This window comes from Musca vetustissima, unplaced genomic scaffold (assembly GCF_032173495.1).
Source record: "Musca vetustissima isolate MV318-11 ecotype Yass unplaced genomic scaffold, APGP_CSIRO_Mvet_v1 utg16037, whole genome shotgun sequence".
Lineage (NCBI taxonomy): Eukaryota > Metazoa > Arthropoda > Insecta > Diptera > Muscidae > Musca > Musca vetustissima.
This window is the reverse complement of record NW_026884970.1, coordinates 1-61,598: the sequence shown is the minus strand read 5'-3', so window position 1 is coordinate 61,598 and position 61,598 is coordinate 1. Positions and strand designations below refer to the sequence as shown.

The following is a 61,598-nucleotide window of genomic DNA, read 5'->3' as shown; positions in this document are numbered from 1 at the left end:
CTACACAACTACCACGAACTCTAACATTCAGAGGATGTTTATTCCGAGTCTGAGTAATATTTCGTGATATTTGCCCCCTCTTGTCCGATTAGAGGTTAACAACACCTCTTCCTTACTTTTTTCGAATATTCAGTACAGTCCTTCTAATTACTTGTCCAGATTACCTTCACGGTTGGTTGTGTTGTGATTTTCGGATTATACTCTACTCGAAAACACACAAAAAATTATGTTTTCGGTCCATTTCATCCCAAAATTTTAATCTGATCATCACCGAAAATTGTAGGCGTTGTTCTTGACCATAACTGGAACTTCATGAAAAATTTCAAAGCCATCAGCGCGATATTTCTCCCTCTAATGTGGTAATGGGTTACTAAATAATAGACTACATCCTCCAGAAGTAAATATATATGCCAGGGTCCATTTGACCCGCTAAATATTGACCGATCTTTATCAAAACATGCATGCTTATTCTCTGGCCCGATCCCCTTCTCCATGCAAAAATTCATGGAGATCGGTATACTTAAAGGTGGGTCTAGGACCAATATTTCGCGGCGTTACAAACATTTGGGGCTGCACAAAGCTATAATACCCTGACAACATAGTTGTGTAGGGTATAAAAATATTGGTTGTATTTTATAACGTATTTCGGACCTAACAAATCAACTAAAGTTAAAGAATTTAACTCTTTAATTTCTAAGAAAAAAACTGAGAAAAGTAAATCAACTCCAATGTACTCACTTTTGAACAAATTTGCAGAATTCGAATATTTTTATTAATTATACCGTAGTTTTATATTTTTAATGTATCATTTATGAAATTTGGCATATTTTTAACCAATTCTAGTACAATTTTATTGGAATTATTCTTCCAATCACCTCAGATCCACTGCCAAAGTTCGTCTAAACTATTAGGGACTGATTGGTACTGTCTAACCTCTCTCTTTGCGATTGGCCCCAAATTAGCGTTCGGATTGATGTCGAAACTTTGTGCTGACCACTGTGTTAATTCAAAATTTTGTTCACGAAGATATTCTCTCACGAATTTTCTTCTACAGAATATGCGTTCTTAGCTACCTAAACTGACTGATATGACTCTACAATGATCTAAATGGACTTCTTTCATTATTATTTTGTCAATTTTTTAACATCGGTCCAGGACCCACAAGTTAATGCCTACGCATACCATGGCAATTCCTCAACCGTGCTTCACATTGGGCCGTCGGATTGAAAACGGTTGAATTTGGATTCGTCGGACCCGATCGCACGTTTCCAGTCGACCACAGTTCAACTTTTGGTCTAGTTGAAAAGTCTTTACCCTTATTTTGCAGTTTTTTCCTATAATACAGGTTTTTAGTCTTTTTTTAATGCTGGTATATCCAATGTCGGGAAGGGCTCTTCACGCCGTTCAATGACTAACAGGTTTGACGAGTACTTACGAAGCATATTATGGTGTTAAAACTTATCAAATTACATTTTCCTCATCATTATACGTGGGTCCACACAACTTATAAGCGGTGTACTACCTCTAATTTGAGGTTTGGGAACAACGGAACACCGTTTTTGTACCCATATGACCAATAATTGACAAAATTTAAGTCCCTTTGCAATTTCCAGGCTAGAACAGATTTTTCAGCTTTTTCCGAATGGCCTTTTCAGTGGTTATTATATATATTTCTTCTTGATTTATTATTATAAGTTATTTATTTGATTTTTGTTCAAAACTTTGTACAATTTTTTAGTAAACGGAATTAAAATGATGTAAAACTTATATATTTTCTTAAAAAAACGAATGAAACCCAAAAAGGGATTAAAAAAACGTGATTTTACATTCCTTTTCTGCACATTATTAAAAACAATGCAGACGTGCAAAAGTGAGTACATTGGGGTTGATTTCGTTTTCTTTATTTTTTCTTAGTTATTTTTAAAATTTTGATTTTTAAATTTAGGTTGTTTTATTAAGTACAAAATACCCAATAAAATGCAACCAACATTTTTGAATTGGCTTTTTTAGTTTTATTTTTATGACGCAAAAGGTGTCCAAAATGCAAACATGTACTCGTTTCTGCTCGCCACTGTATGTATGTCAAGCTAATAGTTTCCCTTTTTTGTGGTAGCTTCAAATGATTGGAGACCACAATGATGAGGAGAAATATTCATTCCTCCGGAAATGTACGAATAATGCTGAAATATTTGCAATTAATTAATGAGAAGAGAAGGTTACATATTTGTTGGAGGTCTTTTTCCCAACTGAACTTGGGTTTCCCTTAATCTTCTACCATTAGAGGAGTTCCATTAGAATTGGCTTCGTATCAGAATCATATCGATCAAGAATTCTTTTCATAGTTTGTTCCGAACTTCCTCGTAAACTTCAGTTTCATCTTGATCAGGAATAATTTCTTATCCTTGATTATGTTCATGCACTCTTTATCACCCTACCATACGTGTTCCTGTCCGATACTTTGTAGATTATGCAATTTTTCATAATGGGATCCTTTATACGTGGGATAATTAACTATATAAAAATAATTGCGGCCCTTCTCGAAAGCGCTGATTTGTCATCGCTCGGTCTTTCGCGTTGTCTACGGTAGTTTGAACTAGAAGAGTCTGGGGCTGAGATGATGGAGACCCCCAGTGATACATTAAGCCCAGTTGGAACGCTGTTTGCACCCTTATTGAAAGCCTTAGAAGTATTAAGCGTTGTTGTTGTTGTAGCAGTCCTATTGCTTTTACACATTGGGCTGAGTCGTTGTTTCGGATCGTAGACCCCTCTGTCGTGGTATTAAGGGTACCTTTTTTTGTTATTAGACTTTCTACTATCGGCAAGCTATGGATATCATTCTCCTACTATAGCTTCATCTGTAATTTCGTCCGATTTCATTTAGATACACCAAACATCTAAATCAACTGCCACTATATTCACATCATGAACACAGGAGGCCAAGTGGCAACTAAACATATCGATCAGAGGCCATTCCAATGGTCCAGAATCTTAAAATACTCGGCGTCACCTTTGATAGTCTTCTGACATTCTCCAGGCACGCCGCAGCGCTGAAGTCCAGAAGCAAACCCATCTCGAGTACCACATGAGGCAAGGACAAGGACTACTTACAAGGCTGTAAGTAGATCTGTCCTCAACTACTTCGTTCATCAGCGATTCGCAATGGAGAATACTTCAAACCACACAAAATAATGCCCTACGTACCGCAAACGGATGTGTAGAGATGGCGAGTTTGGATCATCTGCATCAGGAGGCAAGGATACTGTCAGTGCAGCAACATATTAAGACAAGATTTATATATAATAGCTTCCATGTATAATTTCGGTAGAGGCACATTTTTTAATATAGTTCCTAATAACAGTACCTTACAATTTTGACTCCAATTTAGTATTGGGCTAATACTGAAACTATTAGTCCAACATTTTGATATATTAGCTATATCAGGAGTCAATTCGTTCTTCATTATTTCGGAATTTTTAACCATACATTCCAACAGTGGGCCTAAAACTGTATCCCTACGTACACACCTAATTTAAAGCATTTTCACTTGTTTTTGTTTTATTGAAGGTTAGGAACGACCGAACGTAATGGCGTTTCTACTTGTTATGTACATTGATGTTTTCAGAAATTTTGTTATTTAATTCAATTTTAATTTACTCCAAATAAAATGTATAAATAATCACCTATCTCTTCTTATTTTTCCTTTCCAGTATTCCTCACTCTCACAAACTCCTCCTAAATCCCTGTCAAAATGTCTGAAGAAGAATCATTCGTTATCTTGGGATCATCACCAATGCCGTCATTGGAACATGATGGTGGTGATCGTAACGATTCTGGTGCTGATGTCTCCATACAATCGGATACACCTGGCAGTTGTTTCACATCGTTGAAAAGTAGTCAAATAAATGAGCTACAAAATGCAAGTCAAATATCCAATAAAACCCCAACACCATCTGCATCTACATCGATGATTGCAAAAGAAACTTCCGTAATTCCATCTGAAGTTTCACCACTTTTGACAACATCTAAGGCGAGTGCATCGAGTTCAATGCAACGTTCGGCTGAAAATATTCTTTGGTCACGACCACAAGTTGAAGTTAAAAATAGTGATTATTTGCCACTCAGCTTGGAAGATTGCGCCTTGCAATCACCATTGGAACGTAGTCCAAAAACATCATTAAATTCACGACCACCGCCATCACCACTTAATGTGTCCATGCAGTCGAATAATAAGGAAAATATAAAACCATCTACAGCAGCAAATGGCGTCGAGAAAAATTTAGTAACCTCACAAGTGATGACAAATCAACAAGCTTCGACATCTTCTAAAGGCGCCAGTTTGGCAAGCAGTTTTATATTGGGTGAAGTTAATGCAGATGCTTTGAAGGTATAATAAATTGTTTTAATTTTTAAAAATATATTTTTTATTATTGTTAATTTAATTGTTTTTTAAATATCATATTTTGTTCTTCGCTTTCAGTCAAGTGTTTATTCCCAATTCCCCAGTATTTCAATGCAGGCCAGTGCAGAGGATGTCATGAAATTGCAAACCATGTGTAATGAATATATGCAACTAAAATGTATGTGTACTTCCCCGAAATGTATAAACCAAATCATTGTATATCACATAATTTATTCTTTGTCTTCTTTCTTTTCTTCTTCTTCTTATTCTTCTTCTTCTTTTTATAGCAACACTCGAGAAAGTGAATAACACAATGTCGTTATTCTATAAGAACTCACTTGAATGGAAGGAAAAAATGAATAATATGGAAGATCATTATAAACAACAATTGAATGATTGTCAAAATCAAATTGAAGCTGTAAGTATTGATAAGTCAAAGGAGTACGGCAAAGTGTAGTTGTTACAAACTCCTCTTCATCATATCTTATTTGTATACCCTTTTGTAACATGCAAAAGGAAACGAGATAAAATCATGGTTCTTTTTGGGAATATATAGAATCACTTTCTGAGCGATTTATGCATATCCATCCGTCTGTCCACCTGTCCCCGTAAAATTTTAAACAAAGTACAAGCAGCACTTATGCTCCGAAAGAAATAAAATTTCGCACAGGCCACCTATTTGGCTCAAGGAATAACCTCATTGAAATTGGAGAAAATCACCTCGGATTTAGATATAGCTACCATATATATTTTCGTCCGATTTTTATACCATAGTGCAAATGTTTTTCCGATTGATACAAAAATTTGTACATCGTACCAAATTGAAGCTAGAATGACGTGTATAAACTTTAGTATAAATCGGTTCAGAGTTAGATATATCTCCCATGTATAATTTCGCCCAATTGATGAAAATGATACACCAAAACTCCTAACCTGCGTTGGGAGTTTTGGTGTATCATAGCGTATAATATTGAGTCTAGAATTGCATGTGCTAAGTTTCGTTGAAATCGGTTCAGATTTAGACATAGCTCCCATATATATTTCCATCGGATTTGTTACAAAATCCCCTATATTTCTTCCGATTTAAACGAAATTTGGCGTAGCGTACTGAATTGAGTCTAGAATAACGTGTGTTAAGTTTCGTGAAAATCGGTTCAGATTTAGATATAGCACCCATATATATTTTGTTCCGATTTTTTGTAAATGGTACACTAAAAACCTTGTTTTAGTTCGATATATAAGTTATTGTATATTGAGTTTAGAATGTTGTATGATAGTTTCGTTGAAATCAGTTCAGAATTAGATATAGCTCCCATATACATGTTCGTCCGATTTAATGTAAATGGTGTAAATCATTCGATTTACACGAAATTTTGCATGGGGTATTATATTGAGCTTAGAATGATGTCTGCTAAATTTCATTGAAATCGGTTCAGACTTAGATATATCTATCTCCCATATATATTTTCGCCCGATTTATTGTAAACTCCCCCGGGTTTTCCTATAGAGACAAAACTATGCACTGAGCTCGGAATTGACGTGCAGATTGATGTATGTGAAATTGTTATCGAAATCGGTTTAGATTTAGATATAGCTCCAATATTCATTTCCCCCGGGTTTTCCCGATTCCCCATAAATCATGCACCGATTGAGACAAAACTATGCCATGCGTATAGAATTAATATCGGATTGACATATAGGGAGTTTCGTTGATTTAGATATATTTTCGTCCGATTTGATGAATATGGAGCACTACAGACCCAAAGTTTATTTAATTTTTTGAAGTTTGTCTGTGAAGTTTAATAAAAATCGGTTCAGATTTTTATATAGATCCCATATATATTTTCGACGCGTTTTCATGTCTTGTCCTTCAAACATATTACGACTGTCACAATAAAAATCTTAGAGCATCCTAAAGTGATAAAGGGTATCATTTAGAGGGCCCCGTCCGACTTTTAAACTTTCCATAAATGTTATTTAATGTCCTATTCCTCTTCATTTCAGTTACGCGCGGAAAATCTTCAACTCAAAAAATCAATCGATGAACAAATTGAACAAACCAAGGCTGTGGATTTGGCCAGACAAAATGACCGTGAGGAGATGATTAAGACCATATCGGAAAAGAATTCTTTGGTGGAAAATATGAGAGCACAAATTGTTAAATTGGAAGAGCAAAATACGGTATGTAACTATACTCATCGAATAACCCTATACAACAATAAATAATATCTACCATCATTTTTATTAAAGACATTTGAATTTGTACCAAAGAAAACTGCGAGCAAAACCGATGGCAATTTCGATAATTTATATATAACACGAGCCGAACACGATAAAATAGTTAAGGATCTTAAACGACAGCTATCTGAATTATTGGCCCAAAATCTTGATAAACAAGATATGGTAACTTTTTCTTGGAATTTTTCTCTTTTATTTCTATTTTAATTTCAATTTCAAATTTCTTCTGTTAAATAGGAAAAAACCTACATTGATGAATTGAATTGCCTAAGAGTTAATTTTACTGCAGCCGAAGAATTAATTGCTAAAAGTCGTGCCGAATTGGCTGAACTTAAAGCAGCCGATATAACAAAACAGAATCGAATCGATGAACTTACAGCTGCCGATCTGACAAAACAGAAACAAATCGAAGAACTACAGAAAAACAATGAATTACTGTTACACGAAAATACCATACAAAATGAACGTATTGTGCTATTGGAACAACAAAATGAAGTACATCGTAAAGATTTCGAAATGGAACGTGAAAGTCGTCAAACAGCTGTGGGTGAAAAAGCACAAGTTTTACAAGATTTAAGAGCGCTGCAAAAACGTAATCAAGAATTGCTAGAGGAGAGACAAAAACTAATTGAAAATTATGAACGTAGAGTGTCGACAATGTCATCATCATCAATTGGTGGAGGATCAACATCATCTTTGGTGGCTGCTGCAGCAGCTGCCCAGGCGTATATTAACAATCCCCAAAGGCCGATTAGGGTGAGTAGAATAAATAAATTAAATTGAAATAAAAAACAACTTTTTAATTCTTGATTTCTTTTAGCAGGAATTAACACCTCCCTCACCAGCTGGCCAATCGGTGGCACCAGCCCTGCTCAGTTGCCCGATTTGTAATAAAACATTTAAATCATTATCGGTCTTACAGAGTCATGCTAATGATTGCATAGATAGGACTTAGTCATTTAATTTGTTTTTTTTTAGTCTTAGAGTGAAAATATATATTTCTATTATAAGTTGTAAGGGACACATTATCGTATGTCAGGGTTTATATATGTGAATTGAATATTCGAAATTTTAAATTAAATAATATTTAACAGAATATAAATGGAAATCTATACAAGTTTTGTTTATAATAAAAAGCTTTTTCTTTTTTTGTTTCTTCTTCTATTATCCGTATATATTTTAGTTTATAGTTGAAAATAAAAACATTATCAATAAAAAATAAATAATAATAAAAGTGTATGCAAAAAAATATGATCAGGATAAAGACATTGTTCCTATTACTTTTGAGACCTTAAAGGTCGGGATAAGTACTCTCCGTACGACTAAGATATGGATGCTTCACCAAGGTTTTGGTTAAGTGAAGATATTCTAAGGAAAAACAGCAAGTGACCTCAATAAGTGCTTAAGCAAGTATACGAAAAGATGCGGGAGACTACGGAAGGATTCTACGGCGAGGGACCTTAAACTAAACTCAAAACGGGATACAGAGGGACTATTCTGCAAGAAACCTTAATAAGTACTCAAGAAAGTATACGGAAGGAGACTACAGTAATATATAAAAGAGCTTAGTGATAAGTGAGTGACTGACAGATCATCGTCCAGAAACGAAACGGCTGAAGCGAGAAGCTTAAAATTTTGAGTGAGGCATGAGATAAGTCTGCGTTTTCTGGAAATTTGAACTAAAACTTACCCTCGTAGTTCGAATTTCGAAAGTAACAAAATTTACTAAATATGGTACCCATGGTATTAGGCAAACGGAAAGAGCAAGAATTCTGAAATTTGGAATGTGGGTCACTGATGGAAAGTTAGAAAGATGTACAAAACGGTTTTTTGAAATTCGACCTGTAAGGGTACGAAAAGTACTAAACTATACTAAAATTAGTTCTAATTTGTGTGTATTGAACATATATAGCAAGAATTTCGAAATTTTGGAAAGTGGTGTTGACGTATGGAAACGGTTTTAGAAATTGATATGTATGTCTATGAAAAGTACTAACTGGTACTAAATATGGCACCATTTGCATTTACTTGAGCGTGAGTCCTGAAAATAAGAATTAGGATTACTATTGGAGTAAAGAATTGATGTAGCTTTAAAAAATCCTACTTATGTATACGAAATGGTACTAAATTTGGTACAGGTTGAATTTAGATGAACAGATAGAGAGGGAGCCTCGAAACTGGGAATTAAAATTACTGTTGGAGTGTAGGATTGCGAAAGTTTAGGAAATTCGTACTTAAATAGTACAAAATTTAGTACAATTGGGATTTTTGGAGAACAGAGCTGAAAACGTGAAATTTGGAATTAAGATTACTGTTGAAGGTTGGGAAATGGTGTTGATGTATGGAAATGGATTTTGGTACTAAATTTGGTACTATTTGTATTTAGTTGAGCGTGAATCCTGAAAATAGGAATTAGGATTACCATTGGAGTACAGAATTGAGGTAGCTTAAAAAATCGTACTTATGTGTACGAAAAGTACCAAAATGGTGCTGTATTTGGTACAAGTTGGATTTAGATGAACAGGTAGAGCAGGAGTCTTGAAATTGAGAATTAAAATGACTGTTGAAGTGTAGGGTTAAGAATGTTTAGAAAATGCGTACTTATGTGTGCGAAATGGTACTAAATTTAGTACAATTTGGATTTTGAGTGGACAGATAGAGCTAAAAACCTGAAATTTATAATTAGATTACTGTTGAGATTTGAGCTAAGAGGCAGTTTTGGAAATTCGTACTTATGGGTAAGAATAGTACTAAACAGCACTATATTTGGTACAATTTGGATTTGGGTGAACGGAGAAAGCTGGAAACCTAAAATTTCGAATAATAGTTGATTGGGAATAAAAATGACTGTTGAAGTGTAGGGTTGAGAATGTTCAGAAAATTCGTACTTATAGGTGCGAAAGTACTAAATTTAGTACATTTTGGAATTTGGTGTGAACAGATACAGCTGAAAACCTGAAATATATGATTAAGATTACTGTTGAGGATTGAGCTATAGAGACAGCTTTGGAAATTCATATTTAAGTATAGGAATAGTACTAAACCGCACTAAATTCGGTACAATTTGGATTTGGGTGAACGGAGAGAGCTGGGAACCTACAATTTCGAATAATGGTTGTGGCGAGAGTGTAGAATTGAGTACTAACGTGTTCTAAATGGTACTAAATTTGTTACAATTTGATTTTGTGTGAACGGAATGAGCTGGACTCCAGAATTTTGGATAGAAAATTACTGTTGGTGTAAATGGTTTAGGAAATTCTTAATTATGGAAACAAAAAGTACTAAATGGTACCAAATATTTTCCTTTTTCTTGTGTAAACGGGTTGGGAGGGCTGAAATTAGGAATTAAAACTAATATTGAGATTGATTAGGAAACTCGTACTTATGGGTACGAAAAGTACTAAATATGGTACAATTTCAATTTGTGTGCATGGATAGAGCTGAGATCCTGAAATATGGAATTAAAATTACTTTTGGAGTGTGAGATTGAGGTAGTTTCGCAAATTCGTACTTATGGTTATGAAAGGTACTAAATATGGTACTAGTTAAATTTCTGTGAAGGACAGAACACGGGCACGTAATGGGCTAAATTGTACTAAATTTGGTACAATATGAAGGATTTTTCTGCCAGATATTATAGGATTATACCTCGAGGCACCTTAATAAGTAAGATTCTATTAAGGAAATGGAATATTTGGGGTATATAGAAATTTAAATTGGGAACTTACCTGATGCTGATGTGTCCCGTCCTGACGGTGATTTAAAATTTAAAGTTTTCTGGTATCTCCCCCACAACATTTTTAATATTTTTAAATCGAATATCATGTGAATGGAATGTTTGATTAGATTTAAACTTTGCACAACCTATTATATTTACCTAGTCTACATCAAGTCCATTATGGGACCCATTGGTCCACTCCTTCTGGTACCTCCTCCACCAAGGGTCAAAACTTTTAATATTAGACGAATGGAATGTCCGATTTGAACCAAACTTTGCACAACCTATTATCTTTATAAAGTCTAGAGCAAGTCCGCAGATGATATCCATAGGTCCACTTCTTCTGGTATCTCCCCCAGAAGAACATCAAACACCCGCTGGTGTTTAATGTTCTGGGAAATTCGATCATTTTCTTTGAGACTTTAAATAGAAAATTTGACATCAATGAATTTTTTAACATTTATTTAGTTACATATGTATATATTTTTTAGTTTTGTGGTGTAAAAATATGTATAAAATGTATGTAAAAATATAATATGTTTTATAATAACAAGCTTTATATTTTATAAAAGCAAATAGGCGAACGGCAATCGCTAATTATATAAAAAAATCACACGCCAATTACAGTTTACTTATAATAGGTGGTGGCTTCAAAGCCCACACTCTTTGTATATCAGGATTTGCAACCAGATTATTTAAAATGTGGATATCTAAAAAAAGACAAATAAAAATCAAAATATTTCATTACAATTCCAAATATAACAACCACACTCCTACCATTTGTTTTCGCATAATCCTCCAATATGGAACGTATTGTCACAATCGGTATTGCATTATTGATATTCGGATAGACGACATTATCCATTTTAATATTCGACACGCACACACCCATAATATTACCGTGTTCATCGAACATAGGACCTCCACTTTGTCCAGCTTGAACACAACCATCGGACATAATAGCCGCTGGTGTATATTTGATAATACGTCCTTGAAATATTGACGGATTGAAATCATATTTTAAATTGAAATTAACAAAGTAGGGAAATCCGGCATTGTAAACAGTTTGTCCCAAACAGGGTTTTGTTTGCGCCAAACGTACACAATAGCGCGAGGGAATGTGTGAGGGTGTCGACAAGAGGGCCACATCAAAGGCGGTATCATAATTGGGATTACGCCACAGCACATCGGATTCAAATTCACCATCAACACCACGACAATATACGGTGGAATTGACCTGAAAACATGATAAGGGATTAAATTTTATTAGTATTTATTTGAGTTTTGATGTCTAAACAAACACATACATTCATAGCTTAGTTTATTACCTGAAAAACAACATGCGAACAAGTAATTATGAATTTTTTATTTTGCACTTTAACAAACGTTCCAGTGCCCTGATTGCCATTAGCTTCGATTACCACCAAGCTACGTTCCCCTGCAATAAGATAAAAAACAAAACAAATATTAATAATACAACTAGATTGCAGCCACTATGATAAGATAAAATATGATATGGACTTACAGGCAAAATTAGATGGTTCTCGGGGTATGGTAATTGTGGTAATTTTTATACCCAATTGATTCATAAAATCACGCAATAAAAATGCAAAATTTGCAGCGATTGTCATTTGTAGATTTTCATTGTTGCGCTGGAATGCCGTACTGATGATGAGACCAATTAAACGTCTGCAAATAAAAGTCACATAAAAAGAGAATTTGGATTAATGATTTCTTTGAGGTCAAATCAAAGCCAAGACTTTTTATTCTGAAGACCTCATTATTTTTTGGAGGGATGGGGAAAATGTCTACTTCCGAAAACATTGTGTTCCAAAATGATGAATAGAATATAAATCAATTTACTGCTCATGAACAAAATTTGAATTTTTCTGTAGAGACAAAGTCAAGTTTAATTTACAAACTTATAAAATTTGTGATATAGGTACCAGATATGCGGGATCGATGGGTCTAACCTTCACTTCTATACTTACAATTTATTATTAAAAACAGCCGAACCTTCACATCCTAGCGGCAAATTATTGGAGAGAACAAACAAGGAACCGTTCTTTCCAATAACATTCGACACTTTTCCAATACTTATGGTTTTATAGAAATTTTCCAAACCAAATGGCGTACACATTGTTAGGACATCATCCAATGGTCGTATCGGATGTATATATCTTAAATAATGGGCGATGTGTTCGAGAAATCTTTCAAATTTTTCCGGTGCTGTGGTCGTAACACTCGTTGGACGCATTGTTAAAACAAGGAAACTTGTTAGCAGCACTTCATTGTGATCTTTTGTTTGCGAATCCTGGAAACTCATAGAACTTAACATTTTATGTAGATTTCGGGATATCTCTTTCGAGCTAAATATATATAAAAGCTTTGCTCGATATCGGGTGAGAATGTGTGGAACATTGGAATTGTGTTTGGAATCTGTTACAGCCGCTGGTAGTTTACGACGATCAAAGGTTACCTGGTAGTTGAGGGCATTCAAATGTTGTGCCTCATCTGTGTCCACGTCTTGGGCATTAACCAAACGGCATTGCTGTAATTTGTGTATGATTTTTGTGCTGGCACAAACATTTTCGTTGCTGTGATCCGCGACAAATGGTAATATGGGACGCACATAGGGCTGTAGTATGCATCCCGAGGTTATTATAAGTTCATTATTTATGATCACGGCAGATTGTTTGGCATTCGGATGATTAGCCACTTCCAGCAGGGCATGTCGTATTTTTAAAAGCATTTTGTTATCCTTAATGGTATCTGAAAATTTATGAAAAACCTAAAAACTATCGGTTTATCCATTTTATCTATATCTACTTACCAATTATTTACAGTTGACCAAATCTCTCTCAATTTGGCAGGTCCATAGTCTAAAAATTATTTCTTCACTTCGTCTGCTAGGGGTATATCGAACTTCTGCATACTTGTCACGCAAGTCTGATAAGAATTTGTCGCTTAATTTTCTGTTGGCTTATCTGCAGAATTGATTTTGCATTAATCAAGAACCGTTTTGCTTGTTTCCGTTGGTAAATTATTGTTTAATTTATCACTTCGTCCACCAATAGGTTTTTCTATTGTTTATTTTCTTTTTTGTTTTTGTTCTGTGTTGTAAAAAATAGTAGCATAACAAAGAAGTAAACAGTAGGGACTAAAATTAGGTTGGCAACTCTAATTAAATCAGCTGTTGAACAGAGATTACCATTGTTGTACTTTCTTCTATGCCTTATTTCTAAACATTACGAGCGCCCTCCATTTTTGTTTGGAGCTGGTATTTTTCAATCATTCTCTCCTGTCTACTCTATTCGTAGCGTTCCAAACGTTTTTAGATTAGGTCGGTCATTCACTCACCCAAGTTCCAGAACGTCAGAAACATTTTATAAACAAAAAAATGTTAAAATTATTATTCTTGGTGTTTTTATTAATAACATTGGTCCAAGGAGTGGCCTATGACTGTACCACCCTGCTTATGGGTCAATATTTATGTCCGGAACCCGGTAGAAATCAAATTGATCCGAAGACTCAGCAGTACTATGGATGTGAACGAAATGGTTTGGCCAAAGGTATGGATGTGATATCTAATAAAGGGGTTTTCATTGTTGTTAATTAATGATCTATAATATTTTCAGTTTGGTGTATAGCAGCCGATGGCATAGAATGTATTGGAACAAATAATAATACATTTACTAAGGAGATGCCCTGTAAATGGACGTAAGTAGCTCCAAGTGCTGGGAACACCTAAAATGGGTGTTGGAAATAAGAGGTTCTTCTTTTTATACCTTGCACCACAAGGTGGACGGTATTGAATGTATCATTCCGTTTGTAACACCTTTCTCTTAATCAGAATAAAATTCTATGTCGATTTAGGCATGTCTGTCTGTTGAAATCACGATTGAGATGAAAATCTGTAAGATAGAGCTCTGAAATTTTGCACAGATGTTGCTAGTACTCGTACGATGTTTGGTACTGCAAATCGGTGCAAGTTTTGGTGTAGTTCCCATATAACCGTACCTCCAATATTTGGTATTTTGGGGACTTTGAACACGTTTTCCAACCTATTTGGCTGTATTTTTTTCATTTTGGGTTCTAATGGTATAGCATATCTCCGTACCAAAAATTATAAATATTTTTCAGGGTAGCCCAATATAACAGTATCCCTCAATATTCGGTATTTTTATACCCTTCACCACACTGTGGTACAGGGTATTATGTCTTTGTGCATATGTTTGTAACAGGCAAAAGGAAACGAGATAGTCACATGGTTCCTTTTGAGAATATGCATAGAATCAGTTTCTAAGTCGATTTATGCATGTCCGTCCGTCCGTCCGTCTGTCTGTCCATGTTAAATTGTAAACAAAGTACAGGTCGCATTTATGATCCGAATTGGATGAAATTTGGCATAGGTCACTTATTAGGCCCAAGGACGAATCCTATTGAAATTGGGAAAAATCGGTTCAGATTTAGATATAGCTCCCATATATATATATATATATATATATATATATATTTAACCGATTTAATGTAAACGGTCCCTATATATCTTTCGATTTGCAAGAAATTTGGTATAGCCTAATCATTTAGGTCTAGAATGATGTCTGCCAAGTTTCAAGAAAATCGGTCCAGATTTAGATATAGCTCCCATATATAGTTTCGTCCGATTTCATGTAAATGGTGCCCCAAAGTCCCTATATATCTTTCGATTTGCAAGAAATTTGACATAACGTATTGAATTGAGCCTAAAGTGATGTCTGTCAAGTTTCGAGAAAATCGGTCCAGATTTAGATATAGTTCCCATGTATAGTTTCGTTCGATTTAATGTAAATGGTGCACCAAAGTCCCTATATATCTTTCGATTTGTACGAAATTTGACATAACGTACTAAATCGAGCCTTGAGTGATGTCTGCCAAGTTTCGTGAAAATCTGTCCAGATTTAGATATAGCTCTCATATATGTAGTTTCGTCCGATTTCATGTAAATGAAATCGGACAAAGTTCCTATATATCTTTCGATTTGCACGAAATTTGAATAACGTACTAGATCGAGCCTAGACTGATGTCTGCCAAGTTTCGTGAAAATCGGTCCAGATTTTGATATAGCTCCCATATATAGTTTCGTCCGATTTCATGTAAATGGTGCATCTAAGTCCCTATATATCTTTCGATTTGCACGAAATTTGGCACAACGTACTGAATTGAGCCTAGAGTGATCTCTGCCAAGTTTCGTGGAAATCGGTCAAGATTTAGATAAAGCTCCCACATATATATTTTCGTCCGATGTTTATGGATAGATCTAGCTAGATTCACATTTAGATAAATATCAAATATTTTATTTCATCCAATTTCTTGTTAATAGTCCTGTTTAATATACCCATAGTGGTGAATGGTATCATATAGTCGGCCCCGTCCGACTTTACAACTTTCCTTACTGGTTTGATTATGATTTTGGACACGTTTTCCAACTGCATTGATGTAATTTGGTATGTTTGGTTCTTATTGAATAAGGTTTAAGGTTTAATTTATTGACCATTTTTTATAAACGTTGTAATTCAGAAGAGTGTTTATAAAAGGAAGTCAGGAATTATTAATAGGGACCCCAGTTTCAGGCTAGCCTATCAAATATGTTGCAATTTTGTACTTTGCGTTCTCATAACGGCATTGTGGTGATGCAGCACTAAAAATTTTTATTATTCACCCAAGTCGGTATTTTGAGAATTTTGGACAAGTTTTTCAACCGAATTTGTTGTCATTTTTTTGTATTTGCATTGTCTGCCAAATCTCACTATTACACATATTTTTCTCACGTATTTTTCTGCATGATCAAGGTCCTAACCTACTACCACATAGCTACAAGAAAGTACAGAAAATCAGCAATAAAAATATAGGTAGTTGAAGGCCTGGAATACCAGGACAAGAAGTCAACATTTCTTAAAGTAAAAAAGAGGGTACAACAGGAGGAGTGTACTCACAATTCCTTTTTTAACCCCTACCTTCAGAAACATTCTTCAGCACCACAATGCATTAATATTGTATCAAATGCAGACGATGGTACAATTATGTCCTCGGGACTAGACATCGATGATATCAGTTCCAGATAAAACATCTACTTAACTCCCATCTCAACCTTTATGCAGGAAAGAAAATTAATTATATCGACGTCGAAATCAACTACTACCATTTCGATCTCTTGCACCCTTGAGTAGAGAATAAAATTAGATTTTAAAGTCTACGGCCGAAGTATTCCGACTTCCAACACCCCAAGATTCTGTGTGTTGGGTTTGGTTACTGAATTTCACCAAACATGAAGCGTACATTAAAGGCAAAATTCAAACCAAAGACAAAGTTCTGAAAGCCCTGACAAGAACCTCCGAATGAAAAGACAAAGAAACCGTAATAGCGACATACAAGGCCATCAGCCACTCAGTCTGTTCCAGTTTTGACTTCCTTTTTCGGGAAAATATTGCTACTAGTTGCGAAAAGTAGTCCCTTAAGGATTGCTAGTGGATGTGTTTTGATGTCGAGTGTGAATCACCTACATGAGAAGATAGGGCCACGGTTATGGAACTATCAGCGCCAAATTTTAAGTTTAGTACGGCTTCTGGCCAAAGAAGACCACTATTGTTTTTGAACGATAAAATCTAGACGATGAAATTGACCAACAACTTGTCTGTGTCTCTGGTCGCTCTAGAGACCATAATTATGCCACGAACATAACGATATTTTAGACTTAGAAAGGGGTCTGACCATAGAATAATTATGACTGTTTTGATGAATATATTTAGCGGGTCAAATTGACGCAGACTTTTTAATAAACGCTATATTCTGAAGGAATTGAGATAGGGTACTTAAAGTTTACATAGGGTTGTCTTTTGTCTGAAGGCGGGTCAAGTTCGGAGATGGGATATATCAGTCCACGTATAGGCATAGCCCCCATATAAGTGTACCCCCAATTATCAGTATTTGGAACATTCGGCTCTTATTATGTAGTAAATCTCTCCACTGAAAATAATGAATATAGGTCCACTTTTTGCGGTAGGCCCCATATAACGGTACCGATTTCGCTGTAATTTGATATTTTGTATTAGTATTTGATAACAAATCTCCCTCTGTATGACCACCTTTTATACCCTCCACCATAGTATGGAGCGTATATTAATTTTGTTTTTCCGTTTGTAACTATCCAAAATCGGCCCGGCCGAACTTAACGAAAAAGCGTGGTTTATATTAAAAGCGTGGTTTATATCATATAGCCGTATTCCACCATAGTATGGGGGAATATTCTGTACTGGCTAGTTTATGATCTACAGGTATGGAAATCTAAAACGATTTCTCCATTTTAGACATCTGTTGTAATCATTCTACCTTCGGATGATATTGAGAAAAAAACTAGAACGTCAGGTTGGAGAATGAAATATATAGACCAGCATTTGGGTCTAGTCCCCATATAATGACACCTACCAATTTTCGGTATTTTTAATACCTTTGGAGGATATTCTTTGGAGATATTGAGAAAAAAACTAGAACCTCAGGTTCGAGAATGAAATATATAGACCAGCATTTGGGCCCAGTCCCCATATAATGACACCTACCGATTTTCGGTATTTTTAATACTTAGCGTGAAGGAAGGTATTGTAAATCAAAAATGTTAAGTTCGAAATTGAGCTATGTCGGTCCTCAATTAGGCATAGCACCTCTATAATGATAACTCCATGTGTTCAGTAATTCCACACAATGTAATCAATATTGGTCAAAAACGAATGCATACAATTCTTTTTTTGCAATGAAATCAACAGTATAAAGGTCATTTGCTATAGTATAGTTCCACGTGGGGTTGAAACTATAATTTCAAATAACTATCAGTTTTATTTACTTTATTGTTTTTTATTATCCTATTACAGTTCTATTCCTTTTGTAACATTTAAAAATATCCCTTCATTTTTCAGAAATGGTTATCACCTGGACACAGTATTGCTACTATCTGTCTTTACCGGTATGTTCGGTTTGGATCGTTTCTATTTAGGCTATTATGGTATGGGTCTGCTGAAGGCATGTACACTTGGCGGTTTCTTTATTGGCCAATTAGTGGATATAATATTAATTGCATTACAAATCGTAAGACCAGCAGATGGATCACACTATATAATACCATACTATGGTGCCGGTGTCAATATTATACGTAGTAATAATGAAACATATCGTTTACCACGTGACGATTGGAATCGAGCATGATGATTATAATAATTACGTTTCCAGGAAATTGTGAGAAAGAGAGAATCTAAAGGACTGTTTGTACTATATATATAATATTGTATGTATGTATCTCTACTAGTATGTATATTGTAGATTTTAAGTATTTAATTTAAAAATAAAATTAAGTAAATACAAAGATTGCTACTTTGAGATGATAAAGGACGTATTGTATGTATTCAAACCAATAGCAAATATTAGAGCTATTTTTGAATTCATGTATAAATTCTTTCCTCTGCCAACAGAAAACATGTCAAATTAAATTTAAGTCAAAAAAATTGGTCAAATCCCTCTACAAAGTCAGAATCAGGATATTTCTTAACATTAAATACAAGTAGTACAATTTTGTCGACCCTTGAGTCCAAAATTAATAGCACCTTTAAATAAACTTAACCTTTGTCTTGTGGTGACTCAATATCAAAATAAAACGTCTGCTATTTTCTTCCCATTTCTTCTTCCTCCTTCTCGAAGATAATTTATTTTTAAAATTTAATTACCTTCATGTACTCCTCTTGTTGGCCCATCATGTTTTTTGTTCCTTTTTGTTTATACCGATATCATGATACGGAAAAAGTTGTCCTCTGCACATTTGTCGCAGTTGTAGTTCTTGGTCATGCTGTTGTTGTCATCATCTTTGTTGTTGTTGCTGTTGATGTCGGTTTCTGTCGCATTTTGTTAATTTTTACGTTGACCATGTTTAACGAACAAAACAAAACAAAAAAAATGTTATCTTTTAAGCCACAACTAAACATGGTCATGACTGAATGCCTAAATGACTTATTGACTCAATGACTGACTGCTGTGGATCTGAATGCGACTTGGAGTGAGTGAGTGATGTAAGTGCGCTTGTCTTATTTACCTTGGTCTTTAATTTCAGCTTCAGTTACAATTTTGTCTTGATGACGGCGGTATTGGCACGCGAAGGGTGTAGAAAAAAGAAGCAGACAGACGGACGGACAGACTGACTAGATGAACCCATGAATGAACCAATAATTTTAGCTATGTCTGGCAGTTGATAAATCCTACGATAGTTACCTTTTTGTTTGTTTACATCATCGTACCTTTTACAGAAGACAGGCTCTATCAACAATTTAAGAGACAGCACCACAACGATAGCCACTACCAACAGAACTATTACAACAAAGCCAATAAAAAAAAACTAAATATGTATCTACAAAATGAATGACGAAAATGTTGCACGTAGGTATGGACGGAATAGTTGGATGGATGGCTGGATAAATGCATGCTGGAATGTTGACTTGAACTTCATCATTTACGATGACTGAGTGTACCTTAACAGGGGGCACATACCACAGACCGACAATGATAGTGTTTGGGTTTTTTGTATTTACTATTTGTTCGGATACACGACGGTTGTGTGTTTACATAAAAATGATCCTTTTCCACTAAGGGATAGGAGGTATGATAAGTGTGGTCATCTACATTTTAGAATGTATTTAAACCAGTAAGGAAATTTCAAAAGTCGGACGGGCCGACTATATAATATCCTTCACCACTTTGGGTATATTGTTCATATATATCCTTACAATTGTATGTCAATGTTGCCTCGAGGGAACATATGATAAATAAAATTTCATTCGGGCAGATTTAGAGTTGTCTGCGTACCATGGGACAAATTTATGGAAACGATTTATAGCAATATTGATACACGCTATTCAGTACGCCGCACTGTTAAAAATTTAATCTAAATCACATACCCGTTCGAAATACATATGGAAGCTATGGCTGCATCTGCATGAATTTCAATAAAAAGTCTCAATTTGATACGTTGTGCAAAATTTCGAGTTAATCGGACGAAAATACATATGGGAGCTATATTTAAACCTAAACGGATCTGCACGAAACTTAACACACATCATTGTAGACTCAATTCAGTGCGAAATGCCAAATTTCTTGCAAATCGAAAAATATATAAGATCTTTGGTGCACCATTTACATTAAATTTGGCGAAAATATATATGGGAGCTATATCTAAATCTGAACCGATTTTCACGAAACATAACACACATCGTTGTGCAAATCGAAACATATATACGATTTTTGGTGCACTATTTACATTAAATCGGACGAAAAAATATATGGGAGATATCTAAATCTGAACCGATTTTTCCCACAGGGTTCGTCCTTGGTTCTAACAAATGAGCTGTGCCTAATTTCATCCAAATCGGATCATAAATGCGACCTGTACTTTCTTTACAAATTAACATCAACAGGCGGACAGACGGAACCAAGGAACCAAGGGTCTATCTCGATTCCTTTTGCCTGTTACAAACATATGCACAAAGACATAATAGCCTGTACCACAGTGTAGTGAAGAGTATAAATATTAAAACAATCCAATCCTTAAAAAAAATATTTTTTAAAAATCCACGCCTTTGGTGGTTGTCTAAAAAAATATTTTTTAAAAATCCACGCATTTGGTGGTTGTCTAAAAAAATATTTTTTAAAAATCCACGCATTTGGTGGTTGTCTAAAAAAATATTTTTTAAAAATCCACGCCTTTGGTGGTTGTCTAAAAAAATATTTTTTAAAAATCCACGCCTTTGGTGGTTGTCTAAAAAAATATTTTTTAAAAATCCACGCCTTTGGTGGTTGTCTAAAAAAATATTTTTTAAAAATCCACGCATTTGGTGGTTGTCTAAAAAAATATTTTTTAAAAATCCACGCCTTTGGTGGTTGTCTAAAAAAATATTTTTTAAAAATCCACGCCTTTGGTGGTTGTCTAAAAAAATATTTTTTTAAAAATCCACGCCTTTGGTGGTTGCCTAAAAAAATATTTTTTAAAAATCCACGCCTTTGGTGGTTGTGTAAAAAATATTTTTTAAAAATCCACGCCTTTGGTGGTTGTCTAAAAAAATATTTTTTTTTTAAATCCACGCTTTTGGTGGTTGCTTAAAAAAATATTTTTTTTTAAATCCACGCTTTTGGTGGTTGCTTAAAAAATATTTTTTTAAAAATCCACGCCTTTGGTGGATCCTCAAAAATATTTTATTTTTTTGAGATTAATTAACCTCCCTTCTTAAACTCCCCCACAAAATTCTTTACTTCCTTTAAACATTGTTGTAGTAGCTATCATCTAGCTGGCACATGAGCCCATCACACGAGACAATTAAACACCGAAGAATATAAAAAAGAAGAAACAACAACACCACAAAGACGGTTCCAACCCATTTAGACGTTTTTGCATTTTTGAACGTTTCGTTTGTCGTTATTCACAAAAAAATCCTTTATTCTATTCGTAAACACTTCAAAATTTCTGCTTCACCATTTCCATCATTGCCACTACCATTAATGTTTGTCTGACTGTCCGTCCGTCCGTCCATCCATATGTCTATCAGCGCCAGTCGTTGTGGCGAACTCTCTTCGCAACAGATGACCAGAGACCATCGACCACACTTCAAGTCAGCCAATCCTTCATTGGCCTTAAGTAACTCAAGCAGGCGATAAGACAAGACATTTTTTGTTTTATGGGCAACCTCCGATTGTTGTTGTTGGATTTCAGTGTTGACTATCCTTTATCCCGACACTACGATGAGATTGTTGTATGGGTTTTAGATGGAGTGTTTACCCTTTTATGTGGTGCATGAATATCATTTTGTTTCCATATGTTCGTTGTTGTTGTTGTTGCTGAAGCTTTTTATTGTGATAGTTCTTCGATTCCGTATCAAGCGCCTTTACCAGGTTTTTGTTCCTTCGGTGTGGTGTGGCGTTGATGCATGACTCATTCGAAACTGTTCATAGGGCTGTGGTGATGTAGCCCCATATTGCAACTACACATGAGTGGGATACATGTGTTCGGATGCATTCATGAATATTTGTAAATTTTAGCCGGGTCTATATGATCCATTATTGGTAATGACAGTGGTTCAAAAAAATTTAAAAAATCGTCTTTAAAAAAATAAATAATGATATTAATAAATAAATACTTTTAAAAAATCCACGTCTTTTATAGACATTCAAAAAATTATTTTTAAAAAACCTACACCATTGATAGTTTTTAAAAGGTATTTTATATGGGTGGCGTAGGGGATGATAGATACCAAGCAACGGCTCTGAATGGCTTTAACATGGCGAAGCCCAGGCTCATCTTGGTCCCTCTTTCATCTCAATTGTGGACACTGACCTCCCCGCGGTGCCACCTGGGGAGCTATTCTCATCACCCGATGAAATAGTGAGCTAACATGTGCCGCGAGTTCACCCATAAGAACTATAAAAAATGGGTTGAGGCGTCGGGTTAGTTGCCCACTCTCGGAAAACCCAACCTACTATGAAAAAGCAAAGAAAAAGAAAACCATACCCCCCTAATGTTGACGACCCCCGCAAACGTATAAAGGACCACGATCTGCGAATCTGCACTTGGAATGTGCGCACGTTGTACAGAACAGGGGCAGTGTTCGCTTTGGCGGATATACTCAAGAAGTACAAAGCCGATATTATTGCCTTACAGGAAATGCGATGGAAAGGGACAGGCGTAAGTAAATCAGACGATTACGCCCTGTATTATAGCTGCCATGAAACGAGACATGAATTTGGCTGCGGATTTATGGTTAACAGGAGAATAAAAGACCTTGTCTCCAGATTCACTCCAGTAGATGAGCGAATTGCTATAATTCGTATAAAAGCGAAGTTCTTTTACATCAGTCTAATTTGCGCCCATGCTCCGACCGAAGAAAAAGATGAACAGACCAAAGACATATTTTACGAGCGCCTAGAAACAGCTTATGACCGTTGCCCTGGCCACGACATTAAAATTCTGCTAGGAGATTTTAATGCAAAAATCGGAAGGGAAAATATCTTTGGCCCCACCGTCGGAAAATTCAGCCTTCATGAAGAAACATCCGACAACGGCATGAGGTTGATTGACTTCGCGACAGCAAAAAACATGGTAGTTAGCAGCACCAGATTCAAGCATCTCGATATACATAAGGCCACCTGGCGTTCTCCTGATCAAGTAACGAGAAATCAAATTGATCATGTTGTGATAGACGGAAGGCATTCATCCAGTGTTTTAGACGTCCGATCGATCCGAGGAGCGAATATCGATTCGGACCATTACCTTGTGGCAGCCAAGGTACGCACCCGTCTTAATGTTGCAGCAAAGGTGCGATCTAATACAACACGGAAACTCGACGTCGAAAAGCTGCAAACACAACAGGTAGCCGAGGCCTACTCCGCTCAACTTACCCATCTGCTTGAAGAAAGCACTTCTTGTCCCGATAATAGTATAGAAGCACAATGGCAAAGAATTGCCCACTCCCTACAAACTGCAGCAAAAAGAACAATTGGGTACCAAAAACCACCACCAAGAAACCCATGGTACGATCAGGAGTGTCGTAATGCTACTGATGTGAAAAACGCAGCGTATAGGGCAACCCTGCAAACAGTAGCAACACGTAACGTGATGGAGAATTATCGGGAGAAAAGGAGAGAGGAGAAACGTGTTTTCAGAAAAAAGAAGAAAGAACAAGAAAAACGTGAGCGTGAGCAAATCGAGATGTCAGGAGTCAGAATGAAGTTCGGAAATCGAGATGTACGGAAATTTTACCAACGAGTAAAACACCAAACCGAAGGCTTTGGTGCAGGCACATCCTCCTGTAGAGATGAAGAAGGAAACCTGGTGACAGATACAGACAGCGTGTTGAGGATCTGGAAGGAGCATTTCGAAAAGCTACTAGTATCAAATAGTGGCGATGAAGAAGATACCCCAGAACCAATAAGAGATGATGGTGTAGAGTGTATACCACCTAGCCAAGATGAGGTCATAAAAGCAATTAATCGGCTCAAGAACAACAAAGCAGCAGGAGCCGATGGGTTACCAGCCGAACTATTCAAGACTGGTGGCCAGATGCTGGTCAGGAGCATGCACCAGCTGATTAACACAATTTGGCTAGATGAATGCATGCCCAATGATTGGAACCTCAGCATCCTGTGTCCCGTGCACAAAAAAGGAGACAAGACGATATGTGCCAACTATAGAGGAATAAGTCTCCTTCCCATCGCATATAAAGTGCTATCCAGTGTGCTGTGTGAACGATTGAAGCCAATGGTCAATGACATCATCGGACCATACCAATGCGGCTTCAGACCTGGCAAATCCACCATTGACCAGATTTTCACTCTGCGCCAAATCCTGGAAAAGACCCACGAAAAACACATCGACACATACCACCTATTTGTCGACTATAAAGCCCCATTCGACAGCCCTATCCGTTCAGAGGTGTTTAAAGCCATGTCTGCGTTCGGCATTCCTGCAAAATTAATACGGCTATGCAGGATAACTTTAAGTGGCACAAGGTCAGCCGTTAAAGTAGGAAAGGACCTATCGGAGCCCTTCAATACCGAACGAGGATTCAGACAAGGTGACAGTTTGTCGTGTGATCTTTTTAACATCCTACTGGAAAATGTCATACGAGACGCAAAGGTGAACAGAAATGGCACTCTGTACACCAAACAACATCAGTTACTCGCCTACGCCGATGACATCGATATAATAGGTCGAACATTGCGAGCGGTAACAGCCACCTTTGAACAAATTGAAAAGGAGTCTGCCAAGGTAGGTCTGGCAGTAAACGGCGAGAAGACCAAGTTGATGGTATCAACGCGCAAGACGTCCAGTAGACTCGGACCAACTGTGGAACTTGAGAACTACAGCTTCGAGGTAGTTAAAGACTTTATATACCTTGGTACCGCCATAAATAAAACGAATAATATCAGTTTTGAAATTCGGAGAAGGATTGTGATGGCCAACAGATGCTACTATGGTCTAAGTAAGCAGTTTAGAAACAAGGCCACCTCTCGCCAGACCAAACTCACACTTTACAAGACGCTGATACTACCCGTGCTATTATATGGATCAGAAGCATGGGTACTTGCGCAAGCAGATGAGGCAGCGCTTGGGGTGTTTGAGAGAAAAATTCTCCGAAAGATCTACGGGCCGATCTGCGTCGACGGTGAATATCGGCGTCGAATGAACCACGAGCTCTACAATTTATACGCGGACATCGACATAGTCAGTCGTATTGAGCTGCAGCGACTACGGTGGCTAGGCCATGTTGTGCGGATGAATGAAGATGTCCCAGCTCAAAAGGCATATAAAAATGAGCCTACTGATGGTTCCCGTAGAAGGGGAAGGCCACGAATTAGATGGAAAGACCAAGTAGAAAACAACATCTTGGAACGTGGTCTTCCAAATTGGTGGACTTGCGCACAAGACCGAAGCGCTTGGAAATCTTTTTTAAGCTCGGCTTATGGAACAACCGTTCTGTAACAAGCCAGCTAAGTAAGTAAGTATAAAAAAATGCACGTCTCCGATAGACCTTGAAGAAATATTTAAAAAAAAACTCCAGGACATTTATAACTCTGCAAACCTTGAACAAAAAATATATTTAAAAAACAATGGCTTCCCGATTTGATTTCTAATTTACATTTAGTATCACTGTGCCAAATTTTTTTTCTAAAATTATTTTTTTATGATTCCTTCGCTTGGCTAAGAAGGGCTTTACTTAGTTAAATGTTTAAGTATCGAAGGGGGTTTCCTCGTTGTTGTTGCTGCTGCTCCCATTGTTCTTGTGTCCATAACTTTGGATGCATTTGTTTATTTTGTTTTTTTTTCAGGCAATTCTCATTTCCAGACATTGACGCCGTTAACGTCAACATACGACCGCCACAGTGGCAAAACAAAAACAACAACACTCCACTACCACAAGATAACAACAACAATAAAGTCAATATCAATGTTCCATCAGGAGAAAAAAGGAACACCATCCATTTTTGTTTCAAATAGGCCCAGCAAAAAGCCCTGCATCCGCGTGGGTGTTATGTTAAGTTAGTCGGGAAGAATCTATAACATATATCACATGTTGTGAGCTATGACATTTTGCTTTTGTGACAAAAAAATTTAAATATTCAAATTGTCCTAATATTTGGACTTGGATCTTTTTGAGAATAGAAAAAAATGACTCATGTTTTGTTATGATTTAGATGACTACGGATTATGATAATTTCGATGTGGTAATAAGTTTTGAAATTATTATGCAAGTGATAGAAACGCTTTTGAATTTTTTTGTTCGATATTTGTAGGGCCATTAATTGCCATGGTTATATTATGGGAACAAGGGGTCCTTCAAGAAACAATATTCTGTAAACAAAGGATAAGAAAATCGGTAAAGTATTACACGTAAGCTCCGTTGCACAAGTTGCAGGAACTTCTATGACAGCTAAAAGTACTTCGGCCAAGATTTAATCAGAAAATCGATCCCTTAATAAAAAAGGAAAAAATATTTTTTTTTGGGTTATGCCGAACATGAAATCACCATTCAAAATACCTAAAACGGTCGAAGATCCTCATACAGGGGTTATGTTGAAAAGTTCGGCTATGAGCTTCTACATAACTAAATAGGGGAACTTTTAATAAGAAAGCGTTTATAGCCTGAATCAATATTGATAATTTTGTGTTAATATAACTCGAAATTAAAAAATGTATGTAAGAATATATCTCGAAATGCTAATTTACTGCTTCCTTGGCTGGGAAATCCGACTAAAACCTTCCGTTGTTGCGGAACCTCTATAAGGGAGGTAGGTCAAAACATAGATCCATATTGATAATTCTTTGCAAATATGTTGTTTTTTCTTCACGAACCCGGAATTCTCATTTTGAAAGAAGTTTTATACCCACCGAGTACTCGGAATGCTAGTTTAATACCACTTCGGTTAGTAAATATCCCAAGGATCATAAAAATGTCCAAAAAGAAGTTTGGAACTTGATAAGGTGGTAAAAAATTAACATATTTTGCTGGATTCGACAATGTTTTTTTCACTCATTAAGAACCGAAGTGCCAAATTGCTGCAGATTCGGTGCGAAAACTAGGCTAAATGAACCTACTAACATCAATCCATACACATGCGTTTCTGCAACCTATGCTAAATTTCAATGTGATACATTTGTGTAAATCGATTTATAGCAGACTGGATACACACTATTCGGTAATATCAATCCGACATCCGTTCGAATTATATGTGGAAGCTATATCTGCACCTGCATTACAAAAAACAAAAAAAAAACGCGATCATTCTAGTCATATAATTCTAGACTTATGTTAGTTCGCTATGCCAAATTTTGCGCAAATCAAATGGTATATAGGGATTTGATTTGTCATTTATCGGACGAAAATATATAGGAGCTATATCTAAATCTGAACCGATTTCCACGAAACTTAGCACACATCATTCCAGACTTAATTCAATACGATGTGCCAATTTTCGTGCAAATCGAAGGATATATAGGGACATTGGTGCCCCATTTACCTTAAATCGGACGAAATTGTATATGGGAGCTATATCTAAATCTGAACCGATTTTTCCCAATTTCAACACGGTTCGTCTGTGGGCCAAATAAATGAGCTGTGCCAAATTTCACCCAATTCGAATCAAAATGCGACCTGTACTTTGTTTACAATTTAACATGGACAGACGGCCAGTAGGACGGACATGCATAAATCAAATTAAAAAGTGATTCTATGCATATATTTTTGCCTGTTACAAATATATGCACAACGACATAATACCCTGTACCACAGTGTAGTGAAGGGTATAACAATGTCTGTTAATATAGATCTTCAGGAATTCGAAACAACAAATTACCTCGTCTTCGGTACGAAAACTCGACTGGGAAAATACCTAAAAGGTGGCGTGACCTATATATGGGGTTTAGGGTCAAACTACCCCCCAAGAACCTGAAATAAGAAATTACAGCCATTTCATTTGGTAAATGTTCCATAAAAGAGACAGAAATTTGCATGTTGGGATACATAAAAAATATTTTTCACCCTTCAAAGAATACGATATGACAATTAGCTGCTCCTTCGGTGAGAAAATGCACCTCTCATGAAAAAAACATGAAATGGACCTGGGTCTTTATTTGTGGGCAATTTTATAGCATGGACATATGTGGAAAAAAAGTTCTACAAAAAGTACCGAAATACCGATAATCGAGAGGTAACGTTATATTAGGTTGGGGAAAAAGAAATCCATTATTTTTATATGAAATATAGGACTTTATTTAACATGCTTCGGAATGTCCGATTTGGACCAAATATGTACCGTTTTGTTGTATGATTTGTTGCCACTTTAAAGGTAACTTCCTAATGCCTCTCTCGTATAAGTCCTGCTCTCTATTTGCAAAAAATCTCTTGTAGTCGATTTTCACAATCTTCCCTAAACACCGATTTTATATAATTAAAAAAAATTTGCAATGCAAGAAAAATATGATAATCGCTTGGTGCCAAGTCCGGATTAAAACTTCCCAACCAAGCATTAAAACTTCCCAACCAAGCTCCCGAAGTTTCTGGCGAGTCACTGTAGATGTGTGTGGCCTAGCGTTGTCCTTACTTTCATTTTTAACACCCTGTAACTCACAACTGAATGCACAAAAAAAAAAAAAACAGCTAAATCTTTTGTATACCCTTCACCACACTGTGGTACAGGGTATTATGTCTTTGTGCATATGTTTGTAACAGGCAAAAGGAAAAGATATATCCATAGTTCCTTTTGAGAATATGCACAGAATCACTTTCTGAGTCGATTTATGCATGTCCGTCCGTCGCATTTATAATCCGATTTGGATGAAATTTGGCACAGCTCAATTGTTTGGCCCAAGGACGAACCCTATTGAAATTGGCAAAAATCGGTTCAGATTTAGATATAGCTCCCATACATATTTTCGTCCGATTTAAGGTAAATGGTGCATCAAAAACCCTATATATCTGTCGATTTGTACAAAATTTGGTATAACGTACTGAATTGAGTCTAGAATGATGTCTGCCAAGTTTCGTGAAAATCGGTTCAGATTTAGATATAGCTCCCATAATAGATTTCATGTAAATGATGCATCAAAGTCCATATATATCCTTCGATTTGCACGAAATTTGGCGTAACATACTGAATTGAACCTAGAGTGATGTCTGCCAAGTTTCGAGAAAATCAGTTCACATTTAGATATAGCTCCGTCCGATTTCCTGTAAATGGTGCACCAAAGTCCCATATATCCTTCGATTTGCACGAAATTTGCCATAACGTACTGAATTGAGCCTAGAGTGATGTCTGCCAAGTTTCGAGAAAATCGGTCCAGATTTAGATATAGCTTCAATATATAGTTCCTTCCGATTTCATGTAAATGGTGCACCAAAGTCCCTATATATCCTTTGATTTGCACGAAATTTGGCATAGCGTACCGAATTTAGTCCAGAATGTTGTGAGCAAAGTTTCGTAAAAATCGTTTGAGATTTAGATATAGCTCCCTTATATATTATAGATTGATTTTAAGTAATTGACGCACCAAGGAACTAATAGGCTGATAGGAACAAAACGTAATGAATGTAGTATAACCTAACCTGTGACAAGTTTCGTTGAAATCGCTTCATAGTTGGATATAGCTTCCATATATATTTTCGCCCGATTTTAAGTAAATGGTGCATCAAACTCCTCATGTTTGCCAGGTTGACATGAAATTTTGCACAACGTACAAAATTGAGCATAGAGTTACGTAGTTGCGTTTTCTAGAAATACAGACATAGCCCAACGGATGATCTATTTATATTTGTTTAAAGTCGATTTACATACTTTTGTCTCATTGTAACAAACGAAATACATGTTTATGGATAGATCTAGGTAGATTCACATTTAGATAAATATCACATATTTTATTTCATCCAATTTCATGTTAATAGTCCTGTTAAATATACCCATAGTGGTGAAGGGTATCATATAGTTGGCCCCGTCCGACTTTACCATTTTCCTTACTGTTTTTTACTGCGAAATGTCACCCTTCCAACAAGCATAAATCTGAAATTGTTGGATCGATACTTTACGAGAAATCTATCAGTACAGCCATCTGCCGAAAAAATAATGGATTTGTTTTTCCGCAAACTAATATTTCCATATATTATTTTCAAATATTGGAATTCCAGCACGATCAGTACATCATTTAGTCCACATACCTACCCCAATACTACACTCCAACAGTAATCTTAATTCCCAAATAGAAATTGTACCAAATTCCGTACCCTTTAGTACATATTAGTATAAATTTCCAAAACTTCCTAAATATCCCAATCCTACACCCTAACAGTGATCCAAATTACAAATTTCACGATTCCAGCTCTATCAGTCCACCCAAAATTCAAATTGTACCCAATTTTGTCCAACTTAGTGCCATTCCATATAAGTATGAATTTCGCAAAATATTTAGTACTTTTCGTACCGTTCTAGTACGAATTTCAAAAAACCCAATCTACTCCACTCCATCAGTGATCCTCAATCTAAATTCTAGCACCGGTTCGCCAAATACAAATGGTACCATATTTAGTATTTTTCGTACCGTTCTAGTACGAATTTCAAAAAACCCAATCTACTCCACTCCATCAGTGATCCTCAATCTAAATTCTAGCACCGGTTCGCCAAATATAAATGGTACCATATTTTATACGTTTTACGGCACCTTTCCTGCCATTCTAGTAAGAATTTCCAAAAACCCAGCCTTATCTGACACCTTCGGACTAAGAGTGGCCTTCACAGTTAAATTTTAAGATTCTAGCTTCAGCCGTTTGGTCTAGGCTCAGATGAATCATTGAGTCAACCAATTTATTATTTTATTAATATAGATAGATATAATCTCCTTCACTGTTCTTTCTCTCTTTCTTCATCTTTCCCACCTTCAGTGGTGGCAAATATAAATGTCCGAGCCATATATATTAACCGATCATAACCTAAAAAATAGATAAATGTAGAAATAGTAAGCGGTGACGAGGTTCTCAAAAACTCTGTATATGATGAGAATTTAAGGATACAAGAGGCCACCCTCAAATTTAATAGGGTATAACATATTCTCCTTATACCACATTATATGATGTGGTCCTTCGTTACATTTATTCTATTTTATTTGCTTGCCAATATTCTGATAATATATTTATTTTTGTGGCAGCGGCCATTGCCGCCACATTTAAAATGTCTTCCAGTTCAAACCCCATTATAACTTACACTTATAGTGTGTGTTTGTGTGCGATTCTTTAATGTTTCTGGCATTTCCGATATGAACTGACGATGATATTTTGCCGATACGATTTCATACATCTGCGGCATCTGCGATTGTTGTTGGTTTTTGAGTTGTACTCGTATACGGAAGTAACAAATTTGTTTGAATATTGTTTTTTTCTTTTATTTTGTTTGTAATGTGTCGTCGGTGGTCTGTTGATTGGTTAAAATTAACCGAACTTGAAATTGGACTTGTTGTCGATGACACATCGTGTTGGTCATTAAAATAAAATAGGAAATTGGTTACAAATGTCCAGTTTACATGCAACATTTGTTGTCTTCACTCATTTTGACTACATATTTATTTGTATTGTTGTTGTTTTCTTTGGCAAAACGTTGTCGCCTGATATATTTTGTTACAGATGGGTTTTACTTGTGGATGCATTAGATTGACAAGGGAAACAAATGTATATTTAACAAGTTAGAACGCCATTAAGTTCGGCCGAGACGATTTTTTTATAACTAGCACCATGAACATTCTATATATCTGAAATCGATCTTGGCTTCAGGAGAAACGAAATATCAATTTACAGACATTCCCGTTGGGCTAGGACCTTGAACTTACCGCTTGAAAAATGAAATCTGAAGGTTATGAAATCCTCAGAATACTAAACAGTAGGATTACCGTCAAATGGAACCTATACCAAAAGGTGTCTGATCATATTTGGGGGAGAGATTTTCTACCCGATGAGCATCCAAAAAACTAAAGTTTGGGTTGGGGACTTGGCCTGTATTTAAAGTTTTTGGTGGGAAGATTTGAATTTCAAAGATAACCAAAGAAATCCATGATTTGGTATATCTCCCCTCAATAATCAGCATTGAGGGGAGAATAGCCTTTCTGTATTCTCTATCAAAAATTATAAATATTGAGCAAATTTTCGGGGTATTCAATTCAATTGCAATAATGTAATTTGTTATTTTGGATTTTCATTGTGTAGAAAATGTACATAAAAAGTATATTGGTCCATTTTTATATTCGGTATTGAAGGGGAAATTGACTTTTTGGATCCTCTATCAAAAATTATAAATATTGGCCAAATTTTCGGGGTAGCCCCTATTTTACGATACCGTCTGTTATTCTTTATTTTGGGTATGCTTTTCAAAGGAATTGGTTGTAATTTGGAAAAGCTTCATATAAGTTCCGCACCATTTTCGGCGTTTTTAAGTTTTTGAAATGCTTTGATATAAGTAATCAAATAGCGGTATCGCTCCACTTTCGGCATTTGAAGGCTTTCCCACCAAATAGACTGTCATTTGGCATTCCAGATTCTTGTACGGTGAGAAATATCTTTGCAGAAAATTTCTTACGACTAGTCCCCATTTCTGAGTCGCAAAAATTATCTTTGTCCACATTTTCGATAATGTTTTGATATAAGCCTACCTCATTTTCGGAGTTTTTATTTTTTTAACCGAATTTCCCGAGCGAAGAGTCTGTAATTTTTCATTCCGGGTTCCCGTATTATTACATTTCACGTAAAATTATATTTCCTGAAAATTTTCAATTACTTTGACATCGTCACCAGATCCGTCCCATTTTTTGATATTTTAAAGCTTTTAAATTAACTTTCTAATCGAAGTGTGAAGTGTTGACATGTCCCCCTATAAAAGTCATATTTTCATGGACATAGATACCATATAAAGAAGGGCCTGATCCATTTTCGGTATTTTGAAGGTATTACCAATGAAATGACTGTAATTTGGCATTTTGGATTCCTTAAGAATCCCTTTTCCTTCAATCGGTAGACTGCGAACCTCAATAGTGTCTTCGGATAGTTCTTGGAGAACCTTCTCGTCTGTCAAGGGTGAAGGAAGGCGAAAGGAAACGGTTTCCTCGATACGATTGAAGAGATGGCCGTTTCAACTCCAGGTTTCGCTGTCGTCATCAAGAGTAATGGGGTTTGAGGCAAAAAAAAAGGTTCGTCCGAATAGCGTAGGTTGTCATAATTTGTGAAGATTGATTGAGTTCTGGCCTGGTAAATTTCTGGGCTGAGGGTGCCAAAACAGCCACAACAGCATCAGCCGAAAATATATGTGATTTTTCGACTGATAATATTGAAGTTTGATTACCATAGTAAGAGGCTATGTCATGGCATATAAAGTTCTCGACTTTTTTATGAAATTTTGACTGCATAACTGAACATAAAATAAATTTATACCAATTATATTGTTGCATCCACTCGGATGCAGGAGTTATACGACAATATTTACAGATGTCTACATATTCTGATATTGTTTCGCCATGAAATTTGTGGTCAAGGATGACTTCTATTGGTTTCGGGGGCAATCAGATAAAATTTAGGGGATGATAGATACCAAGCAACGGCTCTGATTGGCTTTAACATGGCGAAGCACAAGCTTATATTGGTCCCTCTTTCATCTCAATTGTGGACACTGACCTCCACTCGGTGACACCTGGAGTAGCTATTTTCATCACCCGTTGAAATAGTGAGCTGATATGTGCCGCGAGTTCATCCTATAAAAAATGGGTTGATGCGTCGGGTTAGTTGCCCAACCTCGGAAAGCTCCTCCTACTATGAAAAAACAGTAAGGAAAGTAGTAAAGTCGGACTGGGCCGACTATATGATACCCTTCACCACTTTGGGTATATTCTACATATGTATCCTAAAAGACGTCGCCTTTTTGAAGGAACTTTGACATGAAATTATGTGAACTTAAATATGTGATTTTTATCTATATCTAAACCGACTAACACCAATCCCTACACATATCATCCTGCAACCTATGCTAAATTTAGTAAATCGATTTAAAGCAAACTTGACACGCGCTATTCGGTTGCTGCACTGTTTACAATTTAATCTCAATCAAACACCCATTGATTATTTGCTGTACAATAAACACGAATAAGTCAAAATTATATATGGAAGCTATGCTATATCTAAATCTGTACCGATTTTCTCCAATTTCAATAGGGTTCGTCCTTGGGCCAAACCAATGGGCTGTGACAAATTTCATCCAATTCGGATCATAAATGCGACCTATACTTTGTTTACAATTTAACATGGACAGACAGACGGACGGACATGCATAAATCGACTCAGATTCTATGCATATTCTCAAAAGGAACCATGGGTCTATCTCGATTCCTTTTGCCTGTTACAAACATATGCACAAACGAGGATTCAGACAAGGTGACAGTTTGTCGTGTGACCTTTTTAAAATCGAGCTGGAAAAGGTCATACGAGAGGCAAGGGTGAACAGAAATGACACTTTGTAGATCAAACAGTACATGTTACTAGCCTACGCCGACGACATCGACATAATGGGTCGAACATTGCGAGCGGTAACAGCCACCTTTGAACGAATGGAGAAGGAGTCTGCTAAAGTGGGACTGGCTGTAAAGGGCGAGAAGACCAAGCTGATGGTATTAACGCGCAAGACGTCCAGTAGACTCGGACCAACTGTGGAACTTGAAAACTACAGCTTTGAAGTTGTGAAAGATTTTATATACCATCACCCTTGAAAACCGGAGGAGAAAAGTGTTGGCCAACAGATGCTACTATGGTCTGTGTAAGCAACTCAAAAGAAAGGCAAGCTCGAGTGAACTATGCGCTATACCATATATTCTCCGACATCGAGCTGTAGCGACTACGTTGGATAGCGAGTCATGTGATTATTTACGCAGAAGGCGAAGGCCACGAATCCAATGGAAAGATCAAGTACATAACAACGTCTCCGACGCGCTTGGAAATCTTTTTTAAGCTCAGCTTATGGAACAACCGTTCTGCCACAAGCCAGCTAAGTAAATAATCTATATACTACAAGACAGGATTTTGTTGACCTTCAAAAGCTTTTGAAATAAGGTCTCCAAAGAAATGACATTTTCCAATAATATGCATATAAGTTTAATCGGTTGATTAAAATCGGATTTATTATTTGAAAATCCAATTCAAAATTTAAGCGTTCCCGGTGTCAATAACATGTTAAGCATAATCGGTTGATTAAAACAGTCCTAAAAATAGGGAATATTATTTAAAAATCCAGTTAAAAAAAAATTAAGGATCCTGATCCGGCAAGGATCGTGGTTTCCGAAGCTAATAAACGAAGGCATATGACAGTTAACATGGTGCAAAGTACGCCTAGAATGGATGTGAATTCATAAGGCAAGCCAAATCCATATTTATATATATTGTATTGAACATAACTTTTTTCTAATGTAACATTTGCCCGGTCGAACAAAAATTTTAAACGAAATATTCAATATTAAATTCCAAATATATGTATCTAGTACATCCATTCCATATAAACTAAGCGCCACTTGGCATTTACTGCCATTCGCATTCGTGTCCAATTTTGTTTTATTCGCTTTCATGTTAACAGCCATAAAGAAAGACAAATTTCCATTGAGCGGGGTTTAACCCAGGCATGTCAATCAATGTTGGTGTATTTTGTCAGAATAGAGGTGTATCCTTGTCACATTTGTTCACTTCAGACATCAGACAACTGAAATAGAAGCAGTTACCAGTTTAGCACCGCCAGAGCACACCATTCTCTAGCCCATGAACCACCTTCTTCCCCAAAAGGCGGGCGGGAAACGATAGCGGACTCAATCGATCACTCACTCGCTTGCCATTAATTTGAAAATAAAAGCGCCACAAACAAATGATCTCAACTTTGGTTAGTTGTTGTCATTGTTGTTATTGTAACTACTAGAGAATTGTCCACTTGACGAACGCTTTACGAGTTAGTTTTGAATTGATTGACAGCAAGAAGGGGAAATTTATCAATGGGCCAAGCCATTGGAAAAACGTTTTGTTGTCGATTCTATGGAAATTGTGAACAATGAGCCGGGTATGATTGCTGCTGGTGGTTGGTCAGTCGGTTCGCTTGAGCATTGCCAAATATGCTTAATCCTCTTGAAAATAAATTTCATCACGTTTTGGGTAGTGGTCGCTGTCAAATGGTATAGTGTGGCAGTGTTCACTTATGTTTGTTTTGTTGTTTTTATTTTCATTTCTGCTTTAGTCAAAATCTTGACATAAATTTGACATGAGAAATCTCATTTATGATTCCCAGTCAATATTCAACACAATCATGTTTGGATCGCACATATGTATGTTACATACAAAACTGTGCAGTCTGTAGAGAACCGCCATCCGATCTGAATGTGTTGAAATGGCAAATCACCTCTGGGGGATCACTCGGTTGTGGATTATATGGCATTGTTTTGACCACTTCGGGGTGTTTGATAGATAATTGCAATTAGTGTCAATGAACGAAAAAAAAACAACTCATTTGTTTTTCTTTGTGAGAGAATTTCGAGTGTGTCGAGCGTTAATGACTTGCTGACACCTCTCTGCATGTCTTTCATTATTCAATAACAATTAGTTTTCTATCACCCAGTGATCTCAAGAAAAGAAAAATACATTGCAGGTTATGGTGAGCAAACAAAAGGTAGTGCCATTTTAATTGTTCAATTATGTATAAAGAATTTTCGTATAAAAATTATGATATTGTAGAAGGGATATAATTTGAGGAGCAGCATGTTTTATGGAACTTCACGATTTTCCACACGGCCGAAAATTTGCATTCCCTATTGATGATGAATCCATATGAAAACTCGATTAATAGTTGTTCGATTTCCATATCAAAATCGAGCTGGGTCTGGGTCTGTGGTGAACAATTTCTTATGATGTTAAAAACCTTTGAAGGACAAATCCGTCATTATTTTTCAGATTACATATCTTCAGTCAAATGGAATGAGGACATTTTTTTGTAGAGCATATCCTCTCTCTATCCCGATTCCTTGGGCGTATTTCCTATTTTCATGAACCGTGAAGAAATTACCACAATACGGGATTTTTTTTCTACAAAATTGTCACTCAAAAGATTTTTGATAGGGCCCAAAAGACAAGATAAACCAGTAAGGAAAGTAGTAAAGTCGGACGGGACCGACTATATTATACCCTTCACCACTTTGGGTATATTCAACAGATGGAATCGTAACAGACGTCGCATTTTTGAAGGACCATTAACATGAAACTAAACATGTCATTCTGCAACCTATACTAAATTTTGGTCAGATATAGAGTTGCTTCTTAAAATGGGACAACATTATATAAATAATTTTAAAGCAAAATATCGAAATCTAAACCGATTTCATCGAAACTTGTCACATGTTAGGTTACACTTATATCAGTATGTTTTGAGCATTCGGCACTATTTTGACTTCTTCATTTACTTATAAATCCAAACTTCGTGCAAATCGAAGGATATATAGAGACTTTGGTGCACCATTTACATAAAATTGGACGAAAATATATATTGGAACTATATCTAAATCTAAACCGATTTTCACGAAATTTAACACACCTCTTTCTAGACTTAATTCAGTACGCTGCGCCAAATTTCGTGCAAATCGAAGGATATGTAGGGACTTTTGTGCACCATTTACCTAAAATCGGACGAGAATATATATGGGAGCTATATCTAAATCTGAACCGATTTTCACGAAATTTAGCACACATCATTCTAGACCTTATTGAGTAGGCTATACCAAATTTCGTGCAAATCGAAAGGTATATAGGGACTTTGTCACACAATTTACATAAAATCGGACGAAAATATATATGGGAGCTATATCTAACTCTGAACCGATTTTCACGAAAATTGGCACACATCATTCTAGACCTAGTTCAGTAGGCTGTACCAAATTTCGTGCAAATCGGAAGATATTAAGGGACTTGGGTACCTCAGTTACCTAAAATCGGGCGAAACTATATATGGGAGCTATATCTAAATCTGAACCGATTTTCACGAAACTTGACACACATCATTCTAGACCTAGTTTAGTAGGGTGTACCAAATTTCGTGCAAATCGAAAGATATTTAGGGACTTTGGTGCCTCATTTACCTTAAATCGGACGAAAATATATATGTGAGCTATATCTAAATCTGAACCGATTTTTACCAATTTCAATAGGGTTCGTCCTTGGGCCAAACAAATGAGCTGTGCCAAATTTCATCCAATTCGGATCATAAATGCGACCTGTACTTTGTTTAGAATTTAACATGTACAGACGGACAGACAGACGGACATGCATAAATCGACTTAGAAAGTGATTCTATGCATATTCTCAAAAGGAACCATGGGTCTATCTCGATTATTTTTGCCTGTTACAAACATATGCACAAAGACATAATATCCTGTACCACAGTGTGGTGAAGGGTATAATAAATTTGGAAGACATTATGTAGTGTGGTGAAGGGTATAATAAATTTGGAAGACATTATGTAGGACTGTCGGATTTCTCTGAAATATTTACCACACCACATATTGGATTATGCTAATAAAATATTCCTGTATCGATTGGCATCGGTTTCTTTTATTATCTTAAAGACCGGTTCAACATTTTGGGATCCGGATCTGTCTCCCACCAATAAATATTATTAACGTGATCAGTAAATATTTCAGATGAACCAGATAGTTCTTTATAATTTACAATCGATCCAAATGATAGATGTAAGGTTTTCTGAGCAAGGATCGGGTAAAGGTGGAAAGGGACGAAGAATCCATACGAATATCAATTTCTTGTCTTTCAGGGCCCTATCTAAAATCTTATGATCGAAATTTTTGTAGAATATTAGGAGATAAAAATCTCGTCTTGTGGTATCACGGTTCAAGGCGATTTCCCCATGGAAATTTTGTAATGTTCGGATTTTAATTGTGGCGTCTAGAGTGAAAAAATACAGTTATAAGTCAATTTTGTAATTTTTGTCAGACAACTTTCTCTTTGCAAAATTTCGTGGCGTTTAAAAAATCTAATGTACAGATGGACGGACACATATGTTTAGATCGATTCAGATATTCGAGATATAACGATCGGAATACTATAAGGTGGGTTTAGGACTAATATTTCGCGACGTTGCAAACTCTTGGGATGACACAAAGCTATAATACCCTGACAACATTAAGTTATAAAGTTCGGACAAGCCGAACTTTTTATATCCTCCACCATGTGGTGTGCTTAAATGTCGGGATCTCTATGTAAAAATTCATTGTTGTTATTGTTCATTTTACCGTCTACGCAGATCGGCCATAGATCTTTCGGATAATTTGTCTCTCAAACACTCCAAGAGCTGCCTCATCTGCTTGTGCAAGTACCCATGCTTCAGATCCATACAACAGCGCGGGTAGTATCAGCGTCTTGTAGAGTGTGAGTTTAAATCATGATTTATATCGAAAATTTCGAGAAAAGATGTTTTTTCTCTCACAAAAAAAAAAAAAAAAAAACAGAAAAAATTACAGCCACTTCCGTGGGAAAATGTGGCTAAAACCTTCAAAATATCGATAATGGGGCGGGACTTTCGTATGTTCCCTATATAAAACATGGACTTATATTGAAAGTGTTCTGCAAATATTTTTTTCGCTCACCAAGAACCCGGAATGCCAAATGGCAGCTCTTTGGTTAGAAAATGAGACTACAACCTATAAAAACCCGAAAATAAGTTGGGGACTATGTCAAAATGTGATAATATTCTGCATAAGTGTATGTCAGGCCCGGAATAACAAATTCCAGTTACTTATGTGCGAAAATGCGGCTGACACCTTTAAAATATCGAAAATTGGGCGAGACCTTTATATGAAGGCTATGTCAAAACATGGACTTTTTTCGAAAATTTTCTGGAAATAAGTTTTTTTTTTTTTGCTCAACAAGAATCCGGAGTCACACATGACGGCCCATTTGGTCGGAAAATGCGACTAAACCCTTCAAACTCTTCTAAACTCTTAGAACCCCGCAAGTCAATTTTCAAATACTTGGTAAGAAAATTCGACTAAAACCTTCTTTTAGAAATAAATATAGGGTGGGACCTGTATATCGTCCAGAAAATATTATTTTAAAAATCCACGCTTATGGTAGGTCCTTTAAATATTTTTTTTTAAAAATCCACGCTTATGGTAGGTCCTTAAAATATTTTTTTAAAAAATCCACGCTTATGGTAGGTCCTTAAAATATTTTTTTAAAAAATCCACGCTTATGGTAGGTCCTTAAAATATTTTTTTAAAAAATCCACGCTTATGGTAGGCCCTTAAAATATTTTTTTAAAAAATCCACGCTTATGGTAGGTCCTTAAAATATATTTTTAAAAAATCCACGCTTATGGTAGGTCCTTAAAATATATATTTTAAAAAATCCACGCTTATGGTAGGTCCTTAAAATATATTTTTAAAAAATCCACGCTTATGGTAGGTCCTTAAAATATATTTTTAAAAAATCCATGCTTATGGTAGGTCCTTAAAATATTTTTTTAAAAAATCCACGCTTATGGTAGGTCCTTAAAATATTTTTTTAAAAAATCCACGCTTATGGTAGGTCCTTAAAATATTTTTTTAAAAAATCCACGCTTATGGTAGGTCCTTAAAATATTTTTTTAAAAAATCCACGCTTATGGTAGGTCCTTAAAATATTTTTTTAAAAAATCCACGCTTATGGTAGGTCCTTAAAATATTTTTTTAAAAAATCCACGCTTATGGTAGGTCCTTAAAATATTTTTTTAAAAAATCCACGCTTATGGTAGGTCCTTAAAATATTTTTTTAAAAAATCCACGCTTATGGTAGGTCCTTAAAATATTTTTTTAAAAAATCCACGCTTATGGTAGGTCCTTAAAATATTTTTTTAAAAAATCCACGCTTATGGTAGGTCCTTAAAATATTTTTTTAAAAAATCCACGCTTATGGTAGGTCCTTAAAATATTTTTTTAAAAAATCCACGCTTATGGTAGGTCCTTAAAATATTTTTTTAAAAAATCCACGCTTATGGTAGGTCCTTAAAATATTTTTTTGAAAAATCCACGCTTATGGTAGGTCCTTAAAATATTTTTTTAAAAAATCCACGCTTATGGTAGGTCCTTAAAATATTTTTTTAAAAAATCCACGCTTATGGTAGGTCCTTAAAATATTTTTTTAAAAAATCCACGCTTATGGTAGGTCCTTAAAATATTTTTTTAAAAAATCCACGCTTATGGTAGGTCCTTAAAATATTTTTTTAAAAAATCCACGCTTATGGTAGGTCCTTAAAATATTTTTTTAAAAAATCCACGCTTATGGTAGTTCCTTAAAATATTTTTTTAAAAAATCCACGCTTATGGTAGGTCCTTAAAATATTTTTTTAAAAAATCCACGCTTATGGTAGGTCCTTAAAATATTTTTTTAAAAAATCCACGCTTATGGTAGGTCCTTAAAATATTTTTTTAAAAAATCCACGCTTATGGTAGGTCCTTAAAATATTTTTTTAAAAAATCCACGCTTATGGTAGGTCCTTAAAATATTTTTTTAAAAAATCCACGCTTATGGTAGGTCCTTAAAATATTTTTTTAAAAAGTCCACGCTTATGGTAGGTCCTTAAAATATTTTTTTAAAAAATCCACGCTTATGGTAGGTCCTTAAAATATTTTTTTAAAAAATCCACGCTTATGGTAGGTCCTTAAAATATTTTTTTTAAAAATCCACGCTTATGGTAGGTCCTTAAAATATTTTTTTAAAAAATCCACGCTTATGGTAGGTCCTTAAAATATTTTTTTAAAAAATCCACGCTTATGGTAGGTCCTTAAAATATTTTTTTAAAAAATCCACGCTTATGGTAGGTCCTTAAAATATTTTTTTAAAAAATCCACGCTTATGGTAGGTCCTTAAAATATTTTTTTAAAAAATCCACGGTTATGGTAGGTCCTTAAAATATTTTTTTAAAAAATCCACGGTTATGGTAGGTCCTTAAAATATTTTTTTAAAAAATCCACGCTTATGGTAGGCCCTTAAAATATATTTTTAAAAAATCCACGCTTATGGTAGGTCCTTAAAATATTTTTTTAAAAAATCCACGCTTATGGTAGGTCCTTAAAATATTTTTTTAAAAAATCCACGCTTATGGTCCTTAAATATATTTTTTTTTAAAAAATCCACGCTTATGGTAGGTCCTTAAAATATTTTTTTTAAAAAATCCACGCTTATGGTAGGTCCTTAAAATATTTTTTTTAAAAAATCCACGCTTATGGTAGGTCCTTAAAATATTTTTTTAAAAAATCCACGCTTATGGTAGGTCCTTAAAATATTTTTTTAAAAAATCCACGCTTATGGTAGGTCCTTAAAATATTTTTTTAAAAAATCCACGGTTATGGTAGGTCCTTAAAATATTTTTTTAAAAAATCCACGGTTATGGTAGGTCCTTAAAATATTTTTTTAAAAAATCCACGCTTATGGTAGGCCCTTAAAATATATTTTTAAAAAATCCACGCTTATGGTAGGTCCTTATAATATTTTTTTAAAAAATCCACGCTTATGGTAGGTCCTTAAAATATTTTTTTAAAAAATCCACGCTTATGGTCCTTAAATATATTTTTTTTTAAAAAATCCACGCTTATGGTAGGTCCTTAAAATATTTTTTTTAAAAAATCCACGCTTATGGTAGGTCCTTAAAATATTTTTTTAAAAAATCCACGCTTATGGTAGGTCCTTAAAATATTTTTTTAAAAAATCCACGCTTATGGTAGGTCCTTAAAATATTTTTTTAAAAAATCCACACTTATGGTAGGTCCTTAAAATATTTTTTTAAAAAATCCACGGTTATGGTAGGTCCTTAAAATTTTTTTTTAAAAAAACCACGCTTATGGTAGGTCCTTAAAATATTTTTTTAAAAAATCCACGCTTAAGGTAGGTCTTTAAAATATTTTTTTAAAAAATCCACGCTTATGGTAGGTCCTTAAAATATTTTTTTAAAAAATCCACGCTTATGGTAGGTCCTTAAAAAATTCTTTAAAAATCCACGCTTATGGGAGGACACGTTTTTTATTTAATTAGTATTTTGTTAAACGTTAGAGAGTCTAACAATTTTTTTAAATTTAAAATTAAATAAATAATAATAATTCCTGAATAAATTTATTGGTCTAAAACTGCCTTTTAAGATTCAGTGTATCATTTTGGGATTAATAGTTCTTGTGCAGAAAGATTGTGGAACCCGCCGAACTCAGACACCATTCCCAAAATTCCCATATCCTCCAAATTTACCTACGTTCATGCCCATTTCATGATACTAATGCGGCTGTGAATACAACAACAGTGTGAAATAACAACATGTAAGTACCATGTTGTTACACCATCATGTTCTATATATGTATTATTACAACATACAACAGTGTCGGCATGTCTTCGTGGAACATATTAACAACACGCTACTAACAAGTGGACACACACACACATGCACACAAATGAAAATTAGTTCAGTGGAAGCACTGCACGTGCAATCCATGCAAATGAGGCGCCAAGTTTTTTACCCCATATCGCTCGGAATGTCAATGGTACCTTCGTTGATGGTTCTGATTTGGTGGGATTGGTATGGAATAAAAGTGAAAATTTTGCCATCCATCAAATTCTGATGCTAGAAATGTGGTAGTGATGGTAGTAGACGGATTAACTGGTAGTAGTAGCGGCAGCTGTCAAATGTCACTGGCACTGTATTTCTGATGCTGCTGCTGTTAGTGAACGGTTGTTGTTCTGTATTCCGATCTCTCTGTCGTTATCCACCGGTATCGCCTTGTTTCTTTGTTGCGCTTTTGATTTTGTTATCAGTCGTCTTGTCAATCGCAACTGTCACATCGATCTTGTTCAACATCTCAAATTAGAAAAATACAATCGATCGTCTGATCGATCTGTCGGTCGGTCGTTGTGTATCTCTTTTGGCTTCGACTGTTTGATCTTCGCTCGCCGTTGTTCGTTGCCAGTATGTGCATGTGTGATTCGGTTATCCAGTTCATTTCATTTGCAGTGAGATATCACAAATCAATTCGAACGAACAAACGGTCGTACATAAATCGATTTCAAATTAATTGTGGTAGTCAGAGATGGGAAACCATAGGAATGGTGCTTCAATACGATGATGGATAAAATAGCCAAGATTGTATCCACCATAGTGGATGCAATTCCACGATTGTGGATAAACTTTCCACGATAGCGGGCAACAAATCCGCTGTTGTGGATAATCTCTCCAGGATGACGGATGATGAAGAACCTATCCAAAATGGTGGATAACCTCTCCCGATAAGTTAAAATAAAATAAAAGTTAATAAAAAAAACCAATATATAATACCCTTCACCACTTTGGGTATATTCTACATAGTCTCCTAACAGACGTCGCCTTTTCGAAAGAACACTGACATGAAATTTAACTAACGAAACTTTTTTTCACGAAACATAGCACACATCATTATAGACTCAATTCAGTAGGCTTTGCCAAATTTCGTGCATATCGAAAGATATTTAGCGACTTTGGCGCATATATACCTTAAATCGGACCTTAAATCGGACGAAAATCTGAACCGATTTTCACGAAACTTAACACTCATCATTCTAGACTTAATTTAGTACGGTATGACAAATTTCGTACAAATCGAAATATATTTAGGGACATTGGCGCACCATTTACATTAAATCGGATGAAAATATATATGGGACCCATATCTAAATCTGAACCGATTTTCACGAAACTTGACACACATCATTCTAGACTTCGTGCAAATCGAAAGATATATAGGTACTTATATGCACCATTTACATTAAATCGGACGAAAATATATATGACAGCTATATCTAAATCTGAACCGATTTTCACGAAACTTAGCACACATCATTCTAGACTTAATTCAATACGCTGTGCAAAATTTCGTGCATATCGAAATATATATAGGGACTTTGGTGCATCATTTACATTAAATCGGACGAAAATATATGTGGGAGCTATATCTAAATCTGTACCGATTTTCACGAAATTTGACACACATCTTTCCAGACTTAACGCAATACGCTGTGCCAAATTTCGTGCATATCGAAATATATTTAGCGACTTTGGCGCACCATTGACCTTAAATCGGACGAAAATATATATATATATATATATATATATATGGGCTATATCTAAATCTGAACCGATTTTCACGAATCTTAGCACACATAATTATAGACTCAATTCAATACGCTGTGCAAAATTTCGTGCATATCGAAGTATATATAGGGACTTTGGTACACCATTTACCTTAAATCGGACGAAAATATATATGGAAGCTATATTAAATCTGAACCGATTTTCACAAAAATTAGCACACATTACTCTCAACTTAAATTAGTGCGCTACACCAAATTTCGTACAAATCGAAAGATATATGGACTTTGGTGCATCATTTACATTAAATCGGACGAAAATATATATGGGAGTTATATCTAAATCTGAACCGATTTTCAAGAAACTTCACCTACGTCATTCTAGGCCTAAATTAGTACGCTATGCCAAATTTCGTGCAAATCGAAAGATATATAGGGACTCTGGTACACCATTTATATTAAATCGGACCTGAAATTTTTTTCTTTACAAAATTCAGGATTATATCCAGGATTATATTATTTTTAAAAATCATTATATTATAATATAATATCCCCGGTGCCTTGGGTAGGACAGCAACTAAAACCTGCCATAACCACCAACCAATAAATACATTCAGTGTATATGTAGGTGTGTGTGTGTGTGTTTGTGTACAAATAGGTGCTACAACAGGGGCATAGATATATCGTTAATATGCAACAATTGTTGCATTTTGATTTGATTGTTCATTTGTTCAGTAGTTACTACTGCACTGAAATTGACAAAATGAACAACAAAAGCACCAACAACGCCGTCGTCGTGGTCGACAATGACGACGACAATCGATCACAGTAACAGGTAGTAGAACTCAACTCGTAAATCCTCTGAAACAAAAACATAGAGAACAGCCAATGCCAAATGTTGTTGTTGCCGCAGCAGCAGCGGCAGAGAGGCAATTTGCTAAAGAATTACAACTTCAACAACAGCAGCAACAACAACCACCACCTCCTTGCTGTCATCTGTGGAATTATTCACTTAGCAGCAGCAACAGCCACCACTACCTCCACCACTGTCGTCATCATCATCAATCGTTTGGTGGAGCATTGCGAGTGACTACTTTAAATTCCATAGGGCAAATGTTAGTGGGCGCTAGAAATAATAAAAAGTTATAAAAAACAGTCAGCATTCCTAAAATAGTTTCGTTAGTTGCAATACGTGATTATGGCGGAGTGGATGTGGTTGGTTTGGCCAAGCAACACCACAACAATTACAACGACAACAACAGAGGCAGCAACAATTATTGGACGGATTATGTCTTTGCCTGTGTCGGAATGTTTTGAAAATTGTCGGCTGGCTGACTGACTGGCTAATCAGTTTGTTTTGTTTTGTTTTTCTATTTACCGACCATTGCCTGGCGTTCTGTCCACCATACCTATACCTTCCCTGCAATACGTATCTCCACAAGTCCATAAATTATTTCAGTAAATTAAAATAAGTTACTTTGTTATTTACGCCGATTGTAATTTAAATTCGGTCAGAGAATTCTACATTAACGGTTAATCTTGTAATAAAATCTATTCGTGAGTAATCGTTCGTCCGAATCCGAATAAATGTGCTAGACCCCAATGTCATTTATGTAAATTCGGATTTGTATGAACATGTAGAAATGTATGTAGATATGTAATTATAAAGGTAATTGTTTTGAAATTATTTATCGGTAGATGTGATAAAGGCTATCTTGGCTGATATGGCTGTAATTTTTTAATCATTTTGAATTCGGAGGAATTGTAAAAAAAACAATGAGGCAAAGAAAATTTATAACTAGTCTGATTTCAAATAATTAAAAATAAAATTGGATCTGTGCAAAGATCCTGGGTTATTTGGGGGGATTAGAGGTCAACAGCTCATCTTTCTTATCCTGGCATATTTTCCGAATGTTTTGTTCCCGTTTTAAACATGTAGACCATAACATGCAAATTTTGTCATTTTACTTAGGTCTTGGTTGATCTGACCTGCTGAATATTAGCCGATTACATTAAAACATCATTTCGGGGGGTTAGTTGCCCACACTCGGAAAGCCTCTCCAACTATGAAAAAGAATACCAAACTGCACGTTGGTGACAACAGACACAGTTTTCGCTTTGGCGGATGTACTCAAGAAATGCAAAGCCGATATTATTGCCTTGCAGGAAATGCGATGGAAAAGGACAGGCGTATGGCGTAAATCAGACGATTACGCACTGTATTACAGCTGCCATGAAACGAGGCATGAATTTGACTGTGACTTATGGTTTACAGGAAAATAAAAGACCTCGTCTCCATATTCACTTCAGTAGATGAGCGAATTGCAATAATCCGTATAAAAGCGAAGTAGTCGAAAACCTGCAAACACAACAGGTTGCAAATGCCTACTCCGCTCATCTTACCAACCTGCTTAACGAAAGCACTTCTTGTCCCGATAATAGTAAGAAGCACAATGGCAAAGAATTGCCTACTACCTACAAACTGCAGCTAAAGCCTCATTTGGGTACCAAAAACCACCATCAAGAAACCCATGGTACGATATGGAGTGTCGTAATACCGATGTGAAAAACGCAGCGTATAGGGCGACCCTGAAGACAGTAGCAACACGTAATGCAAAGGAAAATTATCTCGAGAGAGCAGAAACGTATTTTCAGAAAAAAGAAGAAAGAACATGAAAAACGCGAGCGTGAACAAATCGAGATGTACAGGAGTCAGCATGAAGTCCAGAAATTTAACTAGCGAGTAAAACACCAAACCGAATGCTTTGGTGCAGGCACATCTTTCTGTGGAGATGAAGAAGGAAACCTGGTGACAGATACAGGCAGAGTGTTGAAGATCTGGAAGGAGCATTTTGAAAAGCTTCTGGTATCAAATAGTGGCGGTGAAGAAGATACCCCAGAACCAATAAGAGATGACGGTATAGAGTGTATACCACCTAGCCAAGATGAGGTCAGAGTAGCAATTAATCGGCTGAGGAACAATAAAGCAGAAGGAGCCGATGGGTTACCAGGCGAACTATTCAAGACTGGTGGTTAGATGCTGGTTTGGCTAAAGGAATGCATGTCCACTGATTGTAACCCTTAGCATCCTGTGTCCCGTGCACAGTAAAGGAAACAAGACGATATGTGCCAACTATAGAGGAATAAGTCTCCTTCCCATTGGACCATACCAATGCGGTTTCAGGCCTGGCAAATCCACCATTGACCAGATTTTCACTCTGCGCTAGATCCTGGAAAAAAACCCACGAAAAACACATCGACACGTTCCACCTATTCGTCGACTATAAATCCGCATTCGACAGCCCTATCCATTTAGAGGTGTTTAAAGACATGTCTGCATTTGGCATTTCTGCAAAATTAATTCGGCTATGCAGGATAACTTTAACTGGCACAAGATCAGCACTTAAAGTCGGAAAGGACCTCTCGGAGCCCTTTAATATCGAACGAGGATTCAGACAAGGTGACAGTTTGTCGTATGATATTTTTAACATCCTGCTGGAAAAGGTCATACGAGACGCAAAGCTGAACAGAAATTACACTCTGTACACCAAACAACACATGTTACTCGCCTACGCCGATAACATCGACATAATGGGTCGAACATTGAGAGCGTTAACAGCCACCTTTGAACAAATTTAGAAGGAGTCTGCTCAAGTGGGTCTGGCAGTAAACGGCGAGAAGACCAAGCTGAGGCGTCCAGTATACTCGAATTGTGATGGCCAAAAGATGCTACTATGGTCTAAGTAAGCAGTTTAGAAACAAGGCCACCTCCCGCCAGACCAAACTCACACTCTACCAGACGCTGATACTACCCGTGCTTTTATATGGTTCTGAAGCATGGGTACTTACACAAGCAGATGAGGCAGCTCTTAGAGTGTTTGAGAGAAAAATTCTCCGAAAGATCTATGGGCCGATCTGCGTTGACAGTGAATATCGCCGTCGAATGAACCATGAGCTGTACCCGCTATTCTCAAACATCGACATTGTTAGACGTGTTGAGTTGCAGCGACTACGTTGTCTAGGTCATGTTGTGAGAATGGATGAAGATACCCCAGCCCAGAAGGCATATAAAAGCGAACCAGCTGATGGTTCACGAAGAAGGGGAAGGTCACAAATATGATGAAAAAATCAAGTGGAAGACAACATTGCCGAATATGGTCTTTCAAATTGGAAAAACTGCTCAAAAAACCGACGCGCCTGGAAATCTTTTCTAAGCTCGGCTTATGGAACGAAAGTTCTGTCACAAGCCAGCTAAGTAAGTAAGTAATGTCTTTGAGTGTGTCGGATTGATTCGAAAATTGTCGGTTGATTGACTGGCTAATCTGTTTGTTTTTCTTTTTCTTACTGACCATGCCTGGCGATTGTCCACTTATAAATGGTATATCCACAAGTCAATTTCTGTCGACATATGACAATCGGTATATTAAAAGCTGATTCTAGGACCAATTTTTTGCGGCTTTACAAACTCTTGGGACCTAACATAGCAATAATATCCTTATTATAGAGCCGAACTTTTTCCAAAACCCTATGTTCGAAATTGGTTGAAAAACGTGATCAAAGTTTCCAAAGCATTGTTCTATGGGACTTACTCCAAAACATGGACCAACATTGATGATTTTTGGTAGGGTGAGTTTCTACTCAATGAGAATACAAAATATTTAATTCGAGCCAACTAGGTTGAAAAAGGTGGATATACACTCCTACATACCAAAACCAGTAAGGAAAGTAGTAAAGTCGGACGTGGCCGACTATATGATAACCTTCACCACTTTGGGAATATTTGAAAAGACGTCGCCTTTTTGAAAGAATTTTGAAATGAAATTGAACGAACTTAAATATGTGATTTTTATGTCTTTCTGGAACCTATACTAAATTTCATTTCATTTGGGCAATTTTAGAATCGCTTGCGCACAGTGGGATAGATTTGTGTAAATCGATTTAAAGCAAACATGACACCCGCTATTCGGTATGCTGCACTGTTTAGAATTTAATCACAATCAGACACCTATTGAATTAACATAAATAAGTCGAAATTATATATGGAAGCTACGATATATCTATATCTGAACCGACTAGAAGCAAACTTGCCAGATTTCGGCCTAGCTATGGATCATTAGTGCACAATTTACATAAAATCGGACGAAAATATATATAGGAGGTGTACACATCATTCTACACTTAATTCAATACGCTATGTCAAAATCCGTGTAAATCGAATGATTTTCAGTGACTTTGGTGCACCATTTACCTATGTATGGAAGCTATATCTAAATCTGAAAAGATTTTTACGAAACTTAGCACACATCATTCTAGACCTAAGTTAATAGGCTATACCAAATTTCGTGCCAATCAAAGGTTAGCAGGTACTTTGGTGCACCATTTACCTAAAATCCGGCGAAACTATATGGAAGCTATATCTAAATTTGAACTGATTTTCACGAAACTTAGCACACATCATTCTAGACCTAATTTAAAAGGCTATAGCAAATTTCGTGCAAATCGAAAGATATATAGGGACTTTGGTACCCCATTTGCCTTAAATTGGGCGAAACTATATATGGGAGCTATATCTAAATCTGAACGGATTTTCACGAAACTTAGCACACATCATTCTAGACCTAATTCAGTAGGCTATACAAAATTTCGTGCAAATCGAAAGATATATAGGGACTTTGGTACCCCATTTACATTACATCGGACGGAAATATATATGGGAGCTATATCTAAATCTGAACCGATTTTCTCCAATTTCAATAGGGTTCGTCCTTGGGCCAAATAAGTGACATGTGCCAAATTTCATCCAAATCGGATCATACATGCGACCTGTACTTTGTTCACAAAAATACATGGACGGACAGACGGACATGCATAAATCGACTCAGAAAGTGATTTTATGCATATTCTCAAAAGGAACCATGTGTCTATCTCGTTTATTTTTGCCTGTTAAAAACATATGCACAAGGACATAATACCCTGTACCACAGTGTGGTGAAGGGTATTAAAAATGGATCGATAGTTAGCATTACTACCACAGGTTGGATAACGAGACCAAAAGCTTCTATATACCGAATATAGAGGGTATCCTAAAAAGTGGACCGAAATATAACATTTTTAATACAAGACATCGTAAGAATAGTAGCAACATATGTACAAAATTTCTCTATCTTTAATATTGCCATAGTTTATGGGGTCTCAGGTGAATATGGCGAGAAGATGCAAATAGAATGACAAATTCAATATTCAGCTTGAGATGGATACATCTTGAAAATTGTTTCTATTAAAAATATCGAATTATTCGTTTCTTTATGTAACTTGCTTTTTTATTCAGATCATACCAACGTAAGCTTCAGATTTGAATAGGGTACAATTCAGTATATTAACACAACTATGTTGCAATAAAACCCGATATTCAACCTGCATTGTTAATAAGCTGACGATTCAAAAGCTTCTTTATGCTACAATTGTTAATCGTGAGCGTTTATCATTCATACACCGAGATTCTATTTGAAATTCTATGGATGGTTTTCTTTAATTGGTGATTAGCAAACGCCTGTAGTTTTGTTTACAATCATAATTCAAATCAATTAGCGCCATAATTGCTGCCACAAAAATGAAAAAAGCGAAGCAGAATTATTTTGAATATTCAAAACAAATGTTTGGCCAGTGGCGTTCAATGTTATTGCCACCACTTGTGGATTCAATGTCTGGCATTTTGTTTTTTTTTGTTTTTTAATATTCTATGCGCAGTTTATTGCAAAATTATATGAAATATCTATGTTGAAGCATTTTCAATGGCAAACAGTATAGATGCTGAACGATCATCTGGTTGAATTTGAATTTGGTGAGAGTGTGTTTGAGTATTTTGATAAAATAAGGACCATTCGTGATAATGAAATAATATTTCTTCTATTAATTGCTTTAATTATGATAATATTTTCAAATTAATTATATGCTTGTATGTTGTTAAGGGGGATTTTCAAGGCTCTGTTTTTTTCTTATGGACTTTGTTATAACACCGATTTTTCTTTTGAAGTAATTTAAATTAATGGGATTTCGCATGAATATGAATGGGGTGTTAAAAACAATTATTTTGTTTTCAAATATAAAATTTATTTAGATTTTAATTACAAATGAATCATAGACAAAATGATGATTTGATTTCTAATAATATCGTAATTGCTTGCCAGAGATTAACTTATATTAACTACAGTTCAGTGAACTAATTTGTGTGACAATCGGACAAACATTGAGTCTTTAGTGCACAATTTACATAAAATAGGAAGAAAAGATATATAGGAGCTATATCTAAATCTGAACCGATTTTCACGACACTTAACACACATCATTTTAGACCTAATTCTTTACGGTATGCCGTGCAAAACGAAAGATACAAATTGCTTTTGGTGCACCATTTACATTAAATCGGAGGAAAATATAGATGGGAGCTATATCTAAATCTGGACCGATATTCAGGATACTCAACACACATCATTCTAGACCCAATTCATTACGCTATGCCAAATTTCGTGCAAATCGATTGATATATAGAGACTCTGGTGCGCCATTTACATTAAATCGGACGAAAATATAGATGGGAGCTATGTCTAAATTTGGACCGATATTCAGGAAACTCAACACACATCATTCTAGACCTAATTCATTACGCGATGCCAAATTTCGTGCAAATCGAATGATATATAGGGACCTTGGTCCCCATTTACATTAAATCGGACGAAAATATAGATGGGAGCTATGTCTAAATCTGAACCGATTTTTCTCAATTTCAATAGGGTTCGTCCTTGGGCCAATTAAGTGGCCGACCATACGATACCCTACACAACTATCACGTAAATCTAACTTTCTACGGATTTTTATTCCGAGCCTGGCAAAATTTCCTGATATTTGCATCCCGATTAGAGGTCAACAGCACCTCTTCCTTACACTGACATATTTTCCGAATATTATCAATATTTAGTACAGTCCTTCTAATTACTTGTCCTGATTCCCTTGACCGTGGGTTGTGTTGTGATGTTCGGTTTATAATTGTGGTCTATAGATCGACTCGAAAAAAAAAAAATAAATTTTCGAAAATTATCCTTGACCACTACTGGAACCTCATGGAACAATTCATAGCGATCAGCTCTATATTTCCGCCCTACCAACTTCTCGGGTCTTTGTTCTTCATGGGTAAATATATACGCTATAGAATACAAATTTGGTAATTTTCACACAAAAGTCATGGTCCATTTGACCCGCTAAATATTGACCGATCTTTATCAAAACAGGCATGCTTATTCTTTGGCCCGATCGCGGTGTTTGGGCCATAATTGCGGCCTCTGGAACGACCAGAAAAATCGTCAAAAATAAAGTTTTTGGTCCAGTTCATCCCCTAAATATTAACCAATCTTTTCCAAAAACAATAGGGGTCTTCATTGGCCAGAACCTATCTTACATGCAAAATTTCGTGAAGATTGGTCCATAACTGTGGCCTGTATCGTGTTTACCGTGACTCAGCTAGTCGAGATATGACGATCGGTATACTTAAAGGTGGGTCTGGGACCAATATTTCGCGGTATTACAAACTCTTGGGGCTGCACAAAGCTATAATACCCTGACAACATAGTTGTATAGGGTATAAATATATATATTATTTGGTTCCTAGTTTCTTAAAAAAATCTTTTAATAATTCACGCCTATAGTTGTTCTTGAAAAAAAAATCTTTTAATAATTCACGCCTATAGTGGTCCTTGAAAAAAATCTTTTAAAAATCCACGCCTATATTGGCTGTTGAAAAAATATTCTTTTAAAAATCCACGCCTACAACGCTTTGATAAAATGTTTCTTTGAAAATTTACTTTATGAATTCTCCAGAATATCTTTTCAGAGGTCAATAATATTACAAAAAAATTTAATTTTGTGTGTGTGACCCACAACCACATTTATAGTTTCCGAAACATCCATCTCTTGTCGATCAATGCAATCAAAAATTTCATTTTGTTTGAAATCGCTTGAAGCGTTGATTGATTATAATTGCTTACGAGGTATTTATGTACGCTCGTCGAACATTCGTTTCTTTGTCGTTGTTGCCGCTGCACTGTTTTGTTATTATAAAAGACAAACGATATAAAAATATTGAATGATTGCTGTTTTTGTTGTTATTGTTGAAGTAAATATCTGAACTAAGCGCCATCCGTTAGAGATTTGAACAGCGCCACCAGCCCCCATCAATGGGGTGCACCTCCACCATCAATACCGATCCACCACCATCATCGGCAGCAACCACTTGTTTAGTGGTATTGTAATTGCTTTTCAATTGAATGGATTTTAAATCCAATTTTTATTTTATTTAACCCTCCTCTTTTCCACTGCCCTTTTCCCACAGTACATCCAATCGAACAGCTGTGATGGACATGTGATGAATTGTTTGTTTGCAATGCACTATCCTCTTATAGAGTGGTAAGAGAGGTGGCAGGGGTGCCAAATGTTGTTTTTTTTAAATGCTTAGCGATTTCAGTTGCGCATGTGATTAGTTTTGGAACGTATCGGCATGGCTGAGATTATTGATTGCTGGGGAGAAGAGGGGGTTGTGGATATGCAATGATAAATCAAAGGTTCATGTGTGTGTGTATTTGTATATCTGGCGTTTAACTTTGTTAGTGTAATTTTATTTAAGTTAGAATGAAGCGTCAAACGAGCAAATTAATGTACTTGTAAACAATGTATAATTAACAATAAATATAAACAATAACAACAGCAGCAGTAATATATAAACAATAGCAAAATAGATTGAAATAGAAAAAAAAAAACAATTGCAAAGGGAAGAAACAAAATCTCAGCGGTTGCAGTGATCTGTCGTGGATGGCGGTGGTGGCAATTATTTAATTACGACGTCACTTGGACTTCGCAACACTCAAAGAAAAATAATAAGGAATTTTGAAAGAATATTTTTTCATGGATCAATGTAGGCTTGGATTAAAAAAAAAAAAATCATGGACAAATATAGGCGTACATTTCTAAAAAGAATATTTTTTCATGGACCACCATAAGCGTGGATTTTTCAAAAAACATTTTTTCATGGACCATAGGCCATGGGCGTGGATTTTTTAAAGAACATTTTTTCATGGACCATAGGCCATAGGCGTGGATTTTTAAAAGAACATTTTTTCATGGACCATAGGCCATAGGGGTGGATTTTTAAAAGAACATTTTTTCATGGACCATAGGCCATAGGCGTGGATTTTTAAAAGAACATTTTTTCATGGACCATAGGCCATAGGCGTGATTTTTAAAAGAACATTTTTTCATGGACCATAGGCCATAGGCGTGATTTTTAAAAGAACATTTTTTCATGGACCATAGGCCATAGGCGTGGATTTTTAAAAGAAAATTTTTTCATGGACCATAGGCCATAGGCGTGGATTTTTAAAAGAACATTTTTTCATGGACCATAGGCCATAGGCGTGGATTTTTAAAAGAACATTTTTTCATGGACCATAGGCCAAAGGCGTGGATTTTTAAAAGAACATTTTTTCATGGACCATAGGCCAAAGGCGTGGATTTTTAAAAGAACATTCTTTCATGGACCATTGGCCATAGGCGTGATTTCTAAAAGAACATTTTTTCATGGACCATAGGCCATAGGCGTGCATTTTTAAAAGAATATTTATGTATGTACCACAATAGGCGTAGATTTTTAAAATAATACTATTTCAATTATTAAAATATTATAATATTTTTTAAAGGACCAATTTGGCGTGGATTTTTAAAAGGGTTTTTTTTTAAGAGCCAATCTAGGAGTGGATTTTTAAAATATTTTTGTTTCAAGAGCTAATCTAGGCGTGGATTTCTAAAAGATTTTTTTTTCCAAGAGCCAATCTAGGCGTGGATTTTTAAAAGATTTTTTTTCCAAGAGCCAATCTAGGTGTGGATTTCTAAAAGATTTTTTTTCATGAGCCAATCTAGGCGTGGATTTCTAAAAGATTTTTTTTCATGAGCCAATCTTAGCGTGGATTTTTAAAAGAATATTTTTTAGAGCCAACTATAGGCGTGGATTTTAAAAAGATTTTTTTTCAAGAGCCAATCTAGGCGTGAATTTCTAAAAGATTTTTTTTCATGAGCCAATCTTGGCGTGGATTTTTAAAAGAATATTTTTTAGAGCCAACTATAGGCGTGGATTTTTAAAAGAATATTTTTTTAGAGCCAACTATAGGCGTGGATTTTTAAAAGAATATTTTTTAGAGCCAAATATAGGCGTGGATTTTTAAAAGAATATTTTTTAGAGCCAACTATAGGCGTGGATTTTTAAAAGAATATATTTTAGAGCCAACTATAGGCGTGGATTTTTAAAAGAATATATTTTAGAGCCAACTATAGGCGTGGATTTTAAAAGAATATTTTTTAGAGCCAACTATAGACGTGGATTTTTAAAAGAATATTTTTTAGAGCCAACTATAGGCGTGGATTTTTAAAAGAATTTTTTTTAGAGCCAACTATAGGCGTGGAGTTTTAAAAGAATATTTTTTAGAGCCAACTATAGGCGTGGATTTTTAAAAGAATATTTTTTAGAGCCAACTATAGGCGTGGATTTTTAAAAGAATTTTTTTAAAAACTATAGGCGTGGATTTTTAAAAGAATATTTTTTAGAGCCAACTATAGGCGTGGATTTTTAAAAGAATATTTTTTAGAGCCAACTATAGGCGTGGATTTTTAAAAGAATATTTTTTAGAGCCAACTATAGGCGTGGATTTTTAAAAGAATATTTTTTAGAGCCAACTATAGGCGTGGATTTTTAAAAGAATATTTTTTAGAGCCAACTATAGGCGTGGATTTTTAAAAGAATATTTTTTAGAGCCAACTATAGGCGTGGATTTTTAAAAGAATATTTTTTAGAGCCAACTATAGGCGTGGATTTTTAAAAGAATATTTTTTAGAGCCAACTATAGGCGTGGATTTTTAAAAGAATATTTTTTAGAGCCAACTATAGGCGTGGATTTTTAAAAGAATATTTTTTAGAGCCAACTATAGGCGTGGATTTTTAAAAGAATATTTTTTAGAGCCAACTATAGGCGTGGATTTTTAAAAGAATATTTTTTAGAGCCAACTATAGGCGTGGATTTTTAAAGGAATATTTTTTAGAGCCAACTATAGGCGTGGACCATATGCCATAGGCGTGGATTTTTAAAAGAACATTTTTTCATGGACCATAGGCTATAGGCGTGGATTTTTAACAGAACATTTTTTCATGGACCATAGGCCATAGGCGTGGATTTTTAAAAGAACATTTTTTCATGGACCATAGGCCAAAGGCGTGGATTTTTAAAAGAAATCCAACTATAGGCGTGGATTTTTAAAAGAACATTTTTTCATGGACCATAAAGAATATTTTTAAAAGAAATCCAACTATAGGCGTGGATTTTTAAAAGAATATTTTTTAGAGCCAACTATAGGCGTGGATTTTTAAAAGAATATTTTTTAGAGCCAACTATAGGCGTGGATTTTTAAAAGAATATTTTTTAGAGCCAACTATAGGCGTGGATTTTTAAAATAATATTTTTTAGAGCCAACTATAGGCGTGAATTTTTAAAAGAATATTTTTTAGAGCCAACTATAGGCGTGGATTTAAAAAGAATATTTTTTAGAGCCAACTATAGGCGTGGATTTTTAAAAGAATTTTTTTTAGAGCCAACTATAGGCGTGGATTTTTAAAAGAATATTTTTTAGAGCCAACTATAGGCGTGGATTTTTAAAAGAATATTTTTTAGAGCCAAATATAGGCGTGGATTTTTAAAAGAATATTTTTTAGAGCCAACTATAGGCGTGGATTTTTAAAAGAATATTTTTTAGAGCCAACTATAGGCGTGGATTTTTAAAAGAATATTTTTTAGAGCCAACTATAGGCGTGGATTTTTAAAAGAATATTTTTTTAGAGCCAACTATAGGCGTGGATTTTTAAAAGAATATTTTTTAGAGCCAACTATAGGCGTGGATTTTTAAAAGAATATTTTTTAGAGCCAACTATAGGCGTGGATTTTTAAAAGAATATTTTTTAGAGCCAACTATAGGCGTGGATTTTTAAAAGAATATTTTTTAGAGCCAACTATAGGCGTGGATTTTTAAAAGAATATTTTTTAGAGCCAACTATAGTCGTGGATTTTTAAAAGAATATTTTTTAGAGCCAACTATAGGCGTGGATTTTTAAAAGAATATTTTTTAGAGCCAACTATAGGCGTGGATTTTTAAAAGAATATTTTTTAGAGCCAACTATAGTCGTGGATTTTTAAAAGAATATTTTTTAGAGCCAACTATAGGCGTGGATTTTTAAAAGAATATTTTTTAGAGCCAACTATAGGCGTGGATTTTTAAAAGAATATTTTTTAGAGCCAACTATAGGCGTGGATTTTTAAAAGAATATTTTTTAGAGCCAACTATAGGCGTGGATTTTTAAAAGAATATTTTTTAGAGCCAACTATAGGCGTGGATTTTTAAAAGAATATTTTTTAGAGCCAACTATAGGCGTGGATTTTTAAAAGAATATTTTTTAGAGCCAACTATAGGCGTGGATTTTTAAAAGAATATTTTTTAGAGCCAACTATAGGCGTGGATTTTTAAAGGAATATTTTTTTAAAGGAATATTTTTTAGAGCCAACTATAGGCGTGGACCATATGCCATAGGCGTGGATTTTTAAAAGAACATTTTTTCATGGACCATAGGCTATAGGCGTGGATTTTTAACAGAACATTTTTTCATGGACCATAGGCCATAGGCGTGGATTTTTAAAAGAACATTTTTTCATGGACCATAGGCCAAAGGCGTGGATTTTTAAAAGAAATCCAACTATAGGCGTGGATTTTTAAAAGAATATTTTTTAGAGCCAACTATAGGCGTGGAGTTTTAAAACAACATTTTTTCTAGAGCCAATATAGGCGTGGATTTTTAAAACTATATTTTTTCTAGAGCCAATATAGGCGTGGATTTTTAAAACAATATTTTTTCTAGAACGAATATAGGCGTGGATTTTTAAACCAAATAATATTATTCTCTTATTCAAATCAAATATAACTTTTTCCGCACAGTGCTACAATAGTTTTGTGTGTGTGCAAGTTATTGACATCTAAATAAAACCATTCAATCTTATTTCGTGTTTATTTGACTTTGTTTTAATTTTGATTGAATGCATCGCAGTGCTCAGTCGTTAGACGCCAAATAAATCTGGTCGTCATCATCGTAATCGACAGATAAACGACTTTTACCACCATCAATAATTACAATAACAACAATCAATAATGGGAAACGTTAAATTTAAATCAGTTTTTTGTTTCGAAATTGTTAATAAACTATTTTATAATTGTATTTAATTAACAATCATTTGTTGTTGTTGTTTTGATAGATGTACTCGATCAAAATCAAGCGCTCGTCTTGTTTGCTAGTTAACAAGAAAATTGAACAAAAACTGAGAAAAACTAAATTGATGTTTTAATGCGACTAAATGGAGTCGTTAGATGTAACAATTCTGATATATTACATTGTTTAATTGTTGGTGTTGTTGTTGTTGTGTGGGAACAAATGAAATAAATGATGGATGTGGAAACAAAGATGAAATTATATTATTATAATTTCATATATTAAAATTTAATGAAATGCGAGAGTGCTCATCGAGCCCTTGAAAATTAGGACAGAATACTTCGAATTATTGAGCGAAATATCTTATTAAACCATGACCTTATTATCGATATTGGATATGTTTTTATCACCTCATCAGTATTTGTTTAAGGAATTTTCTTTCCAAATGTATAACAGTTTATAATAAATGTGAAAAGTAAACTACTCTGACGTTGTAGGTGCCATGATTTTATCTATTGTCTACATTACTATTGACGCTGAAGTTATTTTTATTACAATTCTATTTTTAAAATTGCCACTTGGGTCTATCACCAATTGTTCGCATGTATTTTTATTACCCCAATAAGAAGACAACCGAATTGTGTCTTACAATACGTAGCTCCAAAACAAATAATTGCAAAGATTAACAAGTAGAATTTCTAAAAATAGTGCTTTTTTCAACAAATATATAAATGTGTATACCTTTCACCACAAGTTGAGGTGTATATTAAATTTGTCAATCCGTTTGCCACACCTCGAAATATTCACCTGAGACCCCTATAGTGGTCCTTAAAAACATATTCTCCTAAAAATCCACGCCTATAGTGGCTCTTGAAAAAAAAATATTATTGCACAGGAAATTTGGAATATATATATATATGTGTTATATCTAAATCTGAACCGATTTACAGAAAACTTAACACACCTCATTCTAGACATAATTCATTCCGCTATTCTCAATTTCATGGAAATCGAAAGATATATATTGACTTTGGTGCACCATTTACATTAAATCGGAGGAAAATATTTATGGAAGCTATATCTAAATCTGAACCGATTTTCTCGAAACTTAGCGCACATCTTTCTGGACCTAATTCAGTACTCTATGCCACATTTCCTGGAAATCGAAAGATATATAGGGACTTTGGTGCCCCATTTTCCTTAAATCGGACGAAAATATATATGGAAGCTATATATAAACCTGAAACTATTTTCAGGAAACTTAACACACATCTTTCTAGACCTAACTCAGTACGATATGCCAAATTTCGTGGAAATTGAAAGATATTTAGGGACTTTGGTGCACCATTTACATTAAATCGGACGAAACTTTATTTGGGAGCTATATCTACGTTTGCACCGATTTGCACGAAACTTAGCATAGACCATTCTAAGCTCAATTTAGTACACTATGCCAAATTTCGTGCAAACTGAAATATATATATATAGGAACTTTGGTGCACCATTTACATTAAATCGGACGAAAGTATATACGGGAGCTATACCTAAATCTGAATCGATTTTCACGGAACTAAGCACACTTGATTCAAGACTCAATTGAGTACCCTATGCTAAATTTCGTACAAATCGAAAGAAACATAACGACTTTGGTACATT

General features: G+C 35.4%; 3 protein-coding genes across 3 annotated transcripts; 2 read left to right on the top strand and 1 right to left on the bottom strand.

Annotated features, from left to right (window-relative positions):
• The first annotated feature begins 3,748 nt into the window (after positions 1–3,748).
• Positions 3,749–7,592, top strand: LOC133332090 (NF-kappa-B essential modulator). Its single transcript, XM_061540470.1, has 8 exons — positions 3,749–4,384; positions 4,478–4,577; positions 4,687–4,817; positions 6,404–6,580; positions 6,650–6,802; positions 6,875–7,000; positions 7,064–7,393; positions 7,458–7,592. The coding sequence occupies exons 1-8, from the start codon at positions 3,749–3,751 to the stop codon at positions 7,590–7,592; spliced, it is 1,788 nt and encodes a 595-aa protein (XP_061396454.1).
• A 3,364-nt stretch (positions 7,593–10,956) lies between these two features.
• On the bottom strand, positions 10,957–13,109 carry LOC133332088 (peroxisomal leader peptide-processing protease-like). The gene is made up of 5 exons (XM_061540469.1): positions 12,347–13,109; positions 11,881–12,044; positions 11,684–11,793; positions 11,133–11,592; positions 10,957–11,065 (listed from the first exon to the last, which is right to left on the bottom strand). Exons 1-5 carry the CDS (start codon positions 13,105–13,107, stop codon positions 10,977–10,979), a joined length of 1,584 nt encoding a protein of 527 aa, XP_061396453.1. The 5' UTR covers positions 13,108–13,109; the 3' UTR covers positions 10,957–10,976.
• Positions 13,110–13,752: 643 nt separating this feature from the next.
• Positions 13,753–18,590, top strand: LOC133332087 (TM2 domain-containing protein CG10795-like). Its single transcript, XM_061540468.1, has 3 exons — positions 13,753–13,927; positions 13,994–14,075; positions 18,305–18,590. The coding sequence occupies exons 1-3, from the start codon at positions 13,756–13,758 to the stop codon at positions 18,588–18,590; spliced, it is 540 nt and encodes a 179-aa protein (XP_061396452.1). The 5' UTR covers positions 13,753–13,755.
• The last annotated feature ends 43,008 nt before the right edge of the window (positions 18,591–61,598 follow it).

Excerpts from the sequence above, each read along its gene's own strand:
- LOC133332090 (XM_061540470.1), top strand. The coding sequence starts at position 3,749 with ATGTCTGAAGAAGAATCATTCGTTATCTTGGGATCATCACCAATGCCG. Across the intron at positions 4,578-4,686 it reads TGAATATATGCAACTAAAAT|CAACACTCGAGAAAGTGAAT; the intron begins GTATGTGTACTT and ends TTCTTTTTATAG. Across the intron at positions 7,394-7,457 it reads ATCCCCAAAGGCCGATTAGG|CAGGAATTAACACCTCCCTC; the intron begins GTGAGTAGAATA and ends GATTTCTTTTAG.
- LOC133332088 (XM_061540469.1), bottom strand. The coding sequence starts at position 13,107 with ATGCTTTTAAAAATACGACATGCCCTGCTGGAAGTGGCTAATCATCCG. Across the intron at positions 12,045-12,346 it reads GCTGTTTTTAATAATAAATT|ACGTTTAATTGGTCTCATCA; the intron begins GTAAGTATAGAA and ends TTTTATTTGCAG. Across the intron at positions 11,794-11,880 it reads AGAACCATCTAATTTTGCCT|GGGAACGTAGCTTGGTGGTA; the intron begins GTAAGTCCATAT and ends ATCTTATTGCAG.
- LOC133332087 (XM_061540468.1), top strand. The coding sequence starts at position 13,756 with ATGTTAAAATTATTATTCTTGGTGTTTTTATTAATAACATTGGTCCAA. Across the intron at positions 13,928-13,993 it reads ACGAAATGGTTTGGCCAAAG|TTTGGTGTATAGCAGCCGAT; the intron begins GTATGGATGTGA and ends TAATATTTTCAG. Across the intron at positions 14,076-18,304 it reads GAGATGCCCTGTAAATGGAC|AAATGGTTATCACCTGGACA; the intron begins GTAAGTAGCTCC and ends TTCATTTTTCAG.